The following is a 72,089-nucleotide window of genomic DNA, read 5'->3' on the forward strand; positions in this document are numbered from 1 at the left end:
CAATTCCTGAGCATGCGCCTGAATACGTGCAATATCCATGCCATCCTGAAGAGATGCAGTCAAGCATTTATCCATCAAATGTGGCCCTAGGCCCTTCACAAACCGGTGCACCCGATCGCCCATATCCGCTACCATGGCCGAAGCATACCTAGCCAAGGAATTGAAGCGGAGACTATACTCTGTAGCACTCATGCTACCTTGCCTCAGATTCAAGAATTTATCGGCCCTAGGCATCTCTGAAATACACAACACACGATTTAAGAACAAGAATTTCTTACATTATAGCTTTATCGCACGATTCTTATGAAGAAAGAAGGTCATATATTCCTAAGATGTCCGCAGCTTCTCGTTTATAAGTGTGGCGCGCAACACACCCATAACCAAGACTCTACTAGACACGGCTCGTAGACACATCCTAGGACTCAACTGCTCTGATACCACTTTTGTCACGACCCGACTAGAGGGCCACGACGAGCACCCGGTGCTACCCCACCCGGGCACCCCGTTATCATGCATATCATAACATCTAGGTGAACCATAATTCATTTCATGCATTTTAAATCATTAATCAAGCTAGTCCCATTGGACGATCATCATCAATTAACCTATCATGGGCAACTATGCCATGTCAAATATACAAGGCCGACGAGACCAACACAAGATATACAAAACATAGGCCGACATGGCCAAACATCTCTACCCACATACACATGACTACGAGCCTCTAAGAGTATGACATATCATGAGCGGGACAGGACCCCGCTATGCCCATAGTTATATACACAAAAGAATGAGTACCCAAAAGATATGGCTCCGAAGGAAATGGAGCTCTCTATGAAATCTTCAAATAGGCAGCTATGGGTCAAGTCTGTCTCCCTGTGCACCTGCGGGCATGACGCAGCGTCCACAAACAAAAGGACGTCAGTACGAAGAATGTACTGAGTATGTAAAGCATGATTAACATTGATATACAACATAATGAACAATATATGGAATAGCATAGGAGGGGAGACAATAATATCATCATCATCATGTCGCTTACTTACTCACATCGTCATTCGTATTCTTATACATAGTCTCATCACATTCTTTTACATAATATATATACATACATAATCATTTCGTATACATGGCATTTACATAGCGTACCCGACCTCATTGGATCAGTATTTCATATACATACTTGGCCAACCAAGGCTCAATGTTACTCATACCTGGCCCTACCAAGGCTTCAGGGTTATCCGTACCATCTGCAGATGTGTGCGCGCGTTTCGAAATAGTATACATATTCTATACATATTCATACCCATATATTCTACCCGGCGTTATAAGCTCAGGGTTTCATTATAGCCCTTCAGGGGCACGTATGAGCATAACAGCCCGTAGGCACTCTTAGCATCATTATTATCACCATCATCATTACTATCATTATCGTTATTGTTACTTCTATATCGTAGTCCTACTCGTCACCTGAGGTGCGTAGCGCATTCGTAGTACCAATCAAGGATAGTGAGCTTATGAGCTCGGAATGTGAAACATTTGTAGTCAACATGCTCATATAGAGGGATTAGGAGTTTGACCAAAGAACCATGCCTTATGAAAGAAGGGTTAGCCTTACATACCTCTTTGTCGAATTATTCTACACTTGCACGTACTCCTTCGATGCTCACGTTTTTACCTTCATTAAGGCCATACTATCATTAGTATCGATAACTAGTGCACATGGCTAGAACTAGAGAAAATTGGACAGCATCTCCTTTATCTATACAACATTTGTCCATATCATAATTCACCCCAAACGTCAACAACACATTTATAATATCATTTCCATGGCCATTAATCATCTACATTATCCACATTCTCAATTCACTTCCATTTGTCCCTATTTAGGGTCACAACACCCAACTTCGTTCATCCATATACAATGTTTATTTCATGATCTTAACGTCATTTATAACACACTCATATCACAATACAACAACAATCATGATTCAATTCAAACTATGTCTCAAAAACGTCACTATTCATCATTCATGTCCTAGTGGACCATGTTTTCTACAATCCATGCATTTTAATTCTCCCATACCGTAAACATCATATAAAAATCATGAATCTTACCTTAGAAGTTGTAGGGACAAGCTTTTGTTGATAATACTCCACTTTGAGTAAAACCCTAGTCTTTCTCCATTTGGGTTTCTTGACTTTAGATGATCCTTGATGGGTTTCTACCTTGGATTTACTTGTTTAATGTGGTTGATGGATTAATACCCTTGAAAACTTGTACAAAAGTTGTAGAGAGATGTTTTAGAGAGAGAGAGGAAATGTGGAAATGATTTTCATGAACTTGGTCTGTATTTATTAAATCATCACCGAACTGTCGGGTTCCATTATACGGTCCATTATACGGTCCGTATAATAGACCGTGAAATGGGTCTGCCCAGTACCCCTTCACTGTGACTACTTGACGGTCCGTTATACGGTCCGTAAAACAGTTTTACGGTCCGTATAACTGACCGTAAAACGTTACCAGTGAGCAACCTTTCACTGTGACCATTCGACGGTTCGTTATACGGTCCGTATAAATTTTATACGGTCCGTATAATTGACCGTAAAATTCCACCAGCAACCAACCTTCACTGTGATGGATTTACGGTCCACTATACGGTCCGTATAACATTATACGGTCCGTATAATGAGCCGTAGAACTCATCAGTCACTGAACTTAGTTTCGCCACTTCGTTTGATCTCCGATCCTCATGGAACCTTCTTAACACTTGTTTAACACTTCAATACTAATCTAAGGGACGTTATAACTCTTTCCCAACATGCCCTTAAGTCATCATTAACCCGATACTCGTATTTCGCTAGTTCATTCACTTGCGTACCAACGGAAGATTTTTCCGAGGTGTAACAAAGTCCTTCCATGAAGAGGTTTATGCTCTCACATAGAGAGAAAATTAGAATATTTAGCAAACCCTGTCAATGCAATAATTGAGAGAATTCGGATTGTAGAAGTGTGATTTGATAAAAGAGGAAGATTGAAGAACCTGTTTAATAAAGTTTATGTTTTACAGTTCTGAAGTCTAGATTCTTGTATTAGGATTGTTTATTGAGTTTTACCATTATTAGCTATCATAGAAGCAATATTCATCGATATAAAATGTTAGTCAAATTAAACTTCAACTTGGGATAACTTGAACTGGGCTCATTAGTCTAGGGATATTAGTGAGATAGAAAATTGTAAGGACCCGTAAGATTGTTTGATGCTTCTTACCCCGTCTTAACCAAAACACCCTTTCCATATTCTCTTTTCAATATTTATCACTTGCGGAGATGGGTGATGTGGTTCCCAAGGCGATCGGGAGACTTTCGGTTGGTTTTGAGGATTTTAGACATTTCTAGTGGAAGAAGTGAAAAGAGTTGACCAAAGTCAACACCTGGGTTTTCTTGTAATTTTTGAAATTTCATCAATTCCATTAGGTCCGGAATGTCATTTACGGCTTAGTTGAGTCTTTGGTTCGGGTCCCCAGGAATTTGGGTGTAATTTGGGTCATCGGTTGGAATTATGAGTTTTGGATGTTTTGGAATTTACTACGGTCAACCCCGTGTCAGTATTAACTCTTTTAGGAAATCCGAGTGCATGAACGATTTCGTAGCGTCATTTACAATCAGTCTTCATATTTGGTTTGTGGCCGGGGGGTTCCGAGTGAGTTTCGGACATCCGTTCCAAGTTTAGGGAACACCAGATTTTTCTGGTGTCTAATCATCTAGTTCCTTCTTCGCGTTCGCATGGCCCACATCATATTAGAAAAGATGAATGGGTCTGGGCCGGCCCAAACGCGAGTTCGCAAGACCTGTCCAGCATTCGTGAAGGCCATTTTCGCTGGGCCGGGTATCATGTGCTCGCGTTCGCGATAGGTCCTCGCATTTGCGATGAATTAAATCACTGAACTAGTGATTTAATTCCTGATTTCGAAGGGGAACTTCATTTCCAAAAATTTTAAGTACTAGAGCTCAGATTTGAATGATTCCAAGCTCCAAATTCAATATTCTTCATTGGGGTAATATTAAAACTCCCTTCTAGACTTAATTACATTAGTTTATCCTCATATTTCCTTTCTAAACCATGAACCCACTTAGTAAAATAAGAGTTTTCTATAAATTGGGATTTTTAGCTAATTAGTGAAATAGAAGGAAAATTTGTGGTTAAATTCTTACGAAATTTAGGTTATGACCTATCTAGACTATGGGTAACATAATTTTATTTTCAATTTCGAATTTTGCCCTTGAGGCTCAGGGTTGAATATTTTGGGTTTTTTTTGGGTTTCACCTTAAGTAAAGCAATATGGATACTGTTGGGTTCGTATGACCGTATACACTACTAATTCGATCATGACAAGTGCAATTCCTCAATAAATTACCTTTTTACCCTTTTTGACTTTCGGGGTTTGGACTTGGGTTCTTGGGTTGACTTTTTGGACTTGAATTCTTTTACGGTCTATTGAATATTCTTCGATACGTGTTTGATATAGAATTTAAGCTTGTTAGACTTTGATCATTCAGAAGCACTTCGGAAGGGTAAAGCAATAGTGTGAGGGTTTGTGGCGCCTGCTCGGCTTTAAGGTAGGCTATGATTTATATTTAGACTCTGATTGGAGAACGTATATCATTTATAAATATTGAAGGAGTATTGGGCGTGATGGGGGTCCGATCTTAGTCACTGTGACGAGCATTTGGGTGGGTACCGGTGTATTTGTGTGGGTTGTTGTTGTACTTAGTGATTGAGACGGGGATTGCATGTTAGGTCCTTCGGGCATGATTGCGTTGTTGAATCCACTGGCTTGGTATGCTTGGCTTTTATGTGGGCCATGAGAGACAATATTGATGAATGCTTATAATCATTTGATATTGTTTACCTCATCACTCCATGTTTCGTACGAATTGTGAAAAAATGATCCATGCTAGTGCTTGTATGGAAATAATTGAGTTGTCCATGATATACTTATGCTAATCCAGCTCCTCATATGTGATTGATGAAACTCTACATTATTGCACATATGCATTAATTCAAATACACATGTATATTTGGGATCTGGTTGCACGCCACAACAAATTTAATTGGGATTTGGTTGCACGCCGCAGCAAGGGATTAGGTTGCACGCTACAACAAGGGATTAGGTTGCACGCCGTAACAAGGCACATGGACCTGGCGAGCCCCCCATGGGTCATGACTTAATGGAATGACCACTAGCATGTGTGTACCAGGTTTGACATACGGCCATTTCATTAAATCGCATTGTACTAATACCATCATATTTCTATTGTTTCTTTTCCTGTCGTATGTGCTATGTATTTATGTGATTATGGTGCGATGAATTGTTTGGGCCTAGTTGGTGAAGTTAGGTTGAATGGTTGTGATGAGTGTTTAGCTTCGATCTTTGTATCCTGTGTATATGTTTTCCTGTTATTGCAGGCCTATGATGCCTACGAGTACTGCTCGTTGTACTCATACTACACTTGCCGCATCTTTTTGGGTGCAGATACCACTCTGAGTTCTTATTCTTAGCCACGCCTCTGATCCTGATGCAGTTGGTTGTGGAGTTTCAAGGTGAGCCTTCAGATTTCATACACAACCCTGGATCTCTTTTTATCTTATTTTTGTCTCTTTACTTCTTTCTGAGACAGTTGATACTTTTCAGTATTCCAGACTTGTAATAATATTTTGATGCTATTGTACAAATCCAGACTATATTTTGGGGTTTGTAAATTTAAGTACTTCTGCTTATCGATATATTCTAAGTATGTTAAGGATTATGATATTGTGTTTAACTTCCGCGTTTTCTCTTAAATTTCATTTAACGAACTGGGGATGGTTCACCTATCAAGAGGGATGGTGTAGGTTCCATCATGATCCGTGATTTGGATTGTGACAAGTTGGTATCAGGGCCCTAAGTTAATCGGTCTAATGAATACAAGAGAAATGTCTAGTAGAGTCTTGTGGATTGGTACGTAGACGTCCGTACCCATTCTCGAGAGGCTATAGGACATTTAATAAACCTTCATTCTTTCACTCATTTCTTGCTACTTTTTTCAAATTGGTATCTAGATGGCTCAAAATGGTCTCTGATTCATATTCTATTCTCTCACATATGGGGAGGATATGTGTGACAATTGCAAGGGATGAGGCACCAGCTCCTACGGCTGAGGTCATGATGCGTGGTCGAGGCAGAGGTTGTGGTAGGGGTAAGGCCCATGGAGTAGCACCAGCCAGAGGGAGAGCACCAGTGGCTGGCCATGCCCATGCTAGATCACTATATCCGGAGCCGGAGGTAGAGCATCATGATGAGCAATTTGAGGAGAAGATGGGGCCAACCCAGGCTCCACCAGAGATTACTGCTACACCTGTTCTTTAGGATGCTATGGTGCGCATTTTGATCCTTCTTGAGGGTTTGAACCAGCTGGCACATTTCAGGCTAAACCGGATCACAGACAAGAGCTGGAGGACAGACTCCTGAGCAGTTTCAGACTCCTAGGTCAAAGCCAGCTACAGCTGTGGCGCCCCGTATTAATAAGATTCCAGCACCTGGTTTTTCTCCTCGACCAGTCCCTGGGTCAGCTATAACCCGATAGGAGCAGAAGTTATTTGATCACTTCATTAGAATGATGCTTTACTGTTTCTATGGTACCCCCGAGGAGGATGTCTATAAGTTTATTGTCAGTTTTCATGAGAGACTTCATAAGTTAGGGATAGTGGAGTGGTACGGAGTTGATTATGTATCTTTTCAATTAATGGGGTGTGCTAAGCTGTGGTGGAGGTCCTACATTGATTGCCGACCAGCCGAGTCACCTCCCTTGACATGGACTCAATTTTATCAAATGTTTTTGGATAAGTACGTCCCTTGTAGCTTGTGAGATAGGAGGAGTGATGAGTTCACCAGCTTGGAGAAGAGAGGGTTATCCGTTGTATAGTATGAGTCTCAGTTTTACGCTTTGGCTCGCTATACTTTGTTGTTACTTCCCACTGAGGCTGAGAGGGTGAGGCAATTTGTGAGGGGATTGGCCCTTGTGGTTAGGTTGGCGGCATTGTAGTTAGTAGCTTTCGGAACTTCATTTGAAATAGTAGTAGATCACGCCAAGGATGTTGAGTCTGTGAGAGGCCATGCTTATGGAAAGAGTGAGGATAAAAGGGTTCGCAAGTTTGGTAGTATCAGCTGTTCTTCTTCTAGGGGTTGGGGACATCATGACAGGGCTCCCGAGCATCATTTTAGTCGTCCCATTCAGTCAGTACTCCAGGTTTCAATAGGTGGTTATTCAGGTTATAGTGGGTACAGTGCCGGGCACACTAGTTTCAGGTCGAGACAGGTATCCCGAGGTTCGTATTCTCGACATTCAGACCGTGAAGGCCACAAGGGATCTTCTATGACAGTTTAGCAGCCATGTTTCGATTGTGGCGAGACAGGGCATATTAGGAGTAATTGTCCCAGGTATAGGTAGAGTGGGGCCCAGTAGGGTTCCTAGATTTAGGCACCTAGGCCTTCAGCGCCTCCAGCTAGAGGGGGAGGATATTCTAGTAGAGGGTGTTTGCAGGTTAGTAGAGGTGGGGCTCAATTTGGTAGAGGCGGTTATCAGTCTGTAAGAAGTGGAGCTCGGGCAGGCCGTGGTGGTACACAGTCTAAGGGCGGACGCACCCATTTTTATGCTTATCCGGGTAGACTAGAGGCCGAGACTTCTAATGCAGTTATCACAGGTATTATTTCACTTTGGCTCCGGTCAGCTTTCGTCTTATTTGATCCGGGTTCTACTTTTTGTTATGCGTCCATGTTACTCCCAAACGCACACGCAAGTATACGCGGTCGTACAAGTAATATAGGATTTTTAAGTCCAGATATCGTACCCACAGGGACTTATGATTAACTATTTACTAAATTAAACTAATGCTAATTATCTAAACAGGAAGTAAAATCTCAAGATTATATTTATAAAATAACTAAAAATAAAAGAAAATAAATATGAACTTCAACCAAGAAAGAGAGGATTTTTATCAGAGAAGAGATAGATCTAGGGCTATGACCACTAACAATCCAGTTGAGTCTTCAAATCGTTCTACCTATGGGTTACTAGTTGACGGGTTAATTATAACTTTATGATATTCTCTCAAACTACTCACAAGCCTGTAGATGCTACTATAACGCCTATATCTCTATGGTCATCAGAGGTAGCAAGAACGCATTTATTTCTCCATATTCAACTAAGTAGGGCTAAAGGGTATATCTCTATCCTCAGTAGCGAAACGATTAAATCGAACAAACTCTATTTATTCTTATTACGTACGTGAATTCCCTTTCCGAAGTCCAATTCACGCACCACAGATAGTGTTCAATTAGTGATTAAACAATTAAGCACAAGAATAAATAAGCAACCCAAAAATATGGAAATTTAATAGATAGAAACAATAATCAAACGCCAACTTTCATGTTTTTGTCAAAGCCCTAGAACTAAAGAGTTAAGCTCCACATAGACATGGAAGTAAAAAAACAAATCATTCAAATAAAAATGTAAAAATAAGTATTAGATAGAAGAGAAGATAAAACCCTGTAACTATGGCCTCCACGGCGACTCCAAGCTCTCTCTAGGTCCAAAGTTCTGTACTAAGGGTTTAAGTTATCCAAAGTTATGTAAAACCCCTATAGAATATGTATTTATAGGATACCAAAAGGCTTGGGCTTTTAAAAACAAAATCCAACTCGGACCAGGAAAAATCGCGGGCTCGCGTCACACCCGCGTCGCGGGTGCAACGCGCAGAGCAAAATTAGAACCAAAGACTATTTTTTGCGCGGCAGTGGCACGACGCGTGCAGGTCGCCTGACTGCCCAGGTACGTTTCATTTCTTTTACTCTTCAATTGTATTTGCTTTTCAAGTGTAGCCTTTTTTTTTCTTTGTTCTTGTTTCTCATTGGTCATGACAACATGATTCCCAATCATTGGGTAATCATGTTGTCCCCTCTCTTTTTATCCTTTCTTTTTATTCCGCGTTTTGTTCAATTTTGCTCCAAATCTCTTCATCTTTGCACCGCTTTATTTCTACATAGTAAAAATATAATTTTAAGCACAAAGTAATATAATTAATAGTCAAAAGACAATTAAAAGTACTAATATGTGAGGCAACAATGGCTAAATATATGCAATTTTAGGCCAAACATCAGTCCACTTATTTCTCTACAGGTCTTAATATGCTTTATGATTTTCTTGATGTACCCATTCATGTCTATACTCCTGTTGGTGATTCTGTGATATTAGATCACATCTATAGGTCTTGTATCGTTACATTTATGGTGTACGACACTTGGATAGATTTGGTTATCTTAGATATGGTAGATTTTGATGTTATTCTGGGTATGAATTGGTTATCCCCTTATCATGCGATTTTGGAATATTATGCAAGACAGTCACGTTGACCATGCCTGGTATTATGAGATTAGAGTATAAGGTTACTCCTAGCTCTGCACCGAAGAAGATTATATCGTTCCTTCGAGCGAAGAAGTTGGTGGATAAAGGATGCTTAGCATATTTGGCTCATATCCGGGATACCAGCGTGGATACTCCTTCCCTTGAGTTGGTAAAGGTAGTTAGTGATTTTTCAGAGGTTTTCCCCACAGATTTTCCTGGTATGCCGTCTAATTGAGCTATTAACTTTTGCATCGATTTGGAGCCAGGCACTCGGCTTATTTCTATTCTGTCCTATATGGCCCCGATAGATTTGAGGGAGTTGAAGGAACAGTTGCAGGATCTGTTGAACAAGGGATTCATTAGACCTAGTGGCCCTTGGTGTGCTCCCATTCTGTTTATAAAGAAGATGGATGGTACCATGCAGAGGTGTATCGACTATCGACGGTTGAACAAAGTCACAATCAGGAACAAGTATCTGATACCCTGCATAGATGGCTTGTTTGATCTACTTCAAGGTGCGCCAGTCTTTTCCAAGTCGACTTGAGATTGGGTTAGCATCAATTGTAGATTAGAGTTGAGGATATTTTGAAGATAGCCTTCACGACCTGCTATAGTCACTATGAGTTCTTGGTCATGTCTTTTGGGCTTACCAATGTCCCCGCAGCCTTTATGGATTTTATGAATGGGGTTTTCAAGCTCCTATTTGGATTTCTTTATGATTGTCTTCATCGATGAAATTTCGGTCGATTCTCGTAGCAAAAAGGATCATGAGAAGCATTTGAGGATCGCGCTTGGGTTGTTGAAGTAGAAGAAGTTATATGCTAAATTGTTGAAGTGTGAGTTTTGGCTTAGCTAGGTAGCATTATTAGGACATGTAGTGTCTAAGGATGGCATCAGGGTAAATCCCAAACATATCTAGGCAGTTAGAGATTAGGCTAGGCGTACTTCAGTGAAAGAGGTTCGGAGTTTTGTTGGTCTAGCTAGTTATTATCGTCGATTCGTGAAGGGGCTCTCATCTATTACTTCCCATTTGACTCGGTTGACTCAAAATAATGTATCTTTTCAGTGGTCTAATGAATGTGAGAAGAGCTTTCAAAAGCTCAAGGCTTTGTTGACTTCTGCTCCGATCTTGGCTTTACCAGTGGAGGAAAAGGATTTTATAGTTTAAAGTGATGCCTTTCGGATTGGTCTGGGTTGCGTATTGATGTAGGAGGGCAAAGTGATAGCATATGTTTCGAGGAAGTTGAAGGTGCATGAGAATAACTACCCCACTCATGACCTGGAGTCGGAGGTGATAGTTTTTACCTTGAAGATTTAGAGACATTACCTACATGGAGTTCACTATAAGGTGCTCACGGATCATCGTAGTCTTCAACATATGTTAATTCAGCAAGATCTGAATTCGAGGCAGCGTATGTGGATGGAGTTGCTCAAAGATTATGACACTATCATTCTTTATCATCTAGGCAAGGCTAATATGGTAGCAGATGCGTTGAGCCAGAAGGCGGTGAGTATAGATAGTTTGGCATGTTTGATAGTTAAGGAGCGTCCCTTGGCTATAGAGGTTCAGCCTTTGGCTAATAGTATGGTGAGGCTTGATATTTCAAAATCGGGCAAGGTTCTGGCTTGTGTAGAGGCGAGGTCGTCACTTTTGGAGTAGATTAAGGCACAATAGTTTGAGGATGTGAACTTGTCTAGGATAAGGTGTTGAGAGGGGACGCAAAGGAAGCAATTTCTTATAGCGAATGGGTTTTGAGCATAAAGGGGCGTGTTTGCGTTCCTCGTGTGGGTGGTTTGATCAGGTTGATTATGCATGAGGCTCATAGTTCTAGATATTCCATTCCTCCTGGAGCTACAAAGATGTACCGTGATTTGAAACAACATTATTGGTAGGGTAGGGTGAAGAGAGAAATAAAAGAGTTCGTATCACAGTGCTTAAATTACCAGCACGTTAAGTATGAACATCACAGACCGTGTTGTATGACTCAAAGGATGCCCATTCTAGAGTGGAACTGGTAAAGGATAGATATGGACTTCGTGATAGGGCTACTGAAGACCTTGGGCAAGTTTGATGCTATTTGGGTTATTGTGGACAGCTTGACCAAGTCCGCACAAATCATTCTGGTTCAGTATAATTAAGAGAAGTTGGCGAAGATCTACATTCGGGAGATTGTCTGATTACATTGGGACAGAGGAACCTATTTCACTTTCCATTCGTGGAGAACTTTGCAGAAGGGATTGGGGACTCAGTTGGATTTTAGCACAGCTTTTCACCCCAGACGGAAGGTCAGTCTGAGAGGACTGTTCAGGTGTTAGAGGATATGTTGCGGGCTTGCGTGATTGATTTTGGTGGTCATTAGGACCAGTTCTTTCCCTTGGCAGATTTCTCTTACAACAAGAATTATCACTCGAGTATTGATATGGCTCTATTTGAGGCTTTGTATGGTAGGAGATGTCGCTCTCCAATTGGTTAGTTCAATGCATTCGAGGTGAGACCTTGGGGTACTAATTTGTTGAGGGATTCCCTAGATAAGGTGAAGTTGATTCAGTAAAAACTTCTTGCGGCTCGGAATATACTAAAGGAATATGCGGATCGGAAGGTTTTCGATGTGGAGTTCATGGTAGGCGATTAGGTTTTATTAAATGTGTCTCCCATGAAAGGTGTGATGAGATTTGAGAAGAATGGAAAGCTAAGTCCAAGGTTCATTGGTCCTTTTGAGATCCTTTGACGTGTTGGTGATATAGCCTATGAGTTGGCTTTGCCACCAGGTTTGGCGGGTTTTTATCCGATGTTTCCATGTTGAAGAAGTACCATTCATATGGGTCTTATATAATCCATTAGGACTCGGTGTTATTTGATCAGAATCTGTTCTTTGAAGAGGAGCCGGTGGAAAACTTTGATAGGCAAGTTAGGAAGTTGAGATCAAAGGAGATAGATTCAGTAAAAGTACAGTGGAACCGAGGAAGATATAAAGAGTAGATACTCCCAGCTTTTTATCGATTCAGGTACCTTTTTCCTTCATTTCCTTTCTGTTCGAGAACGAACGTTTGTTTAATTAGTATCTGGTGTAACGACCCGTTCGGTCGTTTTAGGTTTCTTACCCCGTTTTAACAAAAATAAACTTTTCATAGTCTCTTTGCTATATTTATGACTTGCGGGGATGGGTGATGCGGTTCCCGAGGCAATCGGGCAAATTTTGGTTGGTTTTGAGGATTTTAGAGATCTCTAAGTTGAAGAAGTGAAAAGAGTTGACCAAAGTCAACACCGGGGGTTTTCTTGTCATTTTCAAAGTTTCATCGATTCCATTAGGTCTGGAACATCATTTATGGCTTTGTTGAGTCTTTGGTTCGGGTATAATTTGGATCATTGGATGGAATTATTAGTTTTGGATGTTTAGAAGTTGACCATAGTCAACCCGGGTTAGGATGACCTCTTTTCGGAAAACCAAGTGCGGGAGCGAGTTCGTACCGTCATTTATAATTAGTTTGCATATTTGGTTTGTGTCCGGGGGGTTCCGGGTGAGTTTCGGACATCCGTTCCAAGTTTGGGGGACACCAAATTTTTCTAGTGCCCAGTCATCTGGTTTCCTTCTTCGCGTTCGTGAGGAAGGGGCCGTGCTCATGTGGCCCACCTCGCGTTCGAGAAGAAGAATGGTTCTGGCTGGCTCAGAGGCGAAGCCTCACATTCTCGAAGGCCATTTTCACTGGGCCGGGTTGCGTGTGCTCGCATTCTTGATAGGTCCTCACGTTTGCGATGAATTAAATCACTGAACCAATGATTTAATTCCAGATTTCAAAGGGAAACTTCATTCCCAAACATTTTAAGTTCTAGAGCTCGGTTTTTGGTGATTTCAAGCTCCAAATTCAAGATTCTTCATTGGGGTAAGATTATAACTCCCTCTAGACTTAATTACATGAGTTTATCCTCAAATTTCCTTTATATTCCTTGAACCCACTTAGTAAAATAAGGGTTTTTTTATAAATTGGGGTTTTTAGCTAATTAGTGAAATTGAAGGCAAATTTGTGATCACATTCTTACGAAATTTAGGTTATGAACTATCAAGACTATGGGTGACATGATTTTATTTTCAATTTCTAGTTTTGCCCTTGGGGCTCGGGGTTGGATATTTTAGGTTCTTGTTTGGGTTTCAACTTAAGTATAGTAATATGCGTATTGTTGGGTTCGTATGAATGTATAGACTACTAATTTGACCATGGTAAGTTCAAATCCTCAATAAATTGCCGTTTTACCCTTTTGACTTCCGGGGTATGGACTTGGGTTCTTCGGTTGACTTTTTCGACCTGAATTCTTTTACGGTCTATTGAATATTCTTAGATACAAGTTTGATATAGAATTTATGCTTGTTAGACTTCGATCATTCGGAAGCACTTCGGAAGGGTAAAGCATTAGCGTGAGGGTTCGTGGCGCCTGCTTGGCTTTGAGGTAGGCTACGGTTTATATTTAGACTCCGATTAGAGAACGTATTTAGTTTGAATCCACTGGTTTGGTATGGTTGTTGTTTATGTGGGCTATGAGATCCATGATTGATGAATGCTTGTAATCATTTGATGTTGTTTACCTTATCACTCTATGTTTCGTACGAATTGTGAAAGAGTGATCCATACTAGTGCTTGAGTGGAAATAATTGAGATGTCCATGATAAACTTATGTTAATCCATCTTCTCATATGTGATTGATTAAACTTGACTTTGTTGCACGTATGCATTCGTTCAAATACACATGTATACTTGGGATCGAGTTGCATGCCGCAACAAGGTATATGGACCTCGCGAGTTCCCCATAGGTCAAGACTAGATGGAATAACTACTAGCGTGTATGTACTAGGTTTGTCATATGGTCATTGTATTGTACTCATACCATCATGTTTCCATTGTTTCTTTTCCTATCCTATGTGTTATGTACTTATGTGATTGTGGTGTGGTGAATTGTTTGGGCCTAGTTGGTGAACTTAGGTTGAATGATTGCAATGAATGTTAGCTTCGATCTTTATATCCTGTTTATATGTTTTCCTTTCGTTGTCGGCCTATGATGCCTACGAGTAATAGCGGCTGTACTCATACTACACTTGTTGTATCTTTTTGAGTGCAGATACTGCTGCGAGTTCTAGTTCTAGGCCTTGCTTCTGATTCCGCGGCAGTTGATTGTGAAATTTCAGGGTGAGCCTTCAGATTGCATCCGCAACCCTGGATCTCCTTCTATCTCATTTTCCTGTCTTTACTTCCTTTTGAGAGAACCTTTACTTTTTAGTATTCCAAACTTATAATAATATTTAGATGCTCTCATACAAATTCAAACTAGATTTTGGGGTTTGTAATATTTAAGTACTTCCGCACTTATCTATATATTCTAAGTTTGTTAAGGATTATGATTTTGTGTTTAACTTCTGCGTTTTCTACTAAATTTGATTTAATGAATTGGGGATGATTCGCCTACCAGGAGGGATGGTGTAGGTGCCATCATGATCCCTTATTTGGGCCATGAGAGAATTAGAGTTTAGTTCCTAGGTTACAGAGTTTGTAACTTGAATTTGCACAGGCTCATAGTTGTAGTGGAGTTTTGGGAAAAATCCAATAGAGGTGTAGGTCATGGTTTTTTCACCCTTTGTGAGTCGGTGGTTTCCACGTAAAAATCACTGTGTCTTTACTTTTCTGTTCTTTATTATTTCGCAACACTAGCTTGGAACAGGTAAAGTAACGTGGTCGATCCTTAAGCAAAAAATCTAGTATAAATTAAGATAGACAATTGGTAATGCAGAATATCAATTAATTTATTGAAGCATTGGAAATCATCTAAAGATCTGTATCATCTTGCAGGGAAGTCTATCAAACATGTATCACAATGTTTATGGTTGGAAGCATGGGACTGAAAAACTTATGCACGCGCTAAAGCTCCGTAAATTGAAAAACTAACACATTGGTCGTTTGCACAAGTGAAGAGACTCCCTCAAACCACGATGTGCTTCAATCCATCATGAGGCATCTAAGCATATGAGTTATTGTTTGACTGCAAATTGTTTTCTCCTTTCCTTATTATGCAAGGTAAATACTTATTCAATAAAACTGTTAACAAGGTATTTTGATCATTTTGTTTTCGGTGTATAATAAAATTGGTTTAAAATTCTTGTAAAATTTGCAATACTATTTCATATAGGAGTAATAGTTATTGGGTTGGAGTTGGTCATACTTATAACATATAAAAGTAGGTAGTCTTTCAATAAGTGTGTGTGATATTTTCTCCATCCATGAGTATAAAATATTACTTTCAATTATATATATTAGATTAAAAGGTAAATTTACTGCCATGTGACCAGGAGGTCACGGGTTCGAGCCATGAAAACAGTCTCTTGCAGAAATGCAAGGCTGCGTACAATAGACCCTTGTGGTCCGGCTCTTCCCCGGACCCCGCGCATAACGGAAACTTAGTGCACCGGGCTGCCCTTTTTTTTTAGATTAAATGGTAAATTAAATGTTGCATCTCATATTAAGAATAGACATATAACTTTCGAGAATTCACAGGCTCAGATTCCAAAATTTTGATGAAAAAAATAAGAACTTTAGGACAGTAGGGTTTATCAAGAATGGAGTTTCGAAAAACAAGAACTTTTGTCAACTTTCCCGAGAATATGGAGTTTCTAAGGGCAACAGTTGCAAGAAAGCTACAAGTTTATCGATAAATTAAGTACATGATATGACGAAGTCTGCTAGATCGAGCATCGACTAGAGAGAAACTTGAGATCGAGCAACAATTGGAGAGCTTGAGAGAGACGAGGACGGGAATGATTTTATCAAGCAACGACCGGAGAGAAAAAGGTACTTAAGTGTATTTTAATAAAGTTGAAACCTAGTCCTAAACTTTTAAAATTTATGTTACGAACCCCGAAGAGCATTTAATAAACTATTAAGCATTTATTGAGCTGAAAATGAATAAAAAAGAAAAGGACGGTGGATTTGGCTATTGAAGACTTAAAGAGTCCTTTCTGCAAATTCTTCTCAGGTTAGTTGGCAGCTCCCAGCATATGGATACTGTAAGCTTAATATTGACGGAATAGTAAAGGAACAGAACCGAAAAAAGGAGGTACTGGAGGGGTACTATTTAGGAGCTATGGAGGAGATTGGGCGATTTTATTCTATAGTACCTTCATACACACAATAGATGTGCAAGCAGAGCCTCTGGCCTTATTAGTACATAATCTTAAACTAGCAAAATTGCAAGGCCTGAAGCCTTTAGAAAAAGAGATAGATTGTGTGGACGTAATAAAAATACTTCATATGAATTCTCCTTCTTATTCATCTATTGTTTATGATTGCAGGTTATTGTTGTGGCACCTAGGAACCTGACAATCAGCCATAGCTTCGGGGAGCAGAATGGCGTAGCTGATATATTTTGGCCCTTTTGGGCAACTTTGATGCTCGAAGATAAATGAACAACCTATTACTCCAGTATTTAATAGTCCGCCTTAGCTTATAATATATTTCTTTACAACAACAATAACAACAAATTCAGTGTAATCCCACAAGTGGGTCTGGAGAGGTAGAATGTATGCAGACCTTACCCCCAACTTGAGAAGACAAAGAGATTGTTTCTGATAGGCTCTCAACTCAAAGAACGACGAAAAAAAGGCAAGAGCAACAAGGGGAAACAACAACAAAAGATAATAAGATATCCACCGCTACAAAACAACAAGTATTAATAAAAATCTAAAAATAAGGAAAAACATGAGCAATACAATTACTCTGAGAAAGGAAAAGAAATACGCCCCACTACCTATGAAACCTCTACCCTAATTCTCGACCTCCTCACCCTCCTATTAAGGGTTATGTCCTCGGTGAGCTGAAGTATTATCATATCCTATCTAATCACCTCACCCCATTACTTCTTGGTCAACCTCTACCCCTCCTCAAGCCCACTACGGCCAACCTCTTACACTTCCTTACCGGGGCATCTGCACATCTCCTCTTCACATGCTTGAACCACATCAGTCTCATTTTCTGCATCTTGTCATCCACGAGGGTCACTTCCATCTTATCCCGAATATCTTTATTCCTTCATTCCTAATTTTATCTCTCCTAGTATGCCCACACATCAACTTTAGCATCCTCATCTTCTGGATATGAGAGTGGGAGAGATATATTTCTTAACCAAAAAAATAAATACAATTCGTCTAATTATATTGGTCTAGAAAACATTAAAATAGAACTTTTCTTTTCTAGAACCTTGATCTGTGTTCCTAATGGGAGTGTTAATTTCAATAATGCCGCGTTCTTTTATTTAATTAGAAGTTGTATATTATCGTACTTTAATAACAAGTGCATATTTACCCCGAATTTGGATAATCAATTGAATTTATGAGTGACGTATATGATATGTGGTTGTGCCTTAATCTATTTGATAGAGGAAAGAAATATATGAATATGCTATGAAGAAGCAACTGATGATCAATGGTTTACTATAGATTTTGTATCTAGTAATACGTGAATATTGTTTGATTGAACAGATTTGAGAAATGAACGCAATAATCCGGACCAAATCTGGTATGGAGATAGAGAGGATTTGTATATATAATTTTGCTATTACAAAGTATTATAGAGTCCAAGAAGCCAACCCCCTAAAAGGAGGGCAATGACCTCTATTTATAGTATTGCCCCATAGGCTTCATACAACATGAGGCCCTTAAAAAATAAAGAAAAAAATCTGAAGTGGAGTAGGTTGGATTAGGTTGATCGTACGGTCTGACTCCCGTACGATTGGCAGTTGAATATGGCAGGACGTTACCGACGCGTGGCAATCGTGTAACGGGTCATACGGACCGCCGATCACGACCAAAACGGACCAACGGCCACGGTCAAATCGGCGATGGGAAAACCGGACCAAACGATGTTCCTCCCTTTCCTCGGGTCAAGCACTCCTCCGATCCAGAAAGTAAGTCTCCATACCCATGTTTGTTTCTTTCGTCCCTCGGTCACCGGTCTCACCGGTCTAACATATATCCGATTTTTACCGTATACAGATAGTCCCCACACTTTCCGGACCGAAGTTTTATCGGAGTAACGGGAAGTGGATGAATCAAGAAACCGGTGGCTTCATTCGTCCGTTGTTATCCTTTGTATAAATAGAACATGTATTTTCCTTGATTCTTTTGTTTGAATGAATGTTTGTTATGACTTCCGCCCGAATTGTCGGTTCGTTTTAAGGAGTCATTATTTCTGACTGTGCCTACACATCGGCTTTTCTCTTCATCCGATACATTTCGTCCGGGCATTTTATGGAGTTTTTGCCCATGGGACTTATCTTACGCTTTGTGAATTCGGACGTCTCCGAATCACGACGGGCGTTTTTAGGGCCGGTATTTTTTGGCTATTTTTTAGGGCTGGTATATTTCGGACACCTGAGTCTCATCCTTAGCTAAGTTTTGATGTAAAATTCCCCGTTTGTGGGGTTAATGATTTTGGCTCGGTTCGCTATGACCTTGTTGCCATTGTCGAATTTCGACCGTAGTGCCCGGTATAGGGTATGTGAATGAAGTAGTGCCGAAATGCCGCGGTTATCATCGGGGTAAAGTGTTTTAACAGGAATACATCCGAGATATCGTTATCCAAACTTGCGATAATTTTTGCATTGCAAGTATTTATATACATGAGAATGAATTTTTTCCTTCTGCCGTTGCCGTAGCAAATACTAAATGGACACGATTCATTCTGATCGTTTGGTCCTTACATCGGAACCTAATGCAGTAGGTCCGGTTCTTGGTTTTGCCGTAGCAAATATTGCGTGGACACGATTCATTCTGATCGTTTGGTCCTTTCATCGAAACCTAATATTAAAGGTCCAGTTTTGTTTTGTTGAGGGCAGCCTCCGGTTTCAGCTAACCGGGGTAAACTTCGAAGTGGGTATGATAGCCCCCTAGCGCTTATCCGAGCTGCAAGATCGGGTGAGTGCTATTAATTCCCCACTCGTAGGGCGTGACCCCGAGTTTCCGGGCGTTTGTCTTCGTCTTCGTCGAGTAACACGTTGTACTTGTTGCCTCATTAAAAACTTTGTCAGAAAACCCATTTTGGGACAAAACCGTACTAAGGAAAAGAGTGCAACACGTGTTTTCAGGCCTAGATTCTAACTTTATCCGGTATTCGACTTCCTGCAAAAAGAGAGGTTAAATAGAAAAACACGGGGAGTCCATACCTTAGCAGTAGTATCTTTTCAGATGAGCCACATTCCAGTTATTGCGCAACCGTTGCCCGTCCATGGATTCCAACTGGTACGATCCTTTGCCCGTTATCCCGGTTATCTTATACGGTCCTTCCCAGTTCGGACCCAGTTTTCCTTCGTTGGGATTCATGGTGTTCAAGGTAACTTTTCGAAGCACCAAGTCCCCAACTTGGAAATGCCGAAAATTGGCTCTCCGATTGTAGTACCTTTCCATTCTCTGTTTCTGGGCTGCAATACGGACTAACGCGTTTTCGCGAAGTTCATCCGTGAGGTCGAGTTTTACGGCCATGGCCTCCTCATTTGACCCCTCAGTGGTATAGCTGAACCGGAGAGTGGGTTCACCAACTTCTACGGGAATAAGGGCTTCATCCCCGTAGACCAACGAGAAAGGAGTTTCTCCCGTGCTTGATTTCGATGTGGTTCTGTAAGCCCACAACACCTTCGGTAATATTTCCCTCCAGTGATGCTTTGATGCTTCAAGTGTTTTCCTCAGATTTTGGATTATTGTTTTGTTCGTGGATTCCGCCTGTCCGTTTGCACACGGGTGATATGGAGTTGATACAATTTTCTTGATCTTCAACCCCTCGAGGAAATCGTTGACTTTGCCACCCACGAACTGGGGTCCGTTATCACAAGTTATCTCAGCAGGGATGCCGAAGCGACAGATGATGTAGTCCCATATGAAGTCAATGACTTCCTTCTCTCTGATTTTTTCAAAGGCCTGCACTTCAACCCACTTAGAAAAATAATCAGTCATAAACAGAATAAAACGGGCTTTACCTGGTGCCCATGGTAATGGACCGACAATGTCCATTCCCCACTTCATGAAAGTCCAAGGTGAAACCACAGAATGCAGCAACTCCCCAGGCTGGTGAATCATCGAAGCATGTCTCAGACACCCGTCATATTTTCGGACAAAAATTTTCGAATCTTCCTCCATCCGGTTCCAGTAATAACCGGCCCTGATGATCTTTCGGACCAGAGCTTCAGCAGCGGAGTGGTTGCCGCAGGTTCCTTCGTGCACCTCTCTCATCACATACTTCGTCTCTCCGGGACCCAAACACTTAGCCAGGGGTCCAAAGAAACACCGTCGATACAATTGGCCCTCTACCAAGCAGAAACGCGCAGCTTTGGTCCTTAATGACCGTGATTCTTTTGGGTCATTCGGGACCTTTCCATCACGTAAGTAGTCGATGTACTTGTTGCGCCAATCCCAAGTTAAACCCATTGTGTTTATTTCGGCATGTCCGTTTTCTATCGCCGTGTTCAACAAGTGCACCGTAGTCCCGGGGTTAATTTCTTCTCCTTCGACCGAAGATCCCAAATTCGCCAATGCATCGGCTTCGCTGTTCTGCTCCCTCGGTATATGCTGCACGGTCCATTCTTTAAACCGGTGTAGTATCACTTGGATTTTTCCAGATACCTCTGCATCCATTCGTCCTTGACCTCGAAGACGCCGTTGACCTGGTTTACGACCAAGAGCAAATCGCACTTTGCCTCGATTATTTCGGCCCCCATACTCCGGGATAATTCCAAACCTGCAATCATAGCCTCATGCTCGGCTTCATTGTTAGTTAATTTAACAGTTCTAATGGATTGTCGAACGGCATCCCCGGCCGGGGTTCTAAGGACGATTCCTAGCCCGGAACCTTTAAGGTTCGAGGCTCCGTCCGTATGTAGCGACCAAATGCCCGAGGCTTTCCCCGAGGTTAGCAAAAGTTCATTCTCAACCTTGGAGACCATAGCCGGGGTGAAATCCGCCACAAAATCGACTAAGATCTGGGACTTGATGGTCGTTCGAGGTTTGTATTCGATATCATATTCGCTAATTTCTACGGCCCATTTGGTTAGCCTACCCGATAATTCCGGTTTATGCATGATGTTTTTTAGGGGGTAAGTAGTCACTACACATATCGGATGGTATTCAAAGTAGGGCTTGAGTTTTCTAGAAGCACTTACCAATGCCAATGCCAATTTTTCCAAGTGGGGATAACGGGTCTCCGCATCCCCCAAAGTTCTACTTACATAATAAATAGAGAATTGCGTACCTGATTCTTCTCGGACCAAAACGCCACTTACCGCTATCTCGGAGACAGCAAGGTAGAGAAAAAGTCGCTCGTCCGCTTTTGGTGTGTGCAGCAGTGGTGGGCTGGACAAGTATCTTTTTAATTCCTGTAAAGCTCTTTGACACTCCGGTGTCCAAACGAAGTCGTTCTTCTTCCTCAATAAGGAGAAGAAGCGGTGACTCTTGTCCGAGGACCTCGATATGAAACGACTTAGCGCCGCTATCCTTTCGGTGAGCCTCTGCACTCATTTGACGTTATTCACTACCTCGATGGCCTTGATTTTGTCCGGGTTGATTTCAATACCCCGGTTTAACACCATGAAACCCAAAAATTTACCGGACCGAACGCCGAAGGCGCATTTTTCTGGGTTAAGCTTCATGTTATACTTGCGGAGTACATCGAAGGTTTCCTGCAAATGCTTTAAATGGTCCTCTGTTTCCAGGTACTGAACAACCATGTCATCAATATAAACTTCTATTGTTCTCCCTATTTGTTATTCGAACATTCCATTAATTATGCGTTGGTAAGTTGCACCGGTATTTTTTAGTCCAAAAGGCATGACATTATAACAGTAAGTCCCATATCGAGTAATAAAGGATGTTTTCTCTTGATCCTCCGGGTGCATCCGAATTTGGTTATACCCGGAGTAGGCATCGAGAAAACTTAACATCTCATGCCCGGCCGTCGCATCGATCATTCTATCGATGTGAGGCAATGGAAATGAATCCTTCGAGCATGCTTTGTTTAGATCCTTGTAATCAACACACATTCGAAATTTATTACCTTTCTTCGGCACCACTACTACGTTAGCTAGCCAGTCTGGGTACTTTACCTCCCGGATAGAGCCTATGTTCAAAAGCTTTGTTACCTCATCTTTTACGAAGGCGTGCTTTGCTTCTGCCATGATCCTTCTCTTCTGCTTTACTGGGGGAAACCTCCCGTCCAAGCTGAGCTTGTGAGTTGTTACTTCCGGTGGTATACCTGTCATATCTATGTGGACCATGCGAAGCAATCGGCATTAGCTCGAAGAAATTCAATTAACTTGTTCCTGAGCTCCGAGGTTAACCCCGTGCCAAGGTATACCTTTCTGTCCGGTACATATTCGAACAAGATGATCTGCTCCAACTCCTCCACTGTTGACTTGGTTGCACCCGAGTCATCCGGCATGACGAATGATCTGGGTACACCGAAATCATCCTCTTCGTACCCCGGGTCCTCCCCTGTGTGTTGTGATTGCTATTTGGTGTCCGTTCCCCCGGTTGAATCTTTTTCCTTTTGATCCGATTTTTTGGGCTGAGGTGTCGCTTCCTCGACCGCGAACATCTCCCTTGCAGCGAGTTGTTCACCTCGGATGGTTTTTATCCCCTCCGGTGTCGGGAATTTCAGCAACTGATGCAATATCGACGGCACGGCCCTCATGTTATGTATCCAGGGTCTACCCAGTAATGCGTTATACTTCATATCCCCTTCGATTACATAGAACACCGTTTGCTGGATAGTGCCATCGATGTTCACCGGCAATGATATCTCCCCCTTTGTGGTTTCGCTCGCCATGTTGAACCAGCTGAGGACCCGGGCTACCGGTACAATCTGATCGAGTAGCCTTAACTGTTCGACCACTCTCCACCGGATGATGTTGGCCGAGCTACCTGGGTCAATCAAAATACGTTTAACCTGAGTTTTAAAGACAAGTATAGAAATTACCAATGCATCATTATGCGGTTGGATGATGCCTTCTGCATCTTCGTTGCTGAAAGAGATAGAACCCCCGGGTAAATCACCCCGGCTGCGCTTCTCGCGAACAACAGAAACCTTGCCCCGTTTCATCACTGGCCCTCGTGGGGCATCGGTACCCCCGACTATCATATTGATTATATGCTGGGGTTCGACTAGCTCTGCCCTTTTATGAGCCTCCCTTTCCTTGTAGTGACCTTTGGCTCGTTCACTCAGCAATTCTCAGAGATGGCCATTCTTCAGTAACCGGGCTATCTCCTTTCTTAGCTGGCGACAATCCTCGGTTCTGTGTCCATGGGTTCCATGGTATTCACACGCCATGCTCGAGTCCCGTTTTCCCAGATCTGACCTTAGAGGTCTCGGCCATCTTACATCCGGGATACGGCCAATAGCCGAGACGAGACCCGAGGTGTTGACGTTGAAGTTGTACTCCGATATCTTCAGCAAGTCTTTGTTGCCGGCAGAGCTTCCGGCATCGCTCCTGAATGAGAAACCTCGACTGTTCGACGGGCGCTTGACCCGTTTATCACTCCGACTGGGGAAATGGCTCGGGCCAACCCTGGATTTCTCCGACCTGAAGCTTGGTTTCTCCGAATGAGAATATGGCCGATACCTTTCTCTCGACGATCTGGCTTCCGGTTCGTAATTTTTCTTTGGTCTCTCAAAACTTTTGTTCATATTTATTGGCCCAGGGGGAAGCTCGAGTTGGTCATCCTCCACCCGAATCTTCGACTCGTACCGGTTATAGACATCTGCCCATGTCACAGCCTTGTATTCTAGCAAGTTTTCCTTTAATTTGAACGAAGCCATCGAGCTTCGAGGGTTGAGCCCCTTTGTGAAAGCTTGTGCGGCCCATTCCTCGGGAACCGGAGGGAGCTCCATTTGGTCCCTTTGGAACCAGTTGACAAATTCGCGCAGCCACTCATCGTCTCTTTGGGCTATACGGAAAATATCTGCCTTACGGGCCTGCACCTTTTTGGCACCGGCGTGAGCTTTTATGAAGGCATCGGCGAGCATTTCGAAAGAAGTGATTGAATGCTTGGAAAAATGGTCGTACCACGTCAATGCTCCTTTCGACAGAGTTTCCCCGAACTTTTTCATCAACACTGATTCAATTTCATCTTCCTCCATATCATTGCCTTTTATAGCGCAGGTGTATGAGGTCACGTGTTCGTCTGGGTCCGTTGTGCCGTCATATTTCTGGATATCCGGCATTTTGAACCTCTTCGGGATTAATTTTGGAGCTGCACTCGGAGGAAAAGGCCTTTGGATGTACCTCTTCGAATCCGGTCCTTTCAGTAAAGGCGGAGCCCCCGGGATTTGGTCCACCCGAGAGTTGTATGTTTCCACCCTCTTTTTGGTTGAATCTACCCGCTTTGCCAAAGTTTCGAGCATTTTCAGAACCTCGGTGGAGGAACCAGCTCCGGACCCATTGCTCTCAACCATCCGTGCTTCATCCCTTCTGGTTTCAGCAACACCCTTCGTCTTCTCCGGGGTCGTTTTATCTCTTCCACTTTGCAACTGGGCAATTACGATTCCTTGTTCGGCAATCGCTGCCCTCTATTCTTGCAACATTTCATAAATTAAACGTAAGTCGATATTATCATTCGGGGTATCCGGTTCTTTCCGGCCCTGTGTCTGGGATAAAGTAATTGAATTGTGAGTATTTAAAGGATCGGTGGCTGGAAAGGCGGCATTCTCTTGGTTCACGGTGTTTTGCCGGTTGAGACCCTCCCTCGAGTTAACGGGGTTCGGGTCAACGGGGTTTGGTAATCCTCGTGGCCTACTGTCTTCATTTTCGGCCACGATCTCGTGGTTGTTGACGTGACCAGATTGCCCACTGTTAGCCATTTGGTCCGTTTTTTCAGAGACGAACAGAAGATATTTTTGATTTTGATGGGTAAGACAGAGATCAAGATCAAAGACCACTATTATCCTAGCCCCACGGTGGGCGCCAAACTGTTTATCCCGAATTTGGATAATCAATTGAATTTATAAGTGACGTATATGATATGTGGTTGTGCCTTAATCTATTTGATAGAGGAAAGAAATATATGAATATGCTATGAAGAAGCAACTGATGATCAATGTTTTACTATAGATTTTGTATCTAGTAATAAGTGAATATTGTTTGATTGAACAGATTTGAGAAATGAACGCAATAATCCGAACCAAATCTGGTATGGAGATAGAGAGGATTTGTATATATATTTTGCTATTACAAAGTATTATAGAATCCAAGAAGCCAACCCCCTAAAAGGAGGGCAATGACCTCTATTTATAGTATTGCCCCATGAGCTTCATACAACATGAGGCCCTTAAAAAATAAAGAAAAAACTCTGAAGTGGAGTAGGTTGGATTAGGTTGATCGTACGGTCTAACACCCGTACTATTGGCAGTTGAATATGGTAGGACGTTACCGACGTGTGGCAATCGTGTAACGGGTCATACGGACCACCGGCCATGACCAAAACGGACCAACGGCCACGATCGAACGGACCAACGGCCACGGTCAAATCGGCTATTTGAAAACCGGACCAAACGATGTTCCTCCCTTTCCTCGGGTCAAGCACTCCTCCGATCCAGAAAGCAAGTCTCCATACCCATGTTTGTTTCTTTCTTCCCTCGGTCACCGGTCTCACCGGTCTAACATATATCCGATTTTTACCGTATACAGTGCATACTGGAGGTTCTTAAACAATTTGACAACAACTTTGGATTAATAAAAATTAAAAGAACAGAAAAGGCTCAAATATGTCATCGAACTATCAGAAATGCCTCATTTATACCACTCGTTAATAGTTTGGCTCATTTATGCCTTTGCTGTTACCAAAATGGCTCATCTATGCCATTTTTTATAAACGGTGATTTTACCAAACCAGATATGATACATGGCATCAAATTATTGGTCCACGTCATTTAATAAAAAAAAATAGCTCAAAATAAATCCAAATTTAAACCAAAACCCGACCCGTTGACCCCACCCACCTAGATCCTATTCCTATTTCCCTCGCCCTCTTTCATTCCCTTTCATTATACATTAAAAAGCCCTAATCTCACCCATCTCTTCTCTTATGCTTTGTTGTTGTTATTGTTACTAGTGTGATGATTAAAGTTTGGATCTTTATACATTTGTTTGTGGTTTATGATTAAGAAATTTCTCAAAATGGGTTGTTGATGTTCGATACAGAGAGTTCATTTTTGGAAGTTGAGCAGCTGAAGCTAAGCATAACTATGACCACATGAAGAAAAATAAATGGACAGATGAATGAAAAAAGATGAGTCTTTTATACTCTTGTTTCTAATTAAAGAGCTGGTTACATAATAAAATCAACCTCCAAAATGAAAGGGAATGAAAGAAGGGGAGGGAAATAGGAATAGGATCTGGGTGGGTCGGGTCAATGGGTCGGCTTTTGATTTAAATTAGAATTTATTTTGAGCTGGTTTTTTACTAAATGGCGTGGACCAATAATTTGAAGCCACGTGCTATATCTGATTTTGTAAAACCACTGTTAATGAAAAATGACATGGATGAGTCATTTTACTAACTGTGATAGCATAAATGAGCCAAACTATTAATGAGTGGCACAAATGAGCCATTTATGATAGTTTGATGACATATTTGAGTCTTTTCCATTAAAAGTTAGATAAATTAAACCTACAATAAAAAAGCACCATAGAACTGCAAATTGGTCACCCCCCAGCCATTATATATTCATATGCATTCTCTGCAGTGTTTCGAAGTGGTGTTCCATGACATGATGTGGCGAGCATGACAGGAAGTAAGGATAAAATATAGCAGATCATTGACTAAACTTTGTGGGCAAATTTCTATACATTATAAGAGCTGGCTTCAACGTGTTAGTTTTTGGGCATAAATGAAAATTTTAAGGGTATTTTAGTCTCTGAGACATATTTGCAAGATTAACCTGCTTAAGATGGGTGTCTTCTCTGCTTTATGATTTGGACCTTATTAAAACTCTAGAAAAAAGTCCATGATTTTCTATTAAATTACAGATCATGCCCTGGTGGGGCAATTGGAAGTGAGGCCATTGAACTTCCAAATCACGTATGACTTGGTCTAATTTCCTCCACATACTTACATTTGAATCTCGTGAAGGGTATGAACATATTTATACCCAGATTTATATAATCAAATTGTGCAAATTATTATGTTAAGGGATTTGATAAGGTGATAATTGATACTAATTAATCATGAATAAATACTAAAAGTTTATGTATAAATACATGTTATATACTCCCTCTCTTCCTTTTTACTTGGTCCGTATATTAAAACGTATATTAAAAGTAGAAGTTCTTTTATTTGTCTATTTTAGCAAATCGGGTAAGATTTATTATTTTCTTTCAATATTACCCTTATCATTAAGTAACTACATACATAAAATACTAATAGTCAAACTTAGATTTTCAAAGCATAATTAATGAGATTAATTTAGTAAAATAATTTCCTAATAAATATCTTTTCAAGGGGAGTATCGAGTCAATTGAGCAAAGTAAAAAGGAACGAATGGTGTATTTATTCACTTGATGTAAACGTCGAACACAGATAAAATTTTATTTTTGTGAAGGATAAACATAATTCACTTCTAAATAACGTGTAATACTCGCTATTCTTTTATATGCAAAACAAATCAGCCAGTACTTAATAAGTCTAATATTCCTATGAGTTATTGATTATTACATATACTAAAGCTCAATATTGAACAGAGCAGATTTCACTGAAAATTATTATTGGATCTTTCTTTCTTGCACACACACGCTAATTGAACACATACATGATAACAGTGACATCCTTCATGAAGAAGCTAATTTAGGTCTAACCATTTATTTAGAGGCAAACAGGTTAACACAAAGACCAAAGTCTAGGCACCATGTGACTAATGTTCTACGTTACCTTTTGATCTTATGTGTATTATCTCTATAATATTAAATTGGTTCAATTAGAAAAGTCATATATATTTGTGTGGCATCTTATTAAGGATCAAATGAAAAGTTTAAAGTCAAATTGTTACTAACTATATAACAAATGTCATTCTTTTTTAGGCTGACTAAACAAAAGTCACATAAATCGCGACAAAAAGATTAATAAACCATCGGTTCAATTTTCACAGCATTGGCACGGGCCATAGGCACCTAGTTATTAGATCAACAAAGCTCTAATTGTCAACATCGTCGAACTTTTTAACAAGGCATCCGCAATATTAATAAAGAAAAATACAATGTTTTTGAATTTTGTCATTTCACTGATTCATAATCAATAACGAGCTAATGAATTGCCTTTTTCGGTTGCCACTAAACGTGCCAATCAAATTCGTCGTAAGAATAGATCTCTTTACCTTGTATCATGACTTGGCTGCCTTGTATTTTTCAAAAAAGTGACTCGATTGATGGGATTTGATATGAGATCAGTGATCTTAACTTTTCTATTTTTCTTTTTTAAAAGTTGTGTACACTAAGAGTAAAAATCTTTACACCATCAGTGTAATTTATTCAGCTATAACAAGTTATCATACTAGTATTTTCAAATTTCGGGTTATCATATCAGATTTTCTACAAATAGTTACATATTAATGTAGGTCAATATTACATGGTTTTTTTCAGAGATATATACTGTCCGTCCATAGAATTGAACTCCCATTTTTTTTGTCATAAAGAATAAAAAATATGTGTAATATATTTTTTTGTGCTTGATAGTATAAATATTTTTTACACCAAAAGATTAATATTTCTTACAATAACATTAAGCCGGCAACTTGGGAAAAAAATGGAAAACTTTCTATAGCTGGTTTTAGTACACTGATAATATAGAATTTCAACGATTGCAATTACATTATACAAACCAGAATTGAAGAACAAATTTGTACGCCAAGAACAATAGCAAGGGTTATTTTCTTCTTTATTCTATACTTCTATATATGATGAAATTAAATTAAACGCCAATAACAATAGCAAGGGTTATTTTCTTCTTTATTCTATACTTTTTCATAATATTTTCAAGATCATGAAGCAAAGACAAGTGCTTCTGCTTCATTTCTTTACCTGTTTGCTAATACTCTTGACATTAACCACCGCTCAACCTACCACTAACACTACCACTTCTCCTCCCACCAACACCCCGACTGCTACCATCACCAAAGGCACAAATATCACGAAACCAGGATGTCCAAAGCAGTGTGGTAACCTTACAGTTCCGTATCCTTTTGGGATTGGGTTAGGCCAGGCTGTGCCATTGACCCGAGTTTTGAGATCGGATGTAATACATCGACAGGGTCCGCAACACTCCTTGCATCTAACATAAATAAGTTAAGTAATGGAGGTTATATACACTATCCATGTATATAATTTGAATTCATAAATGATAAGAAGGATTTATATCACTATATTTTCACTGTTTTGTATGCCAGATAGTGATGAATGTGCAGATTCAAATACCAATTCGTATGAACACAATTTGATGAGTTATGACATTTCATAGTTTTGATGATTTGACAAACATGCCAAGGACCAGGTTCCTGATCAGGTCCCCTGCAGACTGTACATCACATGACAGCTATAAAGCTGTGTGCACTGTTCCGTCAGGCAGTTCCACAACAGCACAACTGTATGCATGCTAAAAGCTAAAGACCACTGTAACGTCTCTATTGAGGTCACATGCATCTCACATGATCCTCGCATGCTCTCATTTGAGTTCCTATTTAAACAACATGTTGGCATTGTTTAACCTATCACTTGAAAACCTTAATATCCAGATCTTTACAAGTGCAGCTGCCACTGTTCGCTTGGTGCTTTCAAGAACAAAGCTAAGACAAGCTCAAGGATCAGATCTCAACAACGGAAGATGTTTTGAGTCCTAGAGTTGTCTAGTCTTTATCCTTATGATCTCTACCTTGTAAACCTAAATTTCTTCAAGAAGAGTTTTTGTAGGTATTTTGTTTTTGTCAAGCTTTTATTGTAAACACTTGGTTAGAGTTAGTCATAGTGGTGATAAGGTCAGCTAGAGTTAGTTGAATCAGTTTGGTGCTTGACTAGAGTTAGTCAAAAAGGGACTTGCAATAGAGTTATTGTAAAGGGAGGGATTAGTGGTCTAATTCCTAAGTGGCAAAAGCTTGTAATATGAAACATTGCTCAGTTTAGTGAAGTTGGAAATCCTACTGAGGTAGGTTGTGGTTTTTAATCCCTTGAGCAAGGAGTTTTTTTACGTAAATATCTTGCCTTAGTTACTTTGTGTATTTATCTGTGAAAACAGTTTAGGGACTAGGTCCCTTAGACTATTTTGGTGGATGCATCAGTTCTATCAATTGGTATAAGAGCGGGTGCTTTCTAAAAGGGTAACACCTAGAAAGGATCTCTCATTATGTCTGATCCACTAAGTCTTGAGAGAGAAGAGTATATCAATAGGCCACCAAGATTCAATGGACAACATTATGAATGGTGGAAGGCAAGAATGCAAGATTTCATCATGGGACATGACTCAGAGCTGTGGGACATTATCTGTGATGGTTCTTACTCTCCTATGGATGTTTGTGTGACCAGTGTTGCAACAGATCCAAAGATAAAGGACGAACAAAATGATGCTGACAGGGAGGTGGTTCAAAAGGATATCAAAGCCAAAAACATACTTATTAGCAGTCTCGGATCAGAAGAATACAATTTTATTGCCCATTGCAAAATTGCTAAAGACAACTGGAAGGCTCTCCAAAATACTTATGGAGGAATAAATAGAGCAAAGCAGTCCAGGATTGAGATACTTACTATTGAATATGAGTTCTTCAAAATAAAGGATGGTGAGTCAATTTTTGATATGTATGCCAGATTCTCCTCAATCATTGATGAGCTTCGTTCTCTAGGTAAAACATGTGAGAAAGAATCCCTTAACTGCAAACTACTGTGGGCATTGCCAATATCATAGGAAAAGAAAGTGTGTACCATCGTTGAAACTAAATATTTGGCAAATATAACTCTTGATAAGCTTGTATACGATCTCAAGACCTATGATCTAAAAAGGAAAGATGAAGAAAACAAGAAGCGAAGAAGGAAGAAGAGGAAAGTTACCAAGGATGAGGACAAAAAAACCAAGGAAATGAGGAGTCTGAATTAACTCTCATTACTGAGGAACTGTCGAAGATAGGACGCTACAGCAGAAATGCTCAAGAAGGGAAGAAAAAGAACCAGGTCCCAGTCGACAAGCTCGATTCAAAAATTGTTATTGACATCATAGTAGAAGAAGCTCTGGCTGCTTGGGAAGATACCCCAGACAAATCTGAAGATGAAAATGATGCTGGGGAGGTATCCTTGATGGATATTGATGGGGAAGCTTCATAATATGATTCCTTCCATGCACTTGTGGTAAAATCTGAAGATGAGGATGACAACGAGGTAAATCTTCTTAGTGTTCAAAGAAATCTAAAAAATACTCTCAAAAGAAGTTAATATCTCTTGCAAGTGTATTGATTGATGCATATCATAACCTTGTATATGAGAAAAATACTCTAAATGAGGAAGCTGATATTTTAGAACAAGCAAGAGATAATATGGCAGTCACTATAGTGGATCTAAGGGAACAAGTTGAGGAATTGTCTAGAGATAATGCTCTGTTAAACAGCCAAATGAAAAAATGGATAAACACGCCGTGGAGGAAAAAAGAGGGGGGGGGGGGGGGGGCAGTAAAACTCATCTTGAGATTGAAAGTAAACTTGAAAAGCCAGATAAGCCTCACTGATGAAGTAGATAAGAATAGACTACTTCAAAAGGAGCTAAAACAAGTCAAAACTGAACTTGAGAAGTCACTCCTTTGGACCTTGCCCTTGGATAAAACTGCTGCTACGCGCAATGATGATGATAGAAAATAGAGTTTTGGTGCTAAAAAGGTCAAGACTCCTTACAATATGCAGGGTGAATGTTCCGCTGTGACTCAAAACTGGTGGTGAACTCATTATGATCATACTGCTCATTATGAGGACTTGGGTAAAACAAAAGCTCAGTCTGTACAGAGAAACAGAGAGAATGTTGAGAACAGACTGAGAAAGCAGGGACCTGGTCCCCGTAAGAAGAAGAATGTGTTGCCAGTATGGGCAAACAGAAATCTAGTTCACCCATTCTATCAGTACTTGGGACCCAAGTTGGTTTGGGTTCCTAAGTCCAACAAGTGATCATGTATAAAGGCTGGAGTGAGAGGAGGGGGGGGGGGGGGGGGGGAGTCAACAGTGGTTGATGCATGGTGATTGCTCTGAGCAAATGTTTGAAGAAATGGAGAATCTTCTCTCACTCAAAGCCTTAAAAAGTGAGAGCGTGTCAAGTATTATCATGAAGAGATAATGCACTCTTTATGTGAGGAAAATTCGGTAAGACGCTCTCCCATAGAATTGAATGCGTGTACCAAGTTGAATATTTGAACAACAAGTGTGTTGAGTTGTGTTAGCCGCAGGGAGTTCAATATGATAAACCTCATTTTGTCAACAGATGGATACTTGATCCCTCTAAATGATGTAAATAAGAAGGATACTGGCTATGAAGGCATATCACTAGAACTGAGATGTGCAAGTTCTCTTCTAGTAAATCAACTTGTGATGAAGAACCCATTCCTAATGAGATCAATAGAAAATAACAAGAAGTCGTGTCTAAGAAAAGAAAGACAGAACTCCTAAAATATGTCAAGATGTGGCTGATGGAAGGTGATATTTTCATCTTGACAACGGAGGACAGAGTGAAAAGTTGAAATGATGACTCAAGCTGAGGATAGCAAATGAAGAAGGTATAGCAAAGTGTCCAGAAGATGTAAAAGAACCTGCCTCTTTCAGCATTTGTAGCCGAGCTCTATCTAAGACTGAAGATGTTACTTTTGATACACTTTGAGCATAAAAAATTCCTCTTAAAATTGACATGGGAGGAGAAAAGAGAAAGGTATCTAGCTCATGGACAGTAATTCTGAAGAAGAAATGGCAAATAAGGAAAATCTTTTCTTGGTTTTGCCATTAGTAGTCATCGAAAGGTACTTTGATCAGTCAACTCAAGTGCAATCAAGGATTTGATCAAAGGGTCGGGATGAAGGATGTTAAGATCACTGAGTTGTCAAGTGAATCTCGGTTGCATGCAAACCGCCAGAAACCACTAATCCCTGTACTAAATGTTGAGATGGATGGTAAAATTCAACCAAGTTCAAAGGGCTTCTCTTTGATAAAAGCTAAGATGAGACAACAGTATCTTAAAGGAAGGAAGGACCTGGTCCCTACTCTTCCTCAGCAGATAACATTAGTCTGTTGGATATGTTGAAGTCATTTGAACTAGATTCATTATGAATTTGAAGAGTACTCATGGAATGAGATATCTTGAGTGAATATGGATGACACTTAGATACAAGTAAATGACATGAGTTGAATATGCAATTAGAGATGTCACTAAACCTTGAAATGGTATGTAATCTACAGAATTTGAGCAAAAGAGAGGCAACAGTCTTGATGATGTGGAATATCACCTTCTGAGGGACAATGTGAAAAGAATGACATTCTACATGAGGGACTGCACTATATACCAGTTTGCATGCTTCTTCATCAAGGCCTTGAGTTAGGTGCATATCAAAAGTAATCATTTGGAGTCGGTTTTGTTCAAGATCATCTAACGGTTCCTCTGTGACTGGCTATGATAAGAGAAAAGGTACAATGCGAGAAGTGTTTTTTGGAGATATCTAACTCATTCCTATACCATTACAGGTATGATCACATGGCAATCTCAGGACAACCTAACATTGGAGACATATCACTCATCAGAATTTTTGCCTAATCGGCTGTCAAAAGTATCAAGGGACCAGGTCCCTATGACTCAGATTAGTAGTCTTTTCAAGCACTTACATACTTTTTAATTTTTCCTGAGTGCCATGTCACTATTAGTTCCCGCCTATTTTAGAATGAGCCAAATTGCTTCATCTTCTCAGAACTGACCCGCTTGAAATGATGTTTTTTAACCAATAAGAACCTACTTTCTCTTCTCCTCTTTAAGCCAAAAGGTCTCCCTCTTTCTCTCTCTCCTCACTAATTCAAATCTTCAAACCCTCTTCCTGTTCTGCTCCATCTCTTCTCTCTTAGAACAGAATCAACCATGTCTAACCTAAAATCTTCATCTCCAACCTCTACTAAAGCCAACCCTACACCCTCTTCTATCGAACCTTCTATTTCGTTGGACCTAAAGCCAATCCTTTCTCCCACAAAATCTCAAAACTCGTCCGACCAAAACCCTATTTCTTCTTTTCTTATAACAGATGTTCTTGGATCCTCTATTACTGATCAGTGCTTAACTCATGCCTCCTCCGCCATAACCCCAAAATCTTCAGAAAAGCCCGACTCATAAGGGAGTATGACAACCTCACGATACCTTGATCTCTCTGAGGAAATCTTGAAGAAGGATAACAGAATCGAGGTGACAAGTAAGGGTATCAATGAAGACCACTCGATAGTGAAAAAAGACCTACTCAAAAAGGTGGCAGAGGTTTCAAAGGAAACATCTCCAAACTCAGGTAACTCAAATTCTCTGGATAGTGAGAAAGTTGTAGAGAAATGTGTTAATAGAGAACCTCTAAATGTTGGGTGTGAGGAGAATTTGAGTGCTCCTGCTAATGAAGAGACTGTGGATGTTGTAGTTGCTCAGTGTGAGGAAAGACAGAGGGTTCTGTAGTGGTTGAAAACATATAGAAATTAAGAGAAGAAAATGTTGAAAATGTGGGAATCAATGATGATTTTGGACAGGAATTGCTAATGGAAAGTGATAATGTAACTGTTGGTTTGGAAAATGTTGGTGAATACCTTAATGACATTGTTAGAAAGGTCGTGAATGATGTTGCTAATAGAGAATCTAAAAACGTTTTTGTTGAAGAACAGTTCGAGAAGGAAATTGTGGAGATCGAAAGGGAACTGGGAAATTCTAGCGGAACAAAGGACCTGGTCCTGAAGGAGATTGTTGGGATCTTGTACCTCTACACCGTTGCTATTCCTTGGGAAGGCCCTTCAGAAAAGGAACCTGATTCCCCAAAACCATCTAAAAGGAAAATTCTGAAAGAGAAGAGATTAACTCTGATGAGAATATAGCATTGGGAACTTTATTTTAGCATAGAACTGGAAGTGCTAAGTCAAAAGGAAATAAAATCAAAGGTCAACCCGTATTCGCTCGAGGAAAAGGACCACCTATCGCTAGACAAAGGGCCATAACACAAATCGATTCTGCTCTTCAAGGTAACAAAGAGAAGAGTACTGGAAAGAAAAGAAAGTTGGCAAAGACAGCCAACTTAAGACGTTTTATGGACGAAGAGGAAGTTTTGACAGTGTTTGAAGAAGAAGAAGAAGAAGAAGAAGAAGAAGAGGAAGATCCTCTAGAAAGAAAAAATTCAAAAGGAAAAAAGAAATATATGATTGATGAAAGGAAATATTTGAGTGAGGTAGAAGCTGAAAAAGTTGCTGAAAAAATAAAAAAGGTGAAGGAGATGACACCTTCTCTTAAGAAAATAAAGAGCTCAGTCAGTTGGGAAGCAGGCTCCTCTAAGAAAAGAAAAGTAACCTTGACTGAGGGACCTGGTTCCAGTAAAAAGGGAAAATCTAGAAGGGATGAAGAAAATTTGAGACAAGAGAAACTGAGAGGTCAAAAAGTATTGCTTGGCAGAGTGTTTGATCCGAAGGCGATTGGGCACCAAGGATTCGATGATTTAACGGAGATCTTGAGAGTTTAAAGTTGGGATCATCTTCTTGAAGGGCCTGCATTAACCTATGAGAAGGAAGTATCTTTATGAATCTGCATTACACTGATGATCACACCTTGGTATGCAAGGCTAGAAAAGTTGACTTTACATTGGATGAAGCTCAGTTGGGTGAAATTCTGAATGTCCCAACTGAAGGAATTAAAAAACTAGGAAATGACAAGGACATCAAGGCCCAGACGACTTCAAGAGTATCATAGTCCGAATAGGACAGTGAGTAACCACTGAAATTCTGTACAAGAAACAGATGAAGCCACAATATCAGCTTCTATTCGAGCTAGTCAACAAAGTGGTACTGCCTAGGACTGAAAAGAGGTGCATAGCATCTAAGAAGGACCTGTTCCTAATGGAGATACTGGATGGAGAACATTTGGTCAGCTTACCCTCTAACATGATCGAGCACATGATGAAAGTTATGGACACAAAGGATGGTAAGCATGGTCTTGTAACGACCCGTTTGGTCATTATATTATTTTTGGCATTTTTGCCCATTTTTTCGAGCTTAGTTAGCGTATTTTGACCTGAGGGGACCGTTGATGCTCTTCTCAAGGAGTCTAGACTTGATTCGGGTGACATTTTGTGAAAAATGGACTTTTAAGCGAAAAAGAATTGACCTAAAGTTGACTTTTGGGTAAACGGACCTTTTTCAGAAATTTGTCGATTTCGAGAGGTCTGGATGGTCATTTAGAATTTCTGTGTGTATCTGGTTTGGTTCCCAATACACTCAGATGCATTTCAGGACTTGGGTTAGGGAATTAGAAATGAGGCATCGGGGGTTGACTCGGTCAACGAGACCTCTGTTGGAAATTCTGAGGCCATAAGTCCATTTGTAGCATATTTTTATGTGGATCTGTGTATGTGGTTTGTGAGGAGATGGCCTCAGGAGTGGTTTAGAATTTCGATTAGGACTTAGAGATTATTTAGGTTTCTGGTACCTGGTGTCCGTATTGGCGGCACCGCTGTTGCGACGGTATGGCTGCTGGGGCGGCAAAGTGAGAATTGTCCCAAACCGTCCTAACGGTATGTGAGGACGCTAGGGTAGGATCGCTGTTGCAGTCCCATGTCCGCCGTGGCGGTAACGGGCCTGTTATTTCATTAAGTGTGTATTAACTAAGCCCTTAGTCTATCATTTATTCCCATTTTGAAATTAGAGCTCCTGGGGACTGTTCTTAGAGATTATTGAAGAAAAATCTTGGTGATAAGTCTTGCTATCTCTGTACTAATTCCTTGTTCCTAATCATCATAGATTCCTCTTTCCTTAGTAAATTCTTAGTAATGGAAGATAAAAGTTGAGATAATGAATGTTCTATCTAGGCTTATTAATGATGAAATTGATGGGGTTTATGCTTGATTTTGATAAATCTGAGGTTGTGAATCGATTATCTTCCATTATTAATGTTGAATTTCTGAATCAAAGAGTTAGGGTTTATACCCAAAATTAGGGGATTTACTTCAAATTCGAAATTGGGGGAATCCATGAGCTAAATTAGCAATTAGTTGTTGGGTTATGATCACCTAGTGCTTAGTTTTATATTTTACACTTGAATTTCCCGTTTTTACCTTGTGGGCCCTATTTCCCCAAATTCTAGGGTTGGATTTGACCTAAATTGAATGATAGCAATATTAGTATCATTCTTCATGATTTCTAATCTATATGTCGAATATGCCTACGCTTCTTTGATATTGAGGCTCAGCGGAAGGGCAAGGCTAAAGAGTGATTGTCGGTGTTTGCTGTTTGTCCATCTACGTAGGTTATGGATTATCCTTGGTGAGACTTCGTATAGCGAAGCATATATTTTGGATTATATTGTCGGAGAAAGCATGTAAACCTTTGGGTACGAAGTTGGGTTGGATATTGTCATAGGCTGGGCCCTGTTGCGTGATTAGGGCTAGCCACCCCGTTGTGTTATGACTTGATTGTTCTATTTTGTTGGCTTGATTCCACGTGTTATTAGTAGATACTGGAATCTATTGTTCTATCTTGATTGTGATATTGTAGTATCTTACGAGTTGACTTTGATACGAGGATAGAGTTCTATATGACTTGTGTAATCTTTCATGATGTTGTTGGCATACCTATGTTGGTACTTGTGACACTGATATATTGTTGGCGTACTCATGTTGGTACTTGTGACACTGATATTGCTGGCGTAACCATGTTGGTACTTGTGATATAGATATGTTGTTGGCGTACTCATGTTAGTACTTGTGATATTGATCAGATTATTGATGTTGACACATGCATTGCACGCATTCTCATCCTTCATGATACACCGTTGATACCTCGATGATACTTAATGAAACAATGTGATGAGCTGGGCTCGATTTTTTACTTGAGTGACGTGAGAGTCCAATCTTAGTTCCGAAATTGTGGATTGAGTGGTAGCGGTTGCCGAGGTTTGTGCCAGAGCCGTGAGGTACATAGACTCCGCGGGTCCCCTAAGGTGGTGCCGATGAGAACCTCCCGTGGGCAATGATCCGGGGTCTCGTCTATCTATTAGGCAAAGATCCGGGACGAGTGGCACTTAGACTTTGCGAGTCACCTTGGGTTGTGCTACCGAGATGTCGATATTTCCGTCCGAAGTACATGTGTACACAACATTTGCATGGCATTGCATTGTATTTATACATTATTGCATTACATTGCATCATGGCTTATATTGAGATGATTTGGTGTTTTACTTGTGATGTTGGTTTCGGATTTGGTATATTGAGACTTGGCACATTTGGGATTAGATGCTCTACTTAGGCGATGATGTGTACTTGGCTTCGATTATGTTTGACTTATACTTGTTGATTTCTCTGTCTATCCTGCTTTATTGTCTGAATTATGTTAGCTATGCTTAGTCGGCCGATGATACCTACCAGTACTATGGTTTTGTACTGACCTGCAGTTGCTGCATTCTTTTATGAATGCAGAATTCCAGGTTGGATCTACTTATGCTTCTCGTGGCTGAAAGTCGCTTCGAGATTTGCTTAGAGTCGACAAGGTGAGCACGAAACGTCCGCCGCCTTGAAGATTCTTCTTATTTATGTCTTATTTTCTATTCCGAGACATATTCGGACTTGATGTATTATTGATATTCCAGACTTGTAGATTTTAGTTAGATGCTCTTGTATGACCAGACCCGATATTAGGGCGAATTTCATTTACTTCTGCATTTTCTTATTTATATTATAATTATGAGACTTTTACTATTTTACTTCTTCCGCTATTTTATATTATTTGTGAATGTTGAGTTAAGGGTTAGCCTACCGAGGTGGGAAAGGTAGGTGCCCGCATGACTTAGTGAAATTGGATCGTGATAAGTTGGTATCAGAGCCCCAGGTTACCTGGTCTATAATACAAGAGCGTGGCTAGTAGAGTCTTGTGGATCGGTATTACTTATCTGCGAGAGGCTATAAGACATTTAGGAAACTTCGAATTCTTTCATTCTGAATTTTCTAATCTTAATCACCCGCGGAGGGTGGACACTCATCCTTAAATTCTCATACAAATAGTTTATCTGTGACGTGTTATGGTTTGGGTGTGAGATATGTTATTCTGATTTGGAAGTGATCAAGTTCAGCCTTTAGTTATGGCCTGAGGATTCGATTGTGTGGAGTCGCGATTAGACCCGTTTATTGTGAGTGTTCGTGAGAAATGGGAAGGTAGTTCAGAAGGTTATAGGGTCTCCATATTTCAGCGTTGGGTTGCTCGGAAGTGACGGAGTACATTTATGGCTTAACATTAGTGGGTTGCTCGATGATATGATCGATTTAACTTTAGCTTTGTCAAGGCTTTATAATGGTGCGCGTGATACTGGTGAACCAATGGCGGGTCAACGATTCAGCAACGGTAGAGTATTAGACTTGATACGTGAGAACAAGTGTAAGTTCAGTGATGACCAACAAATGTGGGCAAACGTATTGTGATCGCGGGTAATAAAGAAAACAAGTTGACAATAAGGACATGAAGGAAGTTTCTGTGCAAGTGTGTAGCGAAGTAAGACTTCTTATAATATCTTGGACATGAGTACTTTTTGAGAGATTGGGAAGGGAAAATTGGTATCTGGCATGATTGTCGGTATAAGGTTGCGACTGGTGCAAAAGGTTATTCTTGATATAAGTTAGTTGATGTTAAAGGACTTCTCAGTTCAGTGAATGCTATTATCTTATCGTTGGTCGGTAAATTTGACTAGGTTGTAGGCTTCTGAGAAGCTAGTGATCGACTGATAGAAATGATTTCTATTATAGTGTATGCGATGAGTTAATGACTTGGGAAATTACTGGTTGCCACACTTCGACTTGAGGAGAAGTATTGATATTGTTTATGGTTCGTTCAGCTCAGAGGGATGATTGGTTTAGAGGACCGAGTGGATTTGAGTGTTGTTGGTTGATAGTGATGGAGTGATTTGAGATGGAATACGGGAACTAAAGGGTTACAATGAGGGAACTTGCTATCGGGTTCAGGAGATTGAGGTTCGTAAGACTTGAGATGAGGTAACATGAGTACGTGAGTTGTGTTGGACTGCGAAGGCACTATATCATAACGTACAGTAAAAGAGTGACCGATGAGGTTGAGTGGGATCTGCGAGGTTAGGGGCAGCCAGAAAATCGTGGAAACAAGATTTCTGATGTGAGAGCTTGGTTGCAATTTTATAGTGCAGAGTGGGCTTGAGAGTTTATGGATGAGTTAGAATGTTCAGTTATATAATAGGCTGACAGAGGTTAGTTGTGGACTAAGGTTGGGAACCTTATATTCATTCTGCAAATTGTCTAGATTCCACCACTAGTGGTGTTATTACTCGGGTTATGTGGTATTAGAAGAGGGATTGGCATGTGGGTGATTAGAAGTACTCCGATTCGACAATTGAGGTAAGAGGTGATTCTGCAAGGGCTAGTAACGTTAAGGTTTTGAGTAAGGGATTGGTAAACATGGGTACTTGAAATGGTAGGTCGATGGTGGGTTAACTAAGTTGAGTTATGGATAACATTTCGGAAATTGAGTAAGGCATTTCGGGCAAGGACACTTCAGTGAGATACATGAGGATGTTACTGAGATTGTTTGTGTGATACACGGGATTTAGGGAGTGTTCAGTTTAGAATGGTAAGCGTTAAGGAAACTATAATGGATAGAGTTCGTGGCCAACTATTATCTTCATGTGTGATTGTTGACACCTAATGTTTGACCTCCCGTAATCTAGTTTAAGTGCTTGGAGTCCTTGGATAGTATATAAATATGTTGTGGGGTAAATTTTTCATGAACTCATTTGGGATAATATCTCACCTTTTCAAATTGATAAAGAAGTGTCCAGGGTAATTTTAGTTTTCGTAGAAATTAATTATAGTCGAAGAATTTTCTTTTATTGTTGAAATAAATCAAAGGGACGAGAAAAACCTTTTTGATAATTATTTGTCTCATTAATTAAACCAAGGAACAATTAGATTAACGGGTGATTTTATTCCATATTACTGTCCAAGGTATTTTGAGTAATTGAAAGGATTGACCTTGTTTTACCCTTTAAATCTTGATTCTGTGTAAGTTTGTGTAGTTGATTAATTTCGCTTTTATCTGATTAATTAATTCAAAAGCGGTATCTGCAAAATGATTTTTATTCATTTATTTATTTATGGGTCATATTTATTTTGAATCCCAATGGACTAATAATTAAGTTTTTCTTTACTTATTTATTTACTAGTTTATTCCCCCCGACCTTTTTATGCATATATATGTATATACACCATGTATATACCACTATACATGGAGTATATACAATATATGTGTGTGTATATATATATATGAAGAGGGATTTGGCCCGACTCCTTTAAGAAATAATGGACCAGGCCCAGCCCAAAAGGACCGAGACCCGATCTAAAGAGGGATTAAAATGGGCGAGTATTATACTCTTTTCCCCCTATCCAAATTAAAGACCCTAGGGATCTGTATGTAAAGGAGAGAGGGGGGAGGCAGCTAAGGAGCCCTAGCGCCACCTCCTGTTCACCAACCACCCCCGTCCTTTTTACCGCCCCATCCCATCTCGCACAACAGGTGGCATGAAGAGAGAAGGCAAAGCATTCAATGGTTTGTCCTTCTCTCCCCAAAATCGGGCCAAACAAACCCTTAAAGGTACGATCCCCCTTCCTTTTTATTTTTGTGCCATTAATGTTGTTGTGAAAGGTTGTAAGCCGTTGATTTCGTGGTTGTGCCCAATATCTGGGCCGTAGGTTCAAGTTGGAGAGTAGGACTTGCATAAATTTGTAAGTCCCACATCGGTAATGTTAGTTTTAGAAGCCATTCTGGGGTTTCTATAAATAGAAACCTCTGTTTGTTGAAAAAAAAAGAAAAAGGAAGTGAAAAATCTGATATAGACTAAAATTTGCCATTTTTAGCCTTGAAAGTTTTCCAAGGTCAAAATTTTCGTTTTAAAAGCTTAAGTTCTTTAAGTTTCCAGTCCTAAAAATTCATTTTTTTTACTTTAATGTCGGTGTCTGTGGTGGCCTAAGTTGGGAGTGGAGCATAAAGCTTCTTAGTCCATCGTTTGTGCCCCGGTTGAACCCACAAAAGGTAATTACATTTTAGTTTAATGCCTTTTCTCATTTTTGCTTTTTTTAATTCATTAGATGCTAATTAGGGTGGTGCTTAGTTTATTGTTATGTTATGTTTGGTTCAATATTTGTTTAGTTTAGTTTTGGTTGATGAAGACTCTGTTTTAAAGTAACATTTTTAGTTCCATGTTTCATTTCTTCATATCTGCTTATGTAGTCTTAGTTTAATACCTTTTAGTTTCATGTCTTTCTTATTTTTTGTCTTGCTTAGTTTATAAAGATTTTAGTCAGGCTAGTACTTTAGTTTATTGCTTTCTTGTTTATGCTATGTTCAGTTTTAGTTTAGTTGAAGGGAGCCTATCTATGGGGGCATTTTGGTCCATTATTTTTCCTACTTGAATTCTGTTTATGTGATGCTCAGTTCATAGGATGATGGGAGAGTTTTATGATGAGGGTTAAGTGGTTATTGTTCTATATGTTCAGTTCCTGTTTGAGGGATATCCAGGCAGAATAATTATATGGGCTATGATGGAGTGTGAGTCTAGTGTATTAGCTTGCCACCCTTTATGTCTTGGTTCTGCTGGCATTATCCCTAGTCAAGGTGTGTGTAGGGTTTACGACAAGATGGCTAATTCAACATGTTTGGTTCAGTCTTTTTTCTTCCAGTTCTGGTGTCCGCATTGTGCTTAGTCCATGTAATTCCTTGTGGTTAAAAGCAAAGCTCATTCCTGATGCACTTGTTGTGATTCTCCTTTGATCTTGTTTGCATTTTTATTTAATTAAGGAGCCTTGTGTGAGTTACAGAATAATTCCCAACTGATTAGATTGTTTTGACTTAACTTCTCAGTCTGAATCTTTGTTCACTTTGCACAACTAGTTAGTTCTTTTCCTAGCACCTAACATAGGTTATAATTAAGCAAATGAACCTGTCTCCCTAGTACTTCCATTTAGCTTCCCTGTCTGTGCCCTTGGCTGGACTAGAGGCCATTGAAGGTAATTCTGGGACTACAGGCTGAGTAGGGGAGAGTTAGTTTAATGTGGATTTTTTCTTCTGGATTCTCTTCATCTCATCATGACTATCTAAATACTTTTAAGTGTTTCATGCAAAAGGTTTAGTTTGTGGTACATGCTAGTGTGTTGTTTAGTATAGGTCTTGTGTTGTGAATTAAGGTTATAATAGGCCTGTGGAAATTGTGAATGGTCTAAGATTTGTGTATCTCATGTAATGAAATTAGGTTCACAAAACTAGTTTGAAGTCACAAGCTCATTGAGCAACCTGGTTTGCCTTATGTCCTGTTTTTTCTTAGTAAGAGTTTGTCCTAGGCTGCGGATTGACAAAGGGTAATACGGATAGTTTGGACCTTTTAAAAACTAGCTAAGTATTTCAGCTTGGTCTAATTGTTACCTTGATGCTTGTGTCTTGTCTGATTGCTTGTTTCACTTAAGGAATAAGTTTGGATAGGATAGGTGATTATAGGATTGTTAAGTCTCATTTTGGTCAAGATGATTATTGTGGGATGGTCTTTCTTTTCTTTTTTCCGTTCTCTCAAAATGATTTACTCCTCTACTTTTTCTTAAAATCCTTGTGAGTCTGTCCCGTAGATATATTGGCCCATAATCTAAGTTTTGTTTCTCCTCTCTGTGTTTCATGAGTTTTGTGTGTCCCTGTAATTTGACGAAAGCATTTTGTGTAACAAGTTCTGTCACTGTTATCTCTCTTAAGACTTGTGGTTGTTCTGAGAAGTTAATTGTAAGGTTAATAGGCCCAGTTTTCAAAAATAAATTTGTATGATGTTTGTTTAAAAACTTGAGGTCAAAGATTTGCTAGAATATAGTATGTTACTCCTAAATTTGACTTCAAATTCTTTTTCTCAAGTCATAAGACATCTACACCTATCTAGGGCATAACCAGAACTCCATCATGCTTTTAAAAAATAGAGCTGGTAGATGGTTAATTAGTTGCATTATGCAGGGACTTAGCATTGTAAATTCATTTTGGTTCTAGGTTCATGACATAGGATCAACTTCTTCCTCTTTCTTATTATTAAAAGTGAAAACAAAGACCTTTTTCGTTTAATTTCATGGTTAAAATGCTTGATTCCTTGTCTTGGCCACTTCTGTGAAATCTACCCCTGGGAAGCTTTTGTAACACCCCGTATTGTTAGAGTTCTAGTGGAAAAACTGAAGGTTTGAACGTTTTCCGAAAATGGTTGACAGACCTACTTGGGGAAACCATAAATCCTTGATTAGTTGGGAATTTGGAAAAGTACCCTTAATGAAAGTTGTAGTACGTAGAAATGCCTTTCTAACGATAGAAGGACCAGGCCAATGAGAGATCAGACCAAGGAGATATGATCGTCTCAATATGGCTAATAGTAAGGCACTTAAAATTCTATAGAATCGGCTAAGTTTTCGATACGTCTGCCTTCCAGTCAAATTTCGTGCAAATCCGTTGGGAATTTGAGGAAACTTAAAACATGAAAGTTGTATCCCTTTGAAATATATTTCCAATGGTATATTGTGGAGCCCAAACAGATCTCTGTACAAGAAGTTAGGTCCACTTTACCGAATACTGTGCAGAACCGATACAGGTCCGTTGTAAGGGCGCGTGCGGGCGCGTGCGCTGGCCCCCCGTCGCGTACTGATCGCACAAAAACCCCTCTCTGAATATTGACCTGCAGGGGGTCATGCGCTGCATGTGCGTCGCGGGCCCATCGCATAACAGTTCCGGTTTCGGGTCAAAAATCGGAATTTCGCGTTTTAAGTTATATTTAAGCTTGGGGTTTATTTTCCTAGTCACGAAAAATCACCCTAAAGTCAGAGGGAACAAGTCCCAAGCCTCAAGAACCCTCCAAGGTAAGTTTTATCATGATTCTAGTTTGAATTCAAGTCCCTAATCTCTTTCTAACTTGAGTAAACCCTTCTAATCAATAGAGTTGTGAGTGGAACATTATTGTTGGGCGTGGAAACCCCCAGAACTCGAATTTAAGAGGATTGAATGTCAAAAAGGTAATGCTTCTACACTCTAATCATTCATAATAGTGAATTGATGAGTTCTTGGGAGAATAGTAAATGGGTTTTAGTAAAGAGAATTACACGAACTATATTAGGGTTTTGGATTGTTGACTTGAGATTGTTATAATGATATGGGTGATGGATAATGATGTTAATTACACCTAATTGTCACGACCCGACCAGGGCCATGACGGGTACCCGGGGCTAACCACCGAGCACCACTCATTCTACTACTTGTCATACTCGTTAAGCATTCATTCATCAAATTCATACTCAAATCATAGGAAAAATCATTATTTATTTGGAAACATAATTACATTTATATACATAAGCCCTTCGGCTATCAAAATAATATACGTACAATAATGACATCGTGAGACCATGCTACCCACACATACGTATCTACGAGCCTCTACTAGAATACTAGACATATGGACGGGACAGGACCCCGTCGTGCCCAAAACATATATGTACGTAAGATAGTAAATCAATGGCACCTCCGGAATAATGGAGTGCTCTCAAAAGTCTGCTTATCGGCTTCTATAAACCTAGGTCGCCTCCCTGTCTACCTGTGGGCATGAACACAGCGTCCAAAGAAAACGGACGTCAGTACGAATATTGTACTAAGTATGTAAGGCATGAATGAAATGAACATGATAGAGAAATCATAAGTCATAAGGTGAAGATACAACTTGCGTAACTTTTAAGGGAGGATACCTTTCATGCCTCTCTCATATATTATCATAACGCATACATCATCGTATCATATATATATATAATTATATCATTGTTAACCCGCGTCCGGATAGCCATCATATGCCGCTCACTAGTGGTGATCATGTCCGGCCTTCTAGGCGCGGTGGAATCGTAAGCAGCCCGCCTTAGAGGTGACATGTCCGGCCATTTAGGCACGGTGGAATAACAAGAAGCCTACCGTAGCGGTGACATGTCCGGCCATTTAGGCACGGTGGAATCACAAGCAGCCCGCCTTAGCGGTGATATGTCCGGACATTTAGGCACGGTGGAGTCGTATCATAGTGAGCACATTATAGACTTAGCATTATTATCGTCGTCATCATTATCGTTATCACTATTATCGTCGTCGTTATATAGTCAACATAAACTTATCATTATCATACATATCATAGGCATATCATAACCTTATCGTAAACTTAGCATCGTCATACATTCATTATTAAACATACATCTCATAAGCTTATCATAACCTTTCATAGAACATGCATTTGAATTTAAAGACAATCTATGAAAATCATATCCTATTCGTAGCATGAACTTCGTATGAATATCGTGTGATAGACTTTATAATCTCTAGACTTAGGCTCATCATTACCATCCTCGCATCTATGGCATATCTCTTACCTTTTATCTCATATGAACTCCTCTATGAGGATAGACTCATAATTTTTCGGAACATTGGTCATAAGACATGCAGTAGAGCTTATAGACAATCTATAACAATATCGGGGTGACATAAGGTCGAGAACCCCCGATTACATTATGGAGCATTCATAAGCATTTTGCCTTACCCTGAAGGAAATAGTATATAAGGGGAGTGTATACAATAAACAACTTCATTAACTTTGTAGGAACATCATATCATGAACTCTAGAATCTTTAGACTTAAGCTCATCATCATCGTTATTAGACTCGTAATGTATCTCTTATCTCATATGGCTATTCATGAACATAGACTATTAGTTTTTCGGAATATAAGAAAGTCATGGAGAGGTAGGGAACATAATATTATAGAAGTCCCATAAGGATCATTAGCTTCGTAAGAATGTCATATCCTGAGCTTTAGGACTTCTAGACTTGAACTCATCATCGGTATCGTCATGCTCGTAACATATCTCTTTTCTTTACCTTGTATGAAACTCTTTATAATCGTAGGCTCATAGTTTTTGATACGTAGGAAAAACATGAAGAAGGAGGGAATATCATATCATAGGATTCATGCCTTAGAAAGAAGGGACTAGCCTTACATACCTCTTTCGTTTAGCAATTTCCATCACTTGATCGTTCTCCTTCAATGCTCACATCTTTACTTTCAAGGGAGTTCGTATTAACATTAGCTAATCGATTACTTAAACGTGCTTACTAAAGCTAAAGAAAATTGGGCAGCACTTCCTTTGTTTATACTACTTTCCCCATATTCTATATCAACTCCCAAACATTCATAACAACATTCACAATGTCACAAGCAACAATCATCATTCATCTACATTACTCACATTTCGTAGTTTCACTCCAATTTCTCCATAATCATGATCATAGTTCATTATTGCATTTTCTCACATATAATACTTATTCCATGTTCTAAATGTCGTTCACAACATACTTACAATCACAACATACCAATATTCATAATTCACCCCAAACTACTACTCAACAATGACACTATTCACACATTCATGACCCATTTTCTACCTCCTTCTACAATCCAAGTGTTTCAACTTTTCAATACCTTAAATTACATGTAAATACCATAAAACTTACCTTAGATAGTGTAGGAATAAGCCTTGAGTTGAAATATTTCTCTTTCACTAAAACCCTAGTTCACTTCCATTGATATTCCTTGGCTTGGATGCACTTTAATGTGTTTCTTACACTTGATTTTTGTGGTTTGATGAACTTGATCATCAATTTCTCTTGGGTCCTTGTATATGAAATGTGTGGAAGTTTCTAGAGAAGTCTTGAGTTATGGAGAATGAAAAATGAAATGAAATAAATGAACTTTGGAGATTCTTTTATAAATTAAAATCAGTCCTGACGTCATTATACGGACACTTATACGATTCGTATAAATTTATACGGTCCGTATAAGTGACCGTGAAATCACCCCCTCAATAACTTCATTATGTGACCATTATACGACACGTTATACGGACCGTATAATATTATACGGACCGTATAATCGGTCGTATAATCTACCTCTTCTCTGATTTTGGTTCTCGTCACTTCGTTTAATCTCCAATCCTTATGGAACCTTCTTAACACTTGTTTATCACTTTATTAACAATCTAAGGGACGTTATAACTCTTCCCCAAAACATCATTAATTCGTTACTCATAAATCCTTCTCAGTACATAACGTATACCTTGTCTTTCTTGGCAAACTTTCTTCTCTTACTTCGAATGTCTTCGAAATCTTAATTAGGGTCATCAAATGTCATTTCTTACTTATCAAAACATCGCATACGTCGCGCCTTTCGTCAGTCTATTCACTGTGCATGAACGGAAAATTTTCCGAGGTGTAACACTAATTGAGATTGTAGAATCACCTAGAAGTAATAGAATGAGAATTGGGTGAAGAAACACCATTAATGGAGATTATGGAGCTTTATGCCCACTAAATGTTTGATAAAATGCTTAGATGACCAAAGCATGAATATTATTGCTAATATAGAATCTCTTTGACTTGTATTGATATAGATCAAAGTTGAAAGGGTTAACGAACATTGTATTACACTCAAAGGCTGGAATTAAGGTATGTGAGGCTAACTATCTACGTTAGGAAATGTTCATGATTCTCCCTACGCCTCATTCTTCATACTTGTCAGTAATTTGACTCAAAGTACAGTTTAGCCCTAGTTTCATGATATGTTGCTAGACATGTTATCTTCTAGGGTTGCAGTTACAGAATTCGTTCATGGTTGTCAATTTGAATATCATGAACTCAGCACGTAATCTCTATAGACTTATGTATTGTTACCACATGAGTCTCAGTCTAGAAATTCAATATGATCAGAAACAGTCAGTGTTTTCAATTCAGTCCAGCATGTCTATTTCAGTTCAGCATTGTTCATTGTTATTATGATCTCAGTCCTTATTAATTAACCATAATTAAACATATGTAATTTTTCCCAAGGGCACAACACAGTCTTGTGTATACATATACATGGCCGAGGCCATTGACTGACGCACTACTAGGCCGAGGCGATAGCGTGCATTTATTATTGGATCGAGGCCCCACATATACAAACACAGATAATACAGATGATTCAGATACAGAGCAGGGGTATTCATATCTCTACTTCCTTGCTATTACAGTTACAGTTACAGTTACAGTTACAGTTATTAGTTTCAGTTTCAGTTCCAGTATTTTATTGCTTCAGTTGCTTTACATATCAGTACAATTCAAATGTGCTGATGTCCCTTTTATTGCTTAGGGGCCTGCATCTCGCGATGGAGGCAACGATATACAGGTTGACGACTCAGCTCTTTAGGAGTGCACGCATCAGCTACTGGTGAGCCCCAAATTCCTTCGGGGCGTTGTCAGCTATCTAGTTATTTCAGTTTATAGACAACTCTATTATTCAGTATTCTTAGAGGCTTCATAGACACAGTTCAGACAGTCAGATATTCATTATATTAGCCTTGTTGGCAGTTGTTCAGTTGTTTTGGTTTAAGCCATGTTTACGTTCAGATATTTCAGATTGTCTAAGTATTTCCGCATTATGATTTCAGTCAGACCTTTAGTATATCAGGATGTGTTTAGTTGTTTCCACATTCAGTTATGTTTTTTATATCACATGTTGATTCAGCTAGCTAGTTGGTTCGCTCGGTCACATGCAGTCAGTCAGGCACCGAGTGCCGTGTTACGACCAGGCCCAGGTTCGGGGCATGATAAAGCTTGGTATCACAGCCCTAGGTTCAAGTGTCTCAGGGAGTCTATGAAGCTGTATCCAGTGAGATATCTTTTATATGTGTGAGGGCCCTACACATATAAACAGTTCACCACCAAGACATTCAGGATTTGTCTCATTTCTTTCTCCTCTAGATCGTGCCATGAAGCTTAGAGTAATAAGTAACTTCTCTTCCTATCGAATTACATACGTATCGAATGCACAAGCAACGAACAGGTAATTCAAGGCCTAACTGAGGTTGATTATCCATAGGGGTACAATTATGAAATACTTGCTGGTAACGAATGAGACTTGAGGTGCGATTGAAAGGTAAATAAAGTGTAAGTTGCCCGAGAAAGGGCGTTGTATAATGAATGGGAAGTTGAATGATAATGATATTCTTGAGAAAGAAGAATGGGATACAACAGGGAGAGGATATCATAGAAATTAGAAAAGGAGCTAAGTCTGCAGGAAACGTAAATCATGGAGGATTTCAAGGAAGGTGGGGGCTGACAGTTTTCTACAGGATGTCATCAGGACCCACTCCATCTGTAGCTAGTACACTAGTCTCAAGGTCTAGATATGATCAAAAAGGTCAGTTTAGCTAGAAACAGAGTTTAAGAGCACCAGCCTCTCAGTGACATACCAGTGTGAGCCATAGAAGTTTTCAGAATCTTATGTGCAACAAGTGTTATAGGAGACACCAACAGGTGTATCGTTTGGGGCCTTGATATGTGTTTCGGTGGCTCCTCTTAATTCTCAAGCCCAGTTAGGTTGTAATACAGCTAAGCCTGGTATTTTAGTTCTCAGTGAAGACTGCTTGGAAGCTTCAACAGGTCGTCAGGATAAAGAGGCATCCCCAGTTATCGCCACAGATGAAATTTTCATACGAACTATGCCTGTTAAGAAAAGAGGTATGTATGAAATAATAACCATGAGCAGACGATATTAAATTTTCGGGAATGATTTTAGTTTGATTAAGTTAGTCAGATCAGAGTTAGTGAGTACGATGGTTGTAGGTTACTATAAGAAGTAATTATTATTATGAGATTAGAAGATGTGACAGTTCTCGCTTAAGCTATGTGAGTAAGTGTTTATCCCATATGTGTATAGTCTGATATGATTTTGAAGTGTATAGAACGTTTGGGTTTAGTTGTTCCAATCTTTCATATAAGATAGATGAAAGTTTGTTAACTGTGATCCATAGTTCAGAAAAGATAGTATATAACCATAGAATAACGTCAGATGATGAGAGAGAGTTAGAAATAACTTAGGTTATTCAGAGTAGAATAAGAAAATATGAAGCTAGCAGGTGATTAATAGAAAAATAGTAAGTAAGTTTTGAGTAGATACAATGCATTAGAAATTTCAGCAGAACTATTAGAAGTATGATTTGATTTCCTTATTCAGATGAACATCTTAAGTGGGTGACTGTTCGGATACATCCGAATGTGTGTTAGAAAGCAAGGGCTTAAGTTAAGCTCAGAGTAGAGTGATTAGTGGAAGAAGAAATCAGCTAAGCCATAAGAGAGCAAACTACAGAAGAATACCTTTAAGAGTTGTCAAAAAGGAGTTGTCCTAAGATTTACAGTGTGAGCAGAGTTAAGTCGTTAAGATAGAGTATGCCAGTTATGAATACAGTAGCAACCCGTTCATGTAAGTAATTTAGATTTTCCCAATGAGAAATTGCCCAGAAGTGAGTCGGAAAAAAAAAAAGTCGTCAGTGTTGTAGAGTACAAAGGAATTACAGAAGATAAGGAATGTTAATTGGATCCCATCAAAAGAGAAGAATTTGTAAGTACAAGATGTTAGCCTTGGTCTAAGGGGAAGATCCATAAATCGCCAGTAAGTCCAGTGAGATAATTGACGACCCGAAGGGTTAGTATGAGATATGAAGAACCTTAGTTCAGTTAGGTTGGCATAATAAGATAGTCTCCATAAGGAATATCCCTCAACTTAGAGGAAACCCGAAATGAGTGGAATGATCGTCAAACGAATCGTGTCAAGTTCAATTATTATCGATTAGGCGATCACAGAAAAGCTATAAGATCATGCCCAGTTATGTGTCACAAGGGTAGTGCCATTGCACGAGACTCCAATCTTTAAGGTGCTAGTCAAAGACTTAGCGCACAACAGTACTATGAGTATTTTAGGAAGTATCTTAGAAAAAAATCAAGTATGGGAAGTACAACTCATGATTTAGGCAGACAAGAGAACTATGGTGAAAGAAGTTCACCGCTTATCCAGGCTAAGAATTCGACTTTCAGACTCCGAAGTGGATGGAGTTATTCCCCAGAACATGGCATTCCTGCTTAGTCATTGAAGTTAGAGAGAAGCAGTTTGGTGATTCCTACTTGTTGCAGATGAAAGAGGGGATTCACGAACATAAAGCGTCAGCTTTTGAACAAGGGGGAGATGGCGGTACCATGAGATACCGAGGCAAATTATAGATTCCAGATGTATATGGCAGGGTTTGTGGCTAAGTGGCCCAAATTTTTTGCAACTGAAAGCCGAACACTAGAGGCCCTGCGACTTGTCTCAGAATATAAATATTCCTGTTTTGAGAATGGGAGATGATAAATATGGACTTTATAACAGGTTACCTCATTCAGTTAGGAGGCACGTTCCGATTTGGGTGATTATGGACAAACTTATGAAGTCGACACACTTCTTGCCCGTTAAGACGACAGATTCAGCACCAGATTATGCCAAGTTGTTATTCGAGAAATTTTTTGACTTTATGGGACCCAGCGTCCATCATTTTAGATTGTGGTGCCCAGTTCACAGCAAACTTCTAGAGATCATTTCAGAAAGGATTGGGTACGAGGGTTAACCTCAGCACAACTTTTCAACCGCAGACTGATGATCAGATAGATACGCTATTCAGATCTCATGTTATAATATTCATGTCAGCTTAGTAGTCAGATGTCAGTCCAGTACTCATGTATTCATGCCAGTCTAGTATTCAGTTAGTGTGCTAGTTTTATATTCAGTTAATCTAGTATTCAGTCAGCTCAATATTTAGTTAGTGTGCTAGTTTTATATTCAGTTAATCCAGTATTCAGTCAGCTCAATATTCAGTTAGTGTGCTAGTTCCGTATTCAGTTAATCCAGTATTCAGTCAACTTAGTATTCAGTTAGTTCAGTAGACATTCAGTTCAGTAACCATGTGTCCTTGATTTCAATGGTAATTGGGATGACCACCTCCCTCTTATTGAGTTTACTTACAAAAATAATTACCATGCTAGTATTGGGATGGCACCGTTTGAAACCCTTTTTGAGCGAAGGTGCAGATCACCGATTGGTTAGTTTAAAGTTGGGGAAGCGGAGTTGTTAGGACCATATTTGGTCTATCAGGCTATGGAGAAGGTCAAGTTTATTTAGGAGCGTTTGAAAACAGCTCAGAATTGCCAGAAGTCTTACACAAATGTGAGACAGAGAGATTTAGAGTTTGAAGTTAATGACTGGATATTTCTTAAGCTCTCACCTATGAAGGGTGGCATGAGATTTGGTAACCTAGACATCATCCACAGGTACAATTCTGGAGGGATCTCCAATGCACTTACGAAGCATTAACACATGAAAAACTGGGTGGACTAACTCCAAGTCCGATGATAGGTCTAACTCGTAAGCTACCCAGCCTATCTTGCGTACAATTTGGTAAGGCCCAATATACCGAGGACTAAGCTTGCCCTTCCTACCAAATATCATCACACCTTTCATAGGTGACACCTTCAAGAACACCCAATCATTAACTTGGAACTCTAAGTTTCACTGGCGATTATCATCATAAGATTTGTGACAACTCTGAGTTGTCAATAACCGATCCTGAATAAGCTAGACCTTTTCTATGGCTTATTGGATCAAGTATGGCCCTATTAACTTAGTCTCTCCCATTTCGAACCATCCAACCGATGATCTACACTTGCTCCCATATAAAGCTTCATACGAGGCCATTTGGATGCTGGAATGATAACTATTGTTATAAGCGAACTCTATAAGCGGTAAGTGATCATCCCAACTACCTCCAAAATCTAACACACATGCCCGTAACATATCCTCAAGGGTCTGAATGGTGCGCTCAGCTTGTCCATCAGTCTGTGGATAAAATGTTATACTAAGACTCACCTGAGTTACCAAATCTTCTTGGAAGGATTTCCAGAAATTAGTCGTAAACTGTGTCCCTCTATCAGAAACAATATATACTGGAACACCATTGAGTCGTACTATCTCTTTGATATAAAGCTTCGCATAATCCTCAGCTACATATATAGTTCTGACAGGCAGGAAATGAGCTGACTTTGTAAGTCTATCCACAATTACCCATATGGAATCATACTTACGCTGAGAGCGAGGCAAGCCTGCAATAAAATCCAATTAATCACTTCCCATTTCCAGGTCGGGATTTCCATAGCTTGCAACAATCCACCGGTATTTTGATGCTCAATCTTTACCTGCTGACAATTTGTACATTGAGCTACGAATTCTGCTATGTCTTTCTTCATTCCGTCCCACCAATATATGGATTTAAGATCATAATACATTTTCGTCACTCCTGGATGAACAGAATAACGAGAACAATGGGCTTCCTCTAAAATCTGTGAACATAATCAATGGGCTTCCTCTAAAATCTGGTAACGTAATCCTGCAACATCAGGAACACACAGTCGGCCTTGACACCTAAGAACTCCATCTGCAGGAATTTTAGAAGATGACTTCTCCTTATGAGGAAGTGTATTTCTGTAATGAAATAATATGGGATCTTCATACTGGTGTTCTTTCACCTCATCTACTAGTGACGAAACAGCTGAATTTTGAATGGTAACTCTCATATTGCCCGAGTCCATTAATCGAACTCCTAGGCTAGCTAACTGCTAAAGCTCACGAGCTAACTCTCTTTTCTCTGGCTAAACATCACATAGGAAACCCATAGATCTATGGCTAAGAGCATCAGCTACGACGTTCGCCTTTCCTGGGTGGTATAGGATGCTAACATCATAATCTTTCAAAAGCTCCAACCATTGCCTTTGCCTTAAATTCAACTCTTTCTACTTGAAAATATACTGAAGACTCTTGTGATCTGTATAAATATCAACACGAACACTGTTGACACCTAATTTTTGACCTCCCATAATATACTTTAATTGCTCACAATACTTGAACATTAAATGGAGAAATATATGTGTTTTTAAGAAAAAATCAGGATGATTTTATAAAATATGCAGGTGATATTTTACCTTTATTTTTTGGTAAAATAATCTTTATAGAAATTAATTAGCAAATATTAACCCCATTTTAATTCAAGGAAATTGATTTGATTGAAGTGAATAATCATTTTCACCTCAAAGTTTTATTTCTGCATACTCCATTTGTATGGGAAATTCTCAAATTATTTATAATTAATTTAATGATTAATTATGGTTATATTTGTAAATCGCTTACTATATGTTTAATTATGGATACAATTGAAATAATCAATTAGTTAGTCAACTAGGGCCACAATTGAAATTAAGTAAAATTCATGTTTTAATTCAATTAAGGTCATGCCTGTAAATTCAATATTTGTGAAAATCAGTTGTGCTTTTTAAATTAATTGGTTGTTTAGTTTTAATTAATTTTCTTAGTAAATCAGTCCCTTTAAATTTTTACCTACTCATTAATTTGCATATATATATATATATATATATATATATATATATATATATATATATATATATATATATATATATATATATATAATTGGGTTGTGTTCTTTTTATGGACTGAGCCCAGGCCCAATGGCCATGACCCGGCCCAAGTCCGCACTTAAAGGGGTAAATTCCCCTTATCCTTTTCATTTCATGGCAAAAGCCAAACAAACCCTTAAAGGGTTCTCTCCCACTTTGAGGAGGTAAACCCTAGCGCCGCTCATCCTCTCTCCTCGTCACCTATGCCAGAAATGGTAAATTCGAGGGCCCACGTGGTTGCTTTAGTTGTTATGTGGTCAAGAATGGCAAGAGCATTAAATGCTCTGCCATTTCTCACCTATTTTCACCACTACCCAACCCGAACACGGTGTAATCCTTTCCCTTTTCTTTGTTTTCTGCATTTTTGCAACAGTCATGCATTGCTTTCTCTTAATTAATTTTGTTGGCTTGTGAGTTTGAATCCACGAATTTCATTGGTTCACGAAGAACCAAGAGGATTGACCAACTGAGGCTCAAATCTAGCCCTTTATTTGTTGTTTGCCACTAATCTACACCTCATGATGTTGATTGTGAGGAAACAAGTCCAAAGGTTTGACTTGTCCCACATCGGTGTGATTAAGGTTTGGAAAATTTTGAGAGTTCTATATAAAGAACCCCAATTCACAGAAAAAAAAAAGGAGGAGGGCAATTGAAAATTATCACTTGCACGCCAAAAAATTTGAAATACCTAGGGTTTCTAGCTATTTTCTTAAAGCCTTTAATTTTTCGGATTAAGTTTAAAGTTTTAAAAAAAATTAGTTGTTGTGGCTAAGTGTTGGGTTTTGAGGAGTAAAAATTCTTCCAAATCCGAATCTCTTCTAGGCTGCGCATCAAAAAGGTAATTTCCTATCTCTTTTGTTTTTATCGCATTTTTTTCTGTTAATTATGCTTTACTAGTTTAGTGTTAATTTAAGCTTAATGTAGTTAATTGTGTTCACTAAGCTGATTTTGTCTAGTTTCAATTAAGTAATTAGCTGAATGTTAATATTGCCTAGTTAACGGTGTCTGTTAACTTAGTCACTAGCTATGTTAAGCTAAATAATATTTATGTGCTAATATTTTGATTTAGAGTAATTACGGACTGTTTTATATTGGTCTAAGTTTGTCGTATGTTGCCAGTTTTAAATTCTTTGTGTATGAATCGATCCTAGTCAGTGCTTATCTCAAATATATGACTTTAGCTTTCCTCATAGATCTTACTGGTTAATTTATGATGACTTGAAGATTAACATGCTAAAACTTGTTAAAAAACGTAGCTAACCAGTCTAGATGTCAAACATTTACCTTGTGATTCGGCTTCACTTGATATGGATTTCTGGAAATACTCTGTTTGTCTTAGCTAAGGGTCAAACATATCTATGTGATTCTGTATAAAATATCTATCCTTATAAGATATCTGTTTGAACTTATGTTGCTATGCCTCACTGATTCATTAAAGAAATAAGGAAAAGGTGTTGTTTTGTGTAGCCCATATCTAGGTATGATAAGTTTTGCATAAGTCTGTTGGGGAAAGTGTTACTCCTCTTCATCTTTTTTTTTCCTCTCTTTCTCTTCTAGATATAGATCAATTTGACTGTGGAGTCCCCATACTTTAAGTTGATCCACTGAAATTGTTACATGATAATTTATTTGATCCATGCTTTGATAATTGATTCACAAAACTTTATAGCTATGTTAACTGGTTACATTTAAGTCTGTTTGCTAATTAGATAAAGACTCATCTCATCCTTTCCCTTGTTGCTTACCTAGAAAAGTGTTCTCATGAGTACAGCTGAATACTGACCATCTATACTAGACTTTTATATGTGGTTGCTATATATACAATGCATTGGTTCTGTGTTTATTCCAAAGAGTAATCGTGGATTATCTTGTCTGGTCTTAAATGTACAGTAGTTGACTAGGTTATTATGTTTGGTCCTGTTTGAATCCCATTAGATATTAGCGTTGATGTCAAAATAGTTAACTTGTTAGATGTGTTAGTTAACATATATGCATCTTGTTGGGGTTGTTGTTGTTATTACTGGGCATGCACTCTTTCTCCTATGTACCATGAACTTAATACATAGATGGAGAGACAAAATAACACTTAGGGATTAAGCTTAAGCCTTCCCAAGTGTCTACCATGCCTGGGGTTCCTAGAAACCCTTGGATCTTGTGTGGCATCAGGAACAAGAGGGTGAAAGTTTTTCTCTTTGGGCTCTTCTGATATCTCCATGGGTGTATATCAATGGTATATGGTGGATGGTTTTTGTATACTTATATGTGTGATTTGATTTACTTGGTTTAAGAGAAGATGATCCTATGGACTGGCCTCTTTCTACTTTCAATATTGGGCATTTTTCTATGCTATTTCAATTCATGTGAGCTTTAAGATTATAAATCTACAATCTTGTATTTTTGGCCTCGCCTCTTTGCTGTTTCAGGCAACATGGATGTGTGTGCGCTAGTCAAATTGCTTTCCATTAAATGTAGTGTATTTTAGAGTCATGTGACTTATGTGTACTATACCAAATGATGTCTTCGTTAAGTTCCCAGTTCTTTTTAGATGTCTCCTAATCCTTATTTCCCCTTCTTTGCTTGCATGAAACATCACTGTCTGGTCGGCTTCTATTGCATAAATCTATTCGGCCAAGAGCCCAATTACTTTCCTTGATCGAGTCAGCTAAAAGAATGGAAAGGGAAGCTAAATTATTTTGAAGGCCTATCCATGGGTAAAAATGGACACTGGTGAGCTTGGTAGGCCCACCAGCTCAATTCTCTTCCTATCTCCCTTACTTTACATTTATATGTCACATGTGTATGTAATTGTAAACACTTGTAAATATTGGAACCCATGTGGATATAGAACTTAGGAAAACGTTTAGTATCTTAGGAAAGTCGCACAAAACACTTTTTTCAAACTCGTTTAATTCTAAACCTTGCATGGCAAAAAATGGTACTTAATATGATTTTGCTAAAGGTTAAAAATTGATTCAATGTTTTCGGGTAAACCAAATGACCTTTTTTAGAAAAATATTAAGTAGCAGTTAACTTTGGACCTTCCTCCCTTTAACAAAAAATCTAGAAGTTTATTTTGGGGGCCTCAAGCCCACTGTCATAACCAAAAATTATTTATTGAGACTAAAAGAAAAAAAATGAATTTGGGACGAAAGATGGATAATATGGCTTAGGGACTATTTCAAATGGCAAATCTATCTTGAAACATTTTAAAAACACTTGGGCAAAATTCTGGAAATTGGGAGCTGAAAACTCGGGATTTTTGAATGAAAATGGACTCTTTGACTCAAACATTTTGGCTGCTGGGCTAAAGGCCCAAAACCTTATGGACTGAAATAAAGAGAAATATGTTTGGACCATTTTAAGGAAAGATGGCTTTGGGCTAGAATGATGTTGACTTAAATGAGCTTCAAGGTGAATGATATTGGACTTGAACAAACTTTCATTTTTTCTTTACATATATATGTATAAAAGGAGATATACTCCATATTTTCCTATATATGTATAATAAAACCCATAAGATAAACCCATTTTATTAGGACTAAAACAGTAGTGGCTCTACTTGAGAGAAATCCCGGGTGTGTCCAAGTCCGGCAATAAAGTGAGTTGAACACTTATGTGCATTCTTTTAACCCAAAAACCCCTTTTATAAGGGGAATTTTTGCCAAATTGTTTCTTGAGTTTATGATACAAATGAATGACATTTTGCAGAAAATTAAACACTTTAAAGCAAATAAGTACAATAATCACACATTGAAGCTCGTAGGTCAACCGTATTCTACGGATCTTTAGTACTAGGATGCTTAAAACCTTCCCTAGGGGATCACCAGAACCCTTACCTCGAACTTTGGTACCAAAAAGATTTCTCTCTTGCTTGAAAAATCTTTTACCCGATTTTCCTAGTTTTCCTCTAATAAATTAGGTAGTGACTCTAAAAATATTAAAATCCAATTAGAGTACCAACAACCTCATATTAACTTTTATGCCTTAACCCGCATAAAAGCGAACCGTAACAAATACCATACAGATAATGCCTCCACATCTTCAATGCATGAATCACCGCAGCCAACTCTAGATCATGAGTCGGGTAGTTCTTCTCATTTTTTCGCAACTGCCTCGAACCATAAGCAATTAACTTACCATGCTGCATCAACACACAATAACCCAACGCCTGAAGCATCACAATAGACAACATAGCCTTTCAAATCCTTCTGGAAGTGTCAGAACTGGGGCCGAAGTCAATCTATTCTTTAGCTCTTGAAAACTGTGTTCACAAGCATCCGTCCATTGAAATTTAGTTGATTTCTGAGTTAGCTTCATCAATGGTGCAGAAATAAAAGAAAAGTCTTTTACACATCTTTTCTAATAACCTGCCAAACCCAGAAAACTACGAATTTCCCTAGGTGTTGTAGGCCTTAGCCAAGTCTTCACAACTTCAATCTTCTGGGTATCCACCCGAATACCATTAGCTGAAATAATATGCCCCAGAACGGTCACAGAATTCAACCAAAACTCACATTTTAAATTTTTTGCATATAGCTCCCGAGCCTGAAGAATTCTAAAGATGGTACGTAAATGATTTGCATGTTCGGCCTCGGATCGTGAGTATACCAAGATATCGTCGATAAACACAGTCACAAACAAGTCTAGAAAAGGCCTGAACACATTGTTCATCAAATCCATAAACACTGTCGGGGCATTAGTCAATCCAAAAAAAATTACCCGAAACTCGAAATGACCATATCTAGTTCTGAAGGCTACCTTTGGAATATCTTTCTCCCTAACTCTCACCTGGTGGTATCCCGATCTCAAGTATATTTTTGAGAACCATTTTGCACCCTGCAACTAATCAAATAGATCATCAATTCTTGGGAGCGGATATTTATTCTTGATCGTCACATTATTCAGCTTCCTGTAATCAATACACATTAGCAAGGAGCCATATTTCTTTCTTACAAACAATACAGGTGCTCCCCACGGCGACGAACTAGGCCTGATGAAACCTTTTTCAAGCAAATCTTTCAATTGCTCCTTCAACTCCCTCAACTCTAGAGGAATCATTCTATAAGGAGGAATAGATATAGGTTTAGTATCCGATAGCACATCAATAGAAAAATCAATCTCTCACTCTGGCAGAGGGCCTGGAAGCTCATCCGGGAATAGATCCGGAAACTCATTCACCACAGGGATAGATTGGAGAGTTGGCGACTCCGCCTCTATATCCTGAACCCGGACTAAGTGATAAATACAACCTTTAGCAATCATCTTCCTTTCCTTGAGATAGGAAATAAACCTACCTCTCGGAGACGCTGTATTACCCTTCCATTCTAAAACTGGTTCTCCCGGAAACTGAAAAATGAACTATTTTGGTTCTACAATCAATATTGGTATAGCAAGAAGCTAACCAATCCATACCCATAATGATATCAAAGTCTACCATTTCCAACTCATGCAGGTCAGCCATAGTATGATGGTCGCAAATCACAACCACACAATTTCTATATACCCGACTAGCTATCACTGGGTCACCGATTGGTGTAGAAACTTCAAAAGGCTTAATTGGCTCAGGTTTCACCCCAATACGATTGTCAATATAAGGAGTGATATATGATAATGTAGAGTCAGGGTCAATCAATGCATATACGTCACGAGAAGATACTGATAATATACCTGTGACAACATCGGGGGAAGACTCGAGAACATGTCACCCAGCCAGTGCATAAATATGGCGCTTAGGACCTCTCGAACTGGGCACTCCTCCTCTACCTATACCATGACCTGCTGGTTCCTATAAGCTCTGCCTCAGAGGGTGTACAGATGATGAAGAACTAGCTGCTAATCTTGTGGGCTGGACCATACCTCTAGCACCTCGGAATGGACACTCACGTATAATATGGCCTGACTGGCCACAAGCATAACAAATGTCCGAACCTAATCGATAGTGTCCCCAATATAGCTTCCTGCACTAAGAACATCGAGGTATATGTGGTCTCATCTAACCTGAATCACCCCTGTACTGAGAACCCAAAGCTCTGAAGCTCTGACCCGGTCCAGAGTGAATAGGTCTATCAAATCTCTGGCTTGCAAATTATGGAGGTGCACTAGTCGTTGAATGGCCTAAGTGCCTAGAATACTGCTGCCTCTACCCTCCTCTAAACTCACTAACCGAACCCGAGGATCTAGCCCTCTTACTATAAAACCTATCATGCTCACGCTCGCTCATTTGCTGTTGTTGTCGTTCTTCCAAATCATGGGCATGGGCCTGAATGCGAAAAATATTCATACCTTCCTGAAACCAAGGCTGTCAAGCACTTATCCATCAAATGCGGCCCCAAACCATTCATAAACCGGTGAACACGATCCCCCATATCGGCTACCATGGCTGGAGCATACCTAGCCAAAGAATTAAAACGAAGGCTATACACTAGAGCACTCATATTTCCCTGTCTATGATTTCAGAACATGTCAGCTCTGGCCCGTCGAACCTCTGGCGACAAGTAGTGTCGGAGGAAAGCATCTACAAACTCTTGCCATAATGGTGAAGGTGCATTGACTCCTCTGGAAGACATCCAAACCGTATACCAATGAGCCGCAACATCCCATAATCTTTAAGAGGCCAACTCTATTGACTCAACATCCAAAGCATACATTAACCGCAATGTTCTCAACATTCCATCTATAAAGCTCTGAGGGTCCTCATCCGATTTTGACCCAAAGAATTATGGAGGGTTCAAACTAATAAAATCACTGGCCCTAGGCACTGACAGCTCTATCACCATGACCCGTACCTTGCCGCTGAGCCTGAGCAGCGACCAACTGAGTCGGCAAATGGATAACCTCTTTCACCTCTTGGCCTGAAGCATCTGGTGGAGGGACTGGGGGTGCTGGAGTTGGAGCTGAGGCTCCTTCATGCTCCTCTGAAGTAGGTGAAGTATGAGAGGACCAAGATGGAACCTCATTTTAGGACTCGCCCTTCTCTCAATCTATCGGCGGTACCCGCTCAGTCCTTTTTCCTACCACCGTCTTGCCCTTTTGGGCTGCTGTAGCTTTACTTTTTACAGGCATCGCTGAAAACATAACACACGGTTAAGAAAAGGAAAATTCTTATATCATGGCTCTATCGCATGATCTATGATAAAAAGAAGGTCATTCATTCCTAAATGCATGCAGCCTCCTGTTTATAAGTGTGGCGTACTTCACACCCATAAACAAGACTCTACTAGACACGACTCGTAGACACACCCTAGGACGAACTGCTCTGATCACTTTTGTAACGACCCAACCGGAGGGCCACGACGGGCACCCGGAGCTAACCCCCGAGCACCCTCTCATTATGTTTTTATAATCATATATAGATGAGACACATGGCTAACTCATAAGTACCATACATCAATAACGCAAATTCCACCGAACTAGGGCACCATTGTGTATAAACATCATCACCTATACCCATATATATACACAAGCTGACGAGGCTATCAAAATGATATATAAAATGTGAACCGACCAAACTGAGGGATATCTAGCAATACAAGTCTGTCTACGAGCCTCTACGAAGAGTATGTAATATCCTAAAGACGGGACAGGACCCCGCTATGCCCATATATGTACACTAAAAGAATAATACCAACTATTGCAGCTCCGGATCAAATGAAGCACCTCTATGCAATCACTAATGAAGCAGCCTAAAGATCTGGTCTGTCTCCCTGTCTACCTTGCGGGCCTAAATGCAGCGTCCACAAACAAAAGGACATCAGTGTTGACACCCAATTTTCACCGCGTAAGACGTATATTTTAAATTTTCATATTCCCGAGTCCAAGACAGAGTAAGGATGTCTTTTAAAAATTTAAAGTTTAAAAATCCCGAAAAATTACAAAAATTGACATTTTCGTATTATTTGCGTAAAATTAACAATTACAAGAAATAACGAGTTATCTACTTTTAAGAATTTAATTTTAAAAAAAATACATTTTGTTTCCTCTAGCTTGGGAAAATTGTTAATTTAAAACAACATATGAATTACGGCACTTTTGACCACATTTTTTGCATTTTTATAATATTGCTCGGAACTATGTCAATATTGGGCTCATTTTGAAGCCTGTATTTTAAAATGACGCGTTATGAACTTTATTTTTTACATATACGAACTTACGTGTTAAGTTTTATACAAATACATCGTTTTATAAAATTATACATGTTTATTTAAGTTGTGTACATGGGGCCTTTAAATATTGTTTTAAAACTCAAGGTTCTTTTTGTTTTTAAAGCTTGCTAAATAATTTTTAAGGGGGGGCTATATATTAGATAGAGGACCAAAGTTGCAATTGAGCAACTTTCGTCCCATTCTCTTCCCGTCTTTGTATCTCTCTATCTCTAAGTTCTCTAATGGTGATTCTAGGGTTCTGGTTTCGAGATTTTTGCCATGGCCATTTCATGGCTGCTTTCGGGTAAATTCTTGAGGGGTTTTGCTCCCCTTATCTTCCTAACACTAATGGCAGGCTTATTTCTATGTTTTAACTACATTTTCATGTTTGATTCAATAATCTTAATTGGGAATTTACTCTTGTTTTCTCCATTTCATAAGAGCCATGGACAGGGGCCTTTGAGCCTGCTGTTAACTTGGCACTATGACACACGAATGGAGGGAATTAAAGGGGGAAATCCCAAGGGATCTGAATCGGTTAGGGAATTTTGGGGAATTCTATCCTTTAATATACTATTTGAATGTTGTGTTGTACTAACTTTGATTGCTTGTGTGACTCACAGTACTACATTAGTATTTCCTATTTTTTGCTAAATTTTATTCGGATTTCTAGGGTGTAATCCATCAGATTTTTGTTTTGTTGTGTGATTTGTACAAATTCTGATAAGGTTATAATACTATTGGTACGAATTTGTTGAGAAATTGGTTTGTCTTTTATTAAATTTGAATTTGTTTGATTTAGGGTTTGAGAATGAGGGGGAAAATCTGTTGAATTTTAGGTTTTACCTCTTTTGTCCCTAAGTCCTACTCCTATTACTATATATAGAAGGTCTTATGACCATTGAAGGACCAGAATTTTTTTTTTCTAAAAACCTTTGAGTATCAAGAATCCTAGAAAGTCTTAAATATTCCTCTACATATATTACACATATATCTAAAAATATTACTACTATACCATATATAAGAATGTTATAAAAGACTTACACTACTTTTGGAATAGAGATTTGTTACACAAAAATACAAAAGCAAGGCTATTTAAAGTTTTGTTTTGCTGTTGGCATTGAAGTGTTGATCCAACCCTCACCTTCGATCATTAGGTTGCCCCAAAAAAAGGTAACAACTTGTCGCAACTTCATTTACCTTATTTACTTGCTTGAGAAGCTATTTCTATATAGGTGTTTGTATAGATTACTTAAAATGCTTTCTTATTTGATTATTGTTTACATGATCTGTTCTGTATCCTGATGTTGCTATTGTGGATTTGTGTTAATTTAAGCTAAATAAAACTGTTTAATAAGGAGTTTTTCTTGTATTGATCATTGCTCATATGACATGTTTTGTGTGATGTGAAATTGCTGCTTGGGCCTCTGTATTAGCTTAAGCTAAGAATGTGCTTGAAATGTTTTTTTAAAATAAAATAAAATAAAGATAGAGGCTTAATTTAACTGTAAGTTACTGTTCCATTGGTTTTGTTTGATTTAGAAAGGACAATTTAGTCCAAAATCTTAGAATTTCTGTGTTAGTGTAAAGTTGTATTAGCAGTTCTTGGAACCATAAATGGTTTGGAAAGAAGAATAAACACATATCTTCAAACTAACTCTATTACTTTGCCCAGTTTGAAAGTGATCAAAGTTTTATTGTTCTAAAAACTAAAGGCCTGTTTAGGTGGCATTTCCCAAATAATGTGTTCAAGTAGCAAAGAAAAGGGGTATGGATAGCCACTGTTTGTAATATCTGGCTATTATGACACTGTTTAGGGTTGTAATCATAACCTAGGCTGTTTCATTACTGAATGACTTAATAATAGAGTGCTAAGATAGAATAAAGGATAAAAAATGAAAAAGAACCTACCTACTTGCTTTTAGTAATTTATATAGGTTTCAAAGATAATAAAATGAGTAGAAATAGGAAAAGCAATATATGATGTGGTCCTTGGAACCTCTTTGTCTGGTGTCTTGTGAGAAACTGCTATGGCGGCTTCACTTGGTAATCTCTATGCATATATTTTGCCTACTTGCTATATATATCTATGTCTTCACATAGCCCTACCATGAATGACATGAACCCTTTTGCTTAGTTTAAGTGGTATGTGATCCATCCTTACCTGATCTTGCAAAACTAGATATATCCTGCCCCCTGAATATGTGTAATATGTTAAGCTAAAAGATGAACATTGAAAAATCATGAGAATATGAGTTGACTTACTCACCTGAGCGCTTAAGAGGTAAAACCAGTACCTATCTATTTGTTTCTGATCCTCTTAAGGAGTCTAAAATGTGAATAGCCAAATTCTGAGAAGAAGCTGAGTCTGAAATGATACTTAGTTGTTCTTAAAGATCCTGTCAGTTGATTCACTAGAGCAATTTAGATTTTGTGATCTTGTATGGATTAGTTTCCTGTGTTTTTCCCTAGGTTCAAACTATTTGATTTCAACCTCTCTTGTCATTTGGGAATGTTTGTCTATGTTCAATTAGTGGGAACCAGTGATGAGGTGTTTGTAGTTTTCCTTTCTTCTATGAAAAACTGCCTTGTACTCAAAGGTGTTAAATACATATTTGACTTAAATAGGTTCCATATCTAGTCTGCTTAATCACCATTTTGAATCACATAACATTGTCAGGTATACCATAGTTTGACTGTTTGAAAATTTGAGGAGTCCAAATAGTATATTACTGGTATATCGTGTATATAATTCCCTTGACACTCAGAAAATTTTGAGATATAATTAGAGTAGGGCTTGTTGCTTGGGCCTGTCACTCGTGGTTCTCATCCCTGAATCAATATCGATTTTGTTGGGCCTCTTCTTCGTGTTATTTTGTGGCAGTATCGAGTTGTATTTATATGGGTTTAGCCCAACAAAGTTGTAATTCATCTTAGCGCTATCATGATTGTCATAGCCTCTCAGTTTTGTACTTAATTTAATTTGTAGGCATATACTAAGGTATTGTATACTTGTTTGCATGTTTTTCCACCCCAAACTACGTATCTAGATCGAGTCGAACAAATTTGGAGCAAAATGGAGCCTATGTATGGACTTAGGGACCAACTTGCATAATCCTTCGTTTGGGCTTGGTCGGCCCAAAATCCTTACTCTCTACTTTATGCAATTTCTGTATTTGTGCCTTTAAATTCAATACAGTTGGAATCCCTTATATGATTGTCATACAAGTTATAAGTAGCTAAAATTGATTTCTTTACTAAAATCCAACTCGTGTTGAAAAAACAAACAGATCAAGAAACTGTCTTGGACTCAGAACGCTGGACTTAGGAAAATTACTGGACTGAATTGACATTATTGAAACTTTGGGACTGAACTGCCTGGGATCCATTTTTGGACTGTTTTAAACTTATGGACTGATTTTTGACATTAAGAACTTATGAAAATATGTATAAAAAAATAGGATTAAAATTTGGTTAGATAAATAATATTAATTGATAGATTAATAACACTAGCATAATCAATTATGGTGTGTGTGTGTGTGTGTGTGTGTGTATTATGATAATATGTTAAAATTATTTTCATAAAACTATTTTCATAAATTAAAATCCCTTTTTTCAAAAAATATTTTTTGGGTGGAATTATGTGGATTCCTACCTAGGCTAAGAAGAGCCTTCGGGTATTAGCTTAGGTGTTCAAGTCCGACACCCATGCTCAAATTTTGAGCGGAATTATACTTCGACGATTTCTTAAAAGACAAACTTTTGCATGAAATGAATACTTTTTATTGCGGAAATCTAGACTTAAGCAATTTATGTCCAAAACGATTTATAATCATAAGGTAAACTATTAGAACCCATAGGTAAACCGCAATTGAGCGGATCCTTAATACCGGGGTGCCTAACACCTTCCCCGAGGGATCACCAGAACCCTTACCCAGACTTTGGTAGATTAGGTTTCGTTTCAAAAATTTTTAAATGAACCCTTTTCGAACTGGTTTTTCTAATTTTCTAAAAATTAGGTGGCGACTCTAAAATATGTCCTTTAGAGCACCATTAAGAATATGTCCTGTAGAGCACCATTAAGTCATTGGAGGGTTTTTCCGACTTTTCCGGTATGATTCACAACCGTACTTCCACTAGACACCTCCCTCCTTTTATAAGGTATGTGCGAGTCGGTTAAACTTAGAAATTCTCAATGCCCGCTACAAATGGCGACTCTGCTGGGGACAATCTAAGGTTTTAACCATAAGGGTTCCAATATTGTTTGCCTTGTATGATATAAATTGCTTATGTGTTTAAATTTCCGCAAAATATAACTGTCATTCATGCATGCATACTCCACTACTCCTGACATTTATTTTACACTTTGTTCCAAGGGTGACGACGCGGGATGAGCTGCGGTCATACCTTCACTAAAAAACATTTAAAATATTCTTTGGAGGTCTCTAAGGTCGAGTGGGTATGCGGTCATCCCACAACCTTAGAGAACCCACCCCTAGTTTGTCCGCTCGGGTAACCTGTGTCATTCGTTTGAAAATCACTCTAGAATGATTAGCGTAGAGCGAAGCCAAATCCTTATTGATATAGCGCATAACTAACCATAGACCGCTTTGGGTATCTCAGACCTACCTAAATCGGACAAGAAAGAAACCTTATTGTGTTCGGTGTAAAACCGGAAGGCACTGCATCCCGTTATTTGCAATTTGGAAGCATTATTGTGCCAAGTGTGAAACAGATTGTTGTTTCTGGGGGCGGGGAACTAACGGTGTTTTGTCGTGTATATGTCTCATGATGTGCAGCTTGACATGGTTGTGGGTCCACCTACCGGGTTTAGTGATATGGTGGAAGGGTTTGACTAATGATCAGAAGAAAGAAATTAAGAGTTGTGTAGGGCATATGCCCTCATTGATGAATATGATTGGGGATCCGGGTCTGCTAGAGATCATTACCGGGAATTGTGACAACAACAAAATAGTATTCAGATTCGGAGAAATAGAGATGACTCCCACTTTAGAAGAGATTAGAGATGTTCTGGAGAGTGTGGGAAGTACTAATAGATCCAAAAAGAAACCAGCACAAAATATCCTTATCCCTCACAAACCTACCCCAAAAGAAAGTAAAGACATGTTCGCTATCAATAAAGCCGATTGGGCACAGGGACCCACTATAGCCTTCAGGGAGTTGTATGGGAGGTATGCATCCAAACAGGGGTACGAGGACTATATCCTTGAGTTTTCATCACCCTAATCCTTAGAAGACAATCGAACACTAGCATTTATCACTTGCCTGTTAGGGACCATGGTATTTCCACAAAATGCCTCTCTAGCTATTGACATCCCGAGTTGTCTTTATTGCCCATGCTATTCTTAGGGGAGTCACAACAAATGGGGTTACCAAATATTTTGACATCTCCCCTATTATTCTATCAGACATATATCGAGCTTTGAGAAAATGTCGTGACTATTACTACTATTTCTAAGGGTGCAACCTCCTAGTCCAATAGTGGATACTTAAAAATTTGGATAGGAATGGCTTACCTACTCGCCGAGATCCGGCCCTAAGAAAGGATGATTTGGGAATCACTGCTATGCCTTGTGGGGTTCAGGATAAAAAAAGATGGGCCCATATCTTCTCCATATTGAGAGAGGAACACATCAGATAGAGGGTGCCTGATTTTCATTCTAAGACTGTTTGTATTAAAAGTCGTAAGCGTCCATATCTACCACTTATAGGCATTAGGGGAATCAGACCTTACGCGTCATTGAGAGTACTCAGACAGTTTGGCATGAAGCAGGTTGTTCCAAGTGTGGGTAATATGGGAGAATTTGTACGAGATTATGAGGAAGGATGTATCCAAGGTATAAAAGATGCTCAGAAAGATTGGAAGAATGTGATAAGAGAGGATGAATTGGACAAGGACCCAAACAACCCAAGTCATGATGAAAATTACTACGAGTGGCTTTGGACTGAGTTAGCTGACACTGTCACTCCAGGACCATATTTGTACAAATTCCCCAAAGATAGGGAAGCTGCGAATGCAATCCAAGTTAGGAGAATGAAACGACGAATAGAAGGAAGAGAAATGGATCATCAAGCAAAGATAGAATATGATCAGAAGATAATTGAGAGTTTGATAGATGAGGCAGATACTTTATTAAAAAGCTAGGGATGGCTTGACACATTCGTTAAGAAAGCCATAGATACGGGGTCGTCATTGCTAGATGATCAGGGGGGTCAATGGATCGGGACAGCATTGATGCCAGCACATGTAGCCATTCAGACTGCCCTTCGGAGGGCTAAGAAGGCGCGAGATGATAGAGAGCACATTTCTGTCTGCGAAATGGATTTTTCTTGATTACTACATTTACTTAAAAAAAAGTCTTATAATCCCACTTGGGAAAATATCATTAATGAAAAGCATCGGGATTTTAGTTTTTGGAAACAATATATTTGTTTTACATATGGCACAATTTTGCTTCATACGCTAGTAGCCTCGGAGCAACGAGGTATAGGAAAACGAGTTATATACTGCTTAAATGCTTATTCGACGTAACTGTTCTGTATGAAAAATCATATACATTGTCAAAATTCTTGATTGGTCCACATTCTGGCCACTACCCCAAAGAAAAACCAAGGAAATAACCATCAAAACAAATTTAGATTCACTTTTAAAAGGTTGATTTTCTAATAGGAAATGGAGACTCCAGACAGCATGAGTGCAACTTCGCCCTATGTCAACCTAGTCAGTGATGACGAGGGCACAGAAGCAGCAAGTGAGAAAAACTGACAATGGGACGAAAGAATGGCCTTATCCACTGCCAGGATGAAAAAAGCAGTGCAAACTACTAAGGCGGCCAATCAGAAAATGAAAGAAGCAGAAACCCTCCTAGCTTATGTTGAGAAACTAACAAAAAAACACCCCGTCAATCGGGTGAAATGGGAAAAAGCGCCTAAAGCACCACTTGGGAGTTACGTCCCGCTCAGCCAACAAGAAAGACTGGACCTTGTACCTTATGGGGAAGATGAGCTACTTATCCCTAACGTTAAGACTTCTGGAAACCCACGTGACTCCTAATTTGAGGAGCCTCCTGTATCCTACACAATTGTTCTTAAAGGCACATGACCCCACAACTGGGGTGCACCGGTAGAACTCTTACAACAAGACCTTTTGGAAACTTTGGGAAACATTGGGGTGTTCACACAAATCCCAAATATGTTGCCACCATGCGCTCCTTCCATGGGTTACAGAAAATGCCTCTACCACCGAGGTCAATCAGGTCATACCGCCAATGAGTGCGTAGTGTTAGAGAGAAAGCTTATACAATGGATCGATCAATCAACTGTGGGGGACCCACTCTTTCCTGACTCATGACCAAAGAAGAAATCACCCAGAAAGGATATCAAAGGTCAGGTTCTGGAGAAGTGATTTTTCCAAATTTGAGGAGTCATACGCCAGGATTCACTCTTTACTATGCAACGTTAAAAAGATAAGGGCAGTGCCCCAAACCTACTAGGGTCACCCATGATCCTCGGAAGAAAGAATTTGCACATATCGCCATGGCCGCCCCGACCACGACATTGAAGAATGTGTGGACTTCAAGCTCGAACTGGAACATCTCGTGAATGAAAGCCATGTTTGGATTGTCACAGGAAGACAAGGATAGAAGATGAACGTAGAAGAAGAAATGAAGATTTGCTTAGTATGGTTGGGTAGAAAACATAAGTATCCCTTTACTTCTTTCAATAAGATAAAGTATCCTTTTCCCTTTTTATGTAAATGGAACCACGCCGACTTGATGTCCCAT

This window comes from Lycium barbarum, chromosome 3, assembly GCF_019175385.1.
Source record: "Lycium barbarum isolate Lr01 chromosome 3, ASM1917538v2, whole genome shotgun sequence".
Taxonomy (NCBI): domain Eukaryota; kingdom Viridiplantae; phylum Streptophyta; class Magnoliopsida; order Solanales; family Solanaceae; genus Lycium; species Lycium barbarum.